This window comes from Dermacentor variabilis, chromosome 7, assembly GCF_050947875.1.
Source record: "Dermacentor variabilis isolate Ectoservices chromosome 7, ASM5094787v1, whole genome shotgun sequence".
NCBI classification, from domain to species: Eukaryota; Metazoa; Arthropoda; class Arachnida; order Ixodida; family Ixodidae; genus Dermacentor; species Dermacentor variabilis.
This window is the reverse complement of record NC_134574.1, coordinates 83,860,020-83,932,108: the sequence shown is the minus strand read 5'-3', so window position 1 is coordinate 83,932,108 and position 72,089 is coordinate 83,860,020. Positions and strand designations below refer to the sequence as shown.

At 45.9% G+C, this 72,089-nt stretch overlaps 1 long non-coding RNA gene across 1 annotated transcript; it reads left to right on the top strand.

The window, feature by feature from the left end:
* Window positions 1-29,715: 29,715 nt before the first annotated feature.
* On the top strand, window positions 29,716-70,943 carry LOC142586887 (uncharacterized). Its single transcript, XR_012829280.1, has 4 exons — window positions 29,716-29,862; window positions 55,971-56,142; window positions 70,669-70,814; window positions 70,877-70,943. It is a non-coding gene; the product is annotated as an uncharacterized LOC142586887 (long non-coding RNA).
* Window positions 70,944-72,089: the final 1,146 nt, after the last annotated feature.

The window sequence follows — 72,089 nt, the reverse complement described above, 5'->3', positions numbered from 1 at the left end:
AGGTAATCGCAAATAGAATCAGGAACACCTTAGACTTCTGTGAACCAAAGAGCAAGAGAGGATTCCGTAAAGGCTACTCAACAATAGACCATATTCCCACTATCAATCAGGTGATAGAGTAATGTGCGGAATATAAACAACCCTTATTTATAGCTTTCATTGATTACGATAAAGCGTTTGATTCAGTCGAAACCTCAGCAGTCATGGAGGCATTACGGAATCAGGGTGTATACGAGCTATATGTAAAAATACTGAAAGATATTTACAGCGGCTCCACAGCCACCGTAGTCCTCCATAAAAAAAGCTACAAAACCCCAATAAAGAAAGGCGTCAAGCAGGGACATACGATCTGTCCTATGCTATTCACAGCATGTTTACTGGAGGTATTCAGAGACCTGGAGTGGGAAGAATTGGGGATAAGAGTTGATGGAGAATACCATAGTAACTTGCGATTCGCAGATGATATTGCCTTGCTTAGTAACTCAGGGGACCAATTGTAATGCTTGCTCACTGACGTGGGGAGGCAAAGCAGAAGGGTGAGCCTAAAACTTAATCTGCAGAAAACTAAAGCAATGTTTAACAGTCTCGGAAGAGAGCAGCATTTACGATAGGTAGTGAGGCTCTGGAAGTGGTAAGGTAAAACATCTACTTAGGGCAGGTAGTAACCGCGGATCCGGATCATGAGACTGACATAATAAGAATAAGACTGGGCTGGGGTGTGTTTGGCAGGCATTCTTAGATCATGAACAGCAGTTGCCATTATCCCTCAAGAGAAAAGTGTATAACCAGCTGTGTCTTACCAGTACTCACGTACGGGGCGGAAACCTGGAGGCTTACGGAAAGGGTTCAACTTAAATTGAAGATGATGCAATGGGCTATGGAAAGAATAATTATGGGTGTAACGCAACGGGATAGAAAAGAGCAGATTGGGTGAGGGAACACACGCGAGGTAATGACATCATAGTTGAAATCAAGCAAAATAAATGGTCATGGGCAGGACATGTAATGAGCAGGGAAGATTACCGATGGTCATTAAGGGTTACGGACTGGATTGCAACGGAAGGGAAGCGTAGCGGGGGGCGGCAGAAAGTTAGGTGGGCGGATGCGATTGACAAGTTTGCAAGGACAACATCGCCGCAATTAGTACATGACCGGGGTAGTTGGAGAAGTATCGGAGAGGCCTTTGCCCTATGGTGGGCGTAACCAAGCTTATGATGATGACGATGGTGAAGCTCAGCTATAGGAAAACTTTGCTCGTTCTCATAGGTTGCGACAGCAACGCTTTCGTTTGGTCTTTAAAGAATTGCAAGTAACATCCGGTGATCCAGCTAAAGTTAGCAAAGCGGTTCTAAGAAAACAGTGCATAAAAAAGTGCGAGGTATGGCTATAAGATGTTTAGTACTCGGTAGGGAGACCTGTGATGAACGAATATCGTATGTTTGTATTTGTATATTCCACTAAGATTTGTTCTCGATTTATCAGAATTTACCTAACTTTGTCTGGGACTCATTATATAAGCTTGTTACATATAATTGCTGTGCGACTACTTCTTGCAGGTGTTTACGCTTGGTTATTTTTGTATGTTTCTTTGCCATCTGTTCATCTATGCAACATTTTGGTGCTACAGACAACGATTCTAGTGCAAAATATGATAGAAGTTGATTTATCATTTGCTTCCTATACGGAATAAATGATGGGTGCCACCTTTCCGTCAATGCCGCGATGCATGACCATATGTTTTTACCATATTTTATAACAGATTTATGATGTCCCTACATGCCTAATTTTCTTCGAAAACCAAATGATTCCATTTGTAACGAGAATTTGTGTATATTCGAAAGCAGCCTATATGCTAGCCATATCTTTCTTCTAATATTGGTTTTAGCTTGCGGTTCAATAAATCAAAATGACAACGGGCATACGTGCTAAGTGAATGCAGATTGGCGCGGGTTTCCTTATTTACTTTGTAATGAGATTTAATTACAACAGGTATAATAATTCCAGGAGTACCTTGGCAGCAGCCAACTACACCAGCTCTCTTGTGATCACAGCACGGGTCATCGTAGTCGTCTTCGAGCTGCTGCCGAAAACATGATACCGTCTGCTTCATTACATTGACTCCGGGCGTGAAACTGAGCCATCTTGGCGACTCAGGCAGCGAAGAAGATAATGTGGTCGTACTATGGTTTGGCGTCAATAACATGCGCTGTCTCGCGACCCCAACAAAGAAGGTCCGGTAATGGTGTGGTGGGTTCAGCAATATAGGTCACAGTTGAAGTGAATGCCCCGCCAAGATGATGCACCACGGACCGTGGCATCACGCTAGTAGCTTAAGAGAAAGGTCAGGTCTGTGAGGCGGTATCCATGCCAAAACAAGGGTACCGGTGGGAAAGTTTGGCAAGGCCTGATGAATGTCACGTCATGTTTTCTGGCGCCCCTGATACTCGCTGGTCGGCAAACAAGCCAGCTGGCAGCTTGAGCGTAACAGGCGACTTCTGAAATTGTAATGCGCTGACAGGCGTCAGGTGACCCGAAGGCTCCCGTTCACACGAGAAAAAAGAAGTTGAAACGCCCGTGGTGTCTCACGTCGTGGTGGTATATGCGAAAATAACGATGCGGAGTACGGTGCCCCAATTGATGTGGTCAGACGAGACGTACATCCTCAACACGTCGACGAGTGTTCGGTTGAAACGCTCAGCGAGACCGTTGGTTTGCGGGTGATGCACGATAAATTTCCGGATAATTGTGCTTTATTGACGAAGGAAGGATTGTATTACTTTTGAGAAGAAGACACGACGCCGTTCGTTCAGTAGTTCTCGAGGAGCGACATGGCGTTGGACGAAGTTAGGGAGAATGAACATCGCAGCATCACGCGCGGTTGCGGCGAAAAGGGCCGTGTTCTCGGCGTGGCGCGTCAGGTGATCGACGCCAACAATAATACAGTGCTTTTTAAAACCGCTGTGTGGAAGCGGGCCCTAGAGTTCGATGCCGATGCAGTCGAGCCGGACGTGGTATTTACTGCATTGCCTCAGGAGATGCACTGTGGAGTGATGTTGCTTTTTTGAAATGCAGTGCATGGCCGAGTGCATTCAACCGTGCGCCAATATCATTATCCTCATCAAATATGTTTTGCTTGTGGTAAAATAAAAATCTCTGTTTACTCTATAGGCTGCTCAAGTGTACAGCAACCCCTAATATATAATGTGAATTTCCAATATACGATGATACTGAAACAGGTACAGTGCATCTGATATGCGACAAATTAGACAAGGCGCATAATGAATTCGCACGACCGAATATTCCCATGACTGCCACATAAAGTAAAGTTCAAGCTCATTAAGTGCTCTTTGCCTCAAAACTGAACGCGAAAAGGCACTGACATTTCTATAATATAGCCATTGCCTTTTGGGCACATATGCTCTCCTTATGGCCTCATCACACCATTAGGCGCAGGATCTTTGTCTGCAAAGTTCGCAAAAACACATAGCGACTATGGTAAAGAAAGACGTCTTACCTTTTGATATAAATTCGAAGAGCATTTCTTGCCCGCTTCAACCGTTTAGAGTCTAGAAACCTATCTTCTTTTATATCTGTCTCTCTGCCTGCCTGCCTGGTTGTCTGTGTATCTACCTGTCTGTTGTGAAACCTACGACGGTATGACAAAGTATGCGTAATAACGCATGTGACAACGACGCAATGACGACAATGATATCAAAACAGTGGAATATACATGATTGAATGACAAGCGCATAATTTCGGTGAAATGTGGAGCAAGGAATTAGGTCGAGGACCATCGAACGTCTTGTGACGACGACGGCATGAGAATAACTTGAGTTCTTGGTCGTGCCGCCATCGTTATCTCTGTATATTCATCCGGTTGGCATCTTGCAGTTGTCAAACGCCCTTGTAGTTCAATTTGTATCATACCATAGTTATTCCATCTTCCCTGCGTCGGCGTCATATAGTCGTCGTCGTGCCTCCACTCTCATGGTGGACATTGGCCACGCCATTGCCATAATAAATCTTACGATATCGGAATATGTCGCATAAAGCCCAATCCACGAAATCCTCAGAATTACTACCACTCGTGTTCAAAAACTTGATTTAAGGCATTTAGTATGTAACCCCATTGCTCGATTACTATTAGCATTACCGTCGGCAGCCATCGTGAGGCGAGTTCTGCTGCAGTTCTCTCTGGCAATACTCGACCAAGAAAAATCCCTCCGCGTAATATCGAGCACGCAGCCTAACACACCTCTACAATTTTCTGTACGGTATTTATGACTAAAACTGTTTAAATTTAAAATTACCTGACACAAGATCGTTTGCGAGAAAATTAGCTTTGATACGAGAGCAACAAACACAAACAGTTCGGTCTCCAGTTTTTGTACATACCGTGCAACCACACAATGTGAAACTTCTACGCAGACACCTAAACACTAGGAATGGAACCCGGGTACGTAACATGAGAAGTAGGCAAACTAACCACAATATCACGCTGGCTGTTTGTTTTTTGCTTATATGCCATCGCATTTAGAAACGCAACGCAAGAAGTTCAATTTGCGAATGCATGCGTGTTCTGCATTGCGTTTTTAACGTTACCCAGTAATTTGTGCCGCTACGTAAAGACATTGATAGGAGAAGAGGATTATGTTACGCTAGTATCGATAAGTGGGATCCTCTGCGCTTGTGCTATAGAGGTACATATTCTCTCTCTCTATCTCTCTCTTGCTATGTCTATCTATCTATCTATGCAGCTATACATATGTATGTATATATATATATATATATATATATATATATATATATATATATATATATATATATATATATATATATATATTTGCTGTAAACATTCTTCGCCATAATATTTGGTGGAGCTGGCGCCACGGCTGCATCTTCGCAGCGGACGTTACGTCTGTTCTGCTGCCCTGGATAAGGATGCTGCCCCACTCGCTTAGACAGCACAGTAAGTTGCCCTCTGCTAGCCACCTGACCCGGGAACATTCACCGGAACCGATTACGTCGATGTAGAAGAGTGGTAGGCGTTGTGCTAACGCGCCAGCAACAACAGGTGGAATGCCACACTTATGCTGTCCCAATGTTATATTTTCCTTGCAACTAACCATAAAGTAATGGTTTGAGACGCAGAAATTTCCCCTTACGATTGCGCACATGCAAAGAGAAGCTATGCGGCTTTTTCGGAAAATTACCTTGGGTTGGCATAATACGACGGGTCCCATCGTACAAGTTTCTAGGTGTCATAATCGACAGGGACTTGTCATGGAGCCCACACATATCTTACGTGAAAAAACGGTTGACAGGCATCTGCCACCTGTTCAAGTTTTTCGCTGGCAAGACCTGGGGAATGTCGCCTAGTGCCATGTTACAACTGTACAGGGTGCTTTTTCTGGGATTTCTGCGATACAGCTTGCCAGCAATAAACCACACAGGCAAAACGAATCTACGCACAATACAAAGTCTTCAGGGTCAAGTGCTCCGGATCTGTCTAGGCCTGCCTCAGAGTGCTTCAACAGTGGCTACGATAGCAATCGCTAGAGACCACCTTGTCAAGAGCCACATTGAAATTGAAGAACTCAGGACCCATATCAGGCATCTAGCCAGGACTCCTCGTCACCATTTAGCCTCTCTACCAGCGGACAGGCCACACACTTCTTTCAGCCAAACGATAACTGCATATGATGAATCATTGCCAGCTTGTTTCACTCCGGTTGCGAGACCTTCGATCCCTCCATGGTGCCTCGCTCAGCCAAAAATCAACCTCGCAATACCTGGCATACCGAAAAAAGCTGATCTGTCATCACCAGCCCTTAGACAGTTCACGCTACTATATTTGTACGAGAACTACCGTTACTCTACGCATATTTACACTGATGGATCTGTCCTTCCAAGCAGCTCCGCGGCGGCAATCGTCATACCAGCGAAAGCTACAACAATCAAATTTAAGACGACCCACGCGACAACATCGACGGTAGGAGAGCTCGCAGCGCTCTTTACTGCTCTTCATCACATTGGTGATGAACCGCCACACAAATGGACAATATTCTGCGATTCGAAGGCGGCACTGCAGTCTCTACTGTCACCTTTACGACGCGAACCGCACGAACAACTAATATTCCATATTACAGAGACATTACACCATATAAGTGATGTAGGCCACGAAATAACCTTTCAGTGGCTTCCAAGTCACTGCGGCATTATCGGCAATGAACGGGCGGATCACGCTGCCCGCTCAACCCATACTGAGGAGCGCCACGTCCCAATTCCTCTTTCTAGAACTGACGCGGCACGGAAGCTCCGCCTACTTGCTCGGCAGTGCACCGCGTCGCAATGGAATGAGCCACATTTAAGAAATCCGCGACTGTACTCACTTGATCCAACATTAAGTCTTCGAGCGCCATCACAGCTTCGCCGTAGAGACGCCACACCTAATATCGACTTTGGTTGGGCGTTGCCTTTACTAAAGCCTATGCCTTCAGCATAGGGATGACCGACACCCCAACCTGTGACCACTGCGGCCATGAAGAATCAATTGGCCATATTTTGTGCGCCTGCCCGAAGTACAGTCCACAGAGGGCATGCCTTAGCCACGAACTTGACCAACTGGACGACCAACCGCTATCCGAAAAAAGAATTCTGCAACATCGAAAGGACCTACCATCACAGAAGAAGGCCGTGCAAGCGCTTTTGCGCTTCTTGCGATCTACCGGCCTGTGTGAACGACTTTAACTGGAACGCCTTTTGTGCGTGTGTCTCCATGTGTGCGCGCTCCTTTTCTTTTGCGTTTTCCTCTCTGTCATCTTTCTAACCCCTATCCCCCATCCCCAGTGTAGGGTAGCAAACCGGAGACTCATATCTGGTTAACCTCCCTGCCTTTCCTCTTCATTCTCTCTCTCTCTACCTTGGGTTGGCCATATTCCGTGCAAATGAGGGGGGTTTGCTTTACTAGTACTAATGCGAATAATGCCAATCGTTCGCCGTAAGAACGCATAGACCTGTAAAAGAAAAAGGTTTACCTCACAGGTACACGTGTGAAATAATCGTATCCTTTACTTGAAGAACAAGGAACCACATCAAATGTACTCGCGCAGCAAGGAAGCGCAGGAAGGAAACTGCAAATAAAGCGTAAAATAAAGATTTCTTGTAGCGTTTCTTGAATTAGCTCTGGAAGAGTTACAGAGAAATTTTTATTTCGGCAACAATCCTAGCTCTTTCGGATCTCTCGTTTACTGCTCAGCCAAGCTAAATGCCAAAGCCGACTCGTATTGTTATTTGGGAAGTTGCGTAACGATGCTTGGCCGCCCATCCTGTACAGTCACGTAAAGCGCAGGACGTTGCGGTACTAGACGCTCTGCGCCCACCGCCAAAGCCTAGGAAAACACTCACGCAAGTACAGCAGATAAGTGGCTATGTCAGGTGGCTCGGCTGATAATTGTAGAACCGTCACTCAAAATACACGGAATCATTCTCCACTTCCAGCGGCGTCTTCTCGACTTCTTTTTAAATATAAGGATGTTGATCCCTAAATATTTTTACAAATAAAGCACAACTACGTTAATTTTCGCTTTTCCTTCCTGTTCGGCTGTAGTCTCAGTTCTCTCCTTTTTTATATCGCTTAAATCTCAACTCCTTGCAGCTCTTGTTTCCAATTGCCAGTTTTGCACGAAAAGTACTGTACAATTAGGGAAATGCCAGACGAGGTTACGGGTGACATTCATATTGCTTATGGGTGTAACAGTTATTGGAGGATTTTATGATGAACACTGTTTCGCATGATTTTATTTCCCGCCTTATCTAACCCATATCACGGGATGTGGTTCCGAGGATCTACCAGTGCCGCGGTGAGCCGCCACTCACGACAATATTGAAGAAAAACGGAAAAAGCTAAGCCCAACTGGCGTTTTCTCCGGCCGCAACTCGTTCCACGAGCACACAGACCAGCTGACTATGAATTGGATTCCTTTCCTGGTCCCTCGATCAAGCTAAACAATCGAAGTTGAAGTAACCAAGCAACAGCGACGCACGTGACTGCTGCAATAGATGGTGACAACTGGAACGCATCCTGAGCTGATTGCGCGTGCACCTAATCAATGAGAAAACCGGCCTTAACATCCCAGGAGATGCCGATAACTACCGCCGTCCAAAAGTAGCGAAAAAGGCAGCTAAATGTTGACCGACGAATGGCTGTCGAGCGTCAAGACTGATTTGGCGGGGCTTTTGGAATGTGTGTGGAGAGTGGTGGAGTAGGTGAAGGGGGGTAGGGGGTAGGTAGACGCCTATGTCGGGGTAGGATACGTGCCTGGTTGCCACCCAGGTGGAGCTGCTGAACAAGGTGTCACTCCTCCGGCCCTTAAGCCGAGAGAAAAAGAACACCTGCTTGTCGCACCTCCCTGTCATGGGGTCCAGAGGCTTGTGCTGGAGCTGGCGGCCGCAAGTACGCGTTAGAGTACACAAATGTCTCCATGCCGATGCCGAAGGACCGGTTTCTTAACGACGAGTGCCCACAGGGCACTGAGATTATGGAACTTTGCCTTTGGGGCATAGATGAAACGGAAGAGCCTACATCTGAGAGGCAAACGAAAAATTCTGCTATACCCCCTAGAAAACATAAAAGGGGTAGACTTCCTCTCCCTGCCGCTCCAAAAGGCAGGGGAGCTCCACGGCTATTCCGCAGTCTTTGTGCTCATTTACATGTCATCTTTGTGAAGTGCTTAATAATCCACATTATCAAATATAGCTGACATTGTACCGGGGAACTGCCGCGGCTCAGGAAATAATATTCATGACATTTATGATCTTCGCAAAGATGCTGAGCCTTCTGTCAAGTGTTTGCGAAAAAGTTATTTGAATTGTTGCTATAAACAAGATCTGCGTCAATAGAGCATGTTTCGCAAATATAGAGAACAGTCCGCAGTCGCGTGAAGAAATTTCGCAATACTCATTACTCAAGGAATCTCAATGCGCAAAGCGAAGCTGAAAGGGAAGCTGAAAGCTTTTCCAGAAATAATGAGTGAAGAGCAGTACGCCGTGGTTTTCAACCCTCTGAATTCGAATATCGCATCGAAATTGAGCGAAAGAAAGCGCAAACATATTTTATTTCGAGGAAAAGGGCAGCAGCAGACACGGCCAGCTCGCGCGCCTCGTTTCCGCCTGTGATTGGTCGGGCGCCTCGTGACGTCAACAATGGTGTTCGTCCGGACTGACTGCTGCCGCTACGCACGAAGCACGGTGCAAAGTAGTTTGGTGGTGCTTTGCTGAGACGATCATGGAAATTTTCGAGAGCTTGCGTTTCTCTGAGGAGTTCGGCCTTAAGTCCAAACTCTACGAGAGCGATTTTGCGCGCGACGGTGACGGACGGCGGCTTCGAGCGACAAAACGGGCCGTCGCTTGAACAAATCGCTCAATGTTCTTGCTCGATCACTCATTTCTAGAAATCTATAACTCGTCGCTCGTCGCCCGGAAATGCTATGAGCGACTAGCCAATTGTGCGAAGCCGAAACTGGATGTACATAACTCAAATACTGCTGTTTGTCGCACGGAACGAGCAAACTATTGAATTTTACACGTGCAAGGATAAGAACCTAGTGCAAGACCTTCAGAAATATTTTGTGCTCCTCCTTCAGTAAAATACATCAACTTAAATTGATAAAGCATACGTCACGCTAGTTTCGGCGCGTATATTGCTGCCCTCATACCGGGAAGTCGTCGCTCAAAGCCGTCGCTCGCCTGGAGTTCGCCTAGCAGACGACGAGTGAACGCGACAGCCATCGCCTCGCTTGTAGCGCTGTCGCTGGCGCGTGCAAGATCACTTGTAAGGGGTTTACACTTGTATATACTACACGTACGTACATACTTGTACATGTACATGTACGAGCCGATCGCGAAGAGCCGGCCTCTCCAAGAAGCAAAAAATGCTGGTCCAAGCACTGCTTTCCAGGCGAACGAAGGCAAAGTGTTAGCATCTCCTTGTGTTGGAAATGTTCTTTGGCGAGTATGTTTTTTGCTAAGATGCATTCAGCCGTCCAGTGAGTACGTTTCCGGGCAAACAACTCTAGTGTTATGTTCCTGCATGCCTCCTCGTAGAACGTAAGCGGTGATGCGGTCTTCAGCATTTTTGCGCTGCCCCAAAGCTGTCGGCAATCTACACAGACGGTTTAAACGCGGGAAAGTTTACCGACTATTGTAGCACGTGTAGTATAGAACCTTCATCAGCGCGCCATCTGCATGCTACTCGTAACCGACGAATTCCGTCGGCTACGTGAGATTGTCGGTTCCTTGTGTGTGCGAGAGAAGGGGGAGCGCAGCGTCTTGGCGGGAGCAGGCTTTCCAACACATGTAAACCTTAAGCTTGCACTGCGTTATGGTAGCTGCATGCATGCTGTTTCACAACACACGTGCGAATAGAAAATTCGAGGCGCTTGGCAATAAAACCTGCGTCAAAGGTGGGCGATAAACATGCACCTTCCGTTCAGCGTGCTAACTATTTTTTTTATGAGAACCCAAAGCACGCATTATTGATAAACTCCGGTAGTAATCGTCACGGAAGTGGTTAGAACACAACACTGTTGTTCTTGAATGCTTGAAGTTGTTTTGCTTCAGAGCAGCCTCCCACTTAGCTGAAAGCTTCTTCTCTTGCAGGAACTAATGGAAGGTCGGAACATCGTCGCGGCCGCTGGTGTTCGTGCAAGCGTAGGCTGCACAGAACGCCGGCATGATCGGCCTACAAGTTCAATTGATGCTACGCACGTCAACTAGCACTCGTATATACACACAAATAAAGGAATGTAGGGTCGAGCAAAGCAGATTAGGACGGCACGCAAGCAGAAATAAGCCCGGTCAGGCACGGTCGCGGAGTCTGCGAAGGAGCGGAACACGAGCGTTGATGTCACTAAGCCGCGGTTTCCGGTCTCCGCTCTCATCGTCAGCGTCAGCAGCAGCGCGCGGCGCTCGACGGGGGGCGGAGCTACAGCGCAATTTTAACCGACGATTGCGTCGTTCCTAAGTGAAAAATCTCCCCCCCCCCAAAATTTTACCTTCATGGTTTATAAGCTTCCCACATCCGTATATGAGCGCCTTATTGAATTCGACAGACTCGTCAGCTTCCCTTTAAGCCGACTTAGAAGAGGTTACAGTAAAAGAACACAAAGAACAAAATCAATTACAGTAAGCTGCGTGGACTTACCACCAGGTAAGAATATCACAACAGGCGACCTAAAAAATCTTGTAAAAATACTTCCGGTATTTCCTTTTATTGGGTGATTTTATTGCCCATAACAGCATGTGGGGATGAATCCACAGCAATGCGACAGGAAGACTAGTGGACAAATTTTTGTCAACTCTAATGTGTACCATTTTAGCGGTGGAAAGCAGATATATATTATGGTAAAACACAAAATATTCTTCAGGCCCTATTCTCTCTTGCGGCACACCATCACTTGCTACGTTCTTTTTTTCTTGGGACGTTAGAAAAAACCCATGTGGCAGCGACCACTACCATAGAGTACTTAAACCAAATGACGCACCTCGAACAATCAAATATGAAGAAAGAGACGGAAGTTGGGTGAAGCAGGCTTGTATCTTTTCTTTTAGAAAGCTTTGAAATAAGGAGTGACAATACATCGCACTAGATATTGTTACGGAGTTAAAACCGTCACAGGTGTAGTTACAAAATATTTACAATAATTTACAATATTTACACAGTAGCAATACTGTGAACGACAAAACTAACTTTTAATGTGCGAACCTGTGCCCACAAAACAGGCTACACCTATCGCACAGCGATAGCGGCGAACACGGTCGGCGATCGTCGAAGATCTGATCAGTGGGTCAAGCGCGTTGGCTTGTATAGATCTGTCGTCGAATGTTCCAGATTAACCACTGGGACCCGCGTGTTTTCCACAAACTTCTACACTATTCTCGTCGCGCATAGATGCAATCAGATTACACAAGTTGCGGCGAAAGACAGTGTCCAGAACCATCGATAACATTCCAGGAACTTCTTTTACATGCAGGCGCGTCCTGCGCTGTGCGATAACATTTGTTAGGCGGCGAAACGAGGTCGCCCGATAAAGTTAAGTACACGTGTCAATAGCAGCTGACAGGATGGTAGAGAGCGCGCGAAGACTAGAACATCGTCTACTTCCGAGGATAATTTAAGCATCTTCTTCGTCAGCGTGTCACATGAACCCGGCGGCTGAAGCACCGGCTCCGTGCTGGTTAGGAGGCGGGCGAGGGACACAACTTAAGACGTGCAACGTGGACCACGTCGGAGCGATGATGAGCCACGGTTGGCCCAAGAGGGGCGATTTCATACGTGACGTCAGTTACATGACGCAAGACACGGTAAGGGCCGGAGTAGCGTGAAAGTAACTTCTCCGAGAGGTGAACGCGTTGCGACGGCGACAAAAGGAGAACCAGGGTGCCCGGTGTGTAATGGATGTCACGATGGCGGGCGTCATATAAGCGCCGCTGATTATCCTGCGACTCCACAAGTCGACGTCGAGCAATATGGCGTGCTTCTTGTGCTTTGAGGATGGCTTCACGGGCGTACTAGGATGTGGAATTCAGACTAGCAGGCAAAACGGTGCCGAAAGGTAACGTAGGGTCGCGGCCAAACAAGAGGAAGAATGGAGAGAAGCTTGCGGTATCAAGGCGAGACGAATTATAGGCGAAAGTAACGAACGGCAGCACAACGTCTCAGTCGCAATGGTCATCGGAGGAATACATGGACATCTTGTCAGTAAGGGTGTGGTAGAGGCGCTCGGTTAGACCGTTCGTTTGCTGATGGTAAGCCGTAGCAAGTTTGTGTTTAGTCGCGTACGAGTGTAGAATGTCATTGACAACTTTAGGAAGCAGTGACCTCGTTCGTTGAGGAGCTGTCGGGGGGCGCCGTGGTGAAGGATGACGTTTTCTAGGAGGAAGTCGGCGACATCGGCTGCACAGCTTGTCGGAAAAGCCCGTGTGATTGCATATCGGGTGCCGTAGTCTGTTGCGATAGCAATCCACTTGTTTCCCGAATCAGACGTAGGAACAGGGCCTACAAGATCAACACCTACACGGAAGAATGGTTCTCATGGTACGTCAAGTGGTTTAAGGGAAGCAGCTGGGAGTGTGGTTGCCTTTTTGCGTCATTGACATAGATCACACGCAGCGACATAACGGCAGACGTCACGGTATAGACCAGGCCAAAAGAAGCGCCGACGAACGCGGTCATAAGTCCGTGTCACGCCAAGATGATCTGCAATCGGTACATCATGAAGCTGGGCGGGAACAGTCTGACACAGATGCTCAGGCACAACGAAGAGTCGGGCACGGCCGTCCGGGCGCATGTTAGAACGGTACAATATGCCATCTTGAAGTTTAACATGCGATTGGAAGGTTCGGGCGTCGTTGAAGTGAGCCGTTGAATAAGGTGTTACAAGGAGGCGTCCCGACGTTGTTCGGCTCCAATGTCGCGAAAAGCACCCAGAGAGAGAACGGTGTCAGGGGTGCCGGTCGCAGAAACGCCAGGAGGGTCGACAGGATGGCGCGACAAGCAGTCCACGTTTTTATGTAACCGGCCGGTCTTGTATACAACTGAATAGTTTTATTCTTGGAGGTGCAGAGCCCTGCGACCAAGGTGCCCTGAAGGATCGTTGAGGGATGAAAGCCAACACAGAGCGTGGTGATCAGTGATGACTGTGAATTGGCGGCCGTACAAATAGGGGCGGAATTTACCCACTGCCTAAACGAGAGCCACACGCTCGCGTTCGGTGATAGAATAATTGCGCTCCGCAGCGGATAGAAGGTGGCTGGCGTAGGCAATAACACGTTCGTGCCCTTGTTGTTTCTGTGCCAAGATAGCTCCAATACCGTGGCCACTGGCATCGGTACGGACTTCTCTTTGAGCTGCCCATCAAAGTGAGCGAGAATGGGCTGGGACGTAAGCAGTCCAATCAGTTCGGTGAAAGCACCAGCTTGCTCAGGGCCCCAAATGAATGCAGCGTCTTTCTTGAGGAGCTGATTGAGAGGGCGCACAACGTTCGCAAAATTTCGGACAAACCGACGGAAGTAGGAGCAAAGGCCCAAGAAGCTGCGAACATCCTTGGCACATGTTGGCACGGGAAAGTCTTTGACTGCCCGTATTTTATCGTGATTAGGGCGTACACCAGAAGAATCGACGAGATGCCCGAGCACAGAAATTTCACGAAGACCGACGTGGCACTTGGATAAATTTAGCAGTAGCCCCGCCTGACGGAAAACAGATTGCATCGTCGACAGTCGTTCGAGGTGTGTCGCAAAAGTCGGAGAAAGAACGATCACGTCGTCCAAGTAACAGAGGCAGATGTACCACTTGACACCGTATAGGAGGGCGTCCGTCATTCGTTCAAATGTGGCCGGGGCATTACATAAACCGAAAGGCATCACTTTGAGCTGATACAGGCCATCGGGAGTAATAAAAGCTGTCTTCTCGTGGTCCATTGCATCGACGGCAATTTGCCAGTAGCCGGAGCGAAGGTCGATGGGCGAAAAATATTGTGCTCCATGCAGGCAATCCAGGGCATCGTCAATGCCTGGTAGCGGATAGACGTCTTTCTTTGTTACCTTGTTGAGGTGTCCATAATCGACGCAAAATTGCCAACTGTTGTCCTTCTATTTAACTAGTGCAACAGGGGATGCCCATGGGTTGTAAGAAGGTTCGATGTCTCGAGAAAGCATCTTGTCAACTTCGTGTTGAGGGATATGTCGCTCAGCAGACGCGGTAGGGTCGCCGCTTGATCGGGCTCGCATCACCCATGTTTATTCGATGTTTTACGACAGATGTTTGTCCTAGAGGGAGTTCTCCAAGGTTGAATATGTCCCAGTATGAGGCAAGGAGGCAACGTAGTTCTTGAGCACGCTGGGGAGGAAGGTCTCGAGCAATCATTTTCTTAGGGCATTCAAGTCTGAAGGGACAAGGGGCGAAGCAAGAGTTGAACTCGAGGAGCTGTCTCAAGTTAAAGCCGGAGTATGGTAGTGTCTGGCTGGCGTTGTTTGCGCAAGGGATATTCCGCGTGGGAGTACTTGTGTAGAGTTCAAATTTCACAGGCGGAAGGCAGGACGTGTTGTCTGAAATGGTAACGACGCTGTGAGGAAAAGCGACGTTATGCGAGAGCTCCTGACATGCGGGTTAGGAGATACGATGTAGTCACCGTCTGGTACAGGTGGAACGGGGGAGACATCTATGTAGGTAACAGCACGGTGAGGGAGGCGAATATACTCTGTGGAACATAGCCGTATCGGTGCAATATCGGGAGGGTCAATAGCTGCAGGTAGAGCGAGTTGCACAACAACAGCAGAGCAGTCTATCAAAGCTGAATGTGTAGACAAAAGTCAAGACCGAGGATGAGATCGGTAGGGTAGTACTCTAGCACATAAAATAAAACAGAAGTATGGTGTCCGGCGACACTCACGCGAGCCGGACACATGCCAATAACGGCTGGTGTTCCACCGTCGGCAACTTGGACCACAGGCGCAGGGGCAGGAGTGAGGACGTTCTTGAGACGATTCCGAAGCTGAGCATTCATCACAGATACATGCGCGCCAGTGTCAATCAGAGCCGTAACAGGTACACCATCCACATTCACGTTATTGAAGTTCCGATGTGTCGGCAATGTCAAAAGAGGATTTTTGCGTCAGGTCGGTTTGGCAGCATCACCTCCAGGTACTCCAGGTACACCCGGTACTTTTCCGGAAGGGTGCGCCGGAAGAAGCTAGGGGACGGTGATCGCCGAGACGGGGGCGATCGGGAGAAGCGGCGACGTGGAGAAGGAGAGCGGCTAGAGCGGGTAGGAAGAGAAGTGTCGCCAGAATTTGCTGGCTGCGTTCGCAGGGCGAACCAAAAAGCAGCATGGGGGTTGTGGGATAGGTGGTAGGACCAGGGAGTCGAATTCCACAAAGACCGGCAGTGAAGTGAAATATGGCCGATACGGCCAGACGTGACGCATATAGGCCTGTCGACTGTAGTACGCCATTCAGCGGTGTTGCGATACCGTGGTGGGGCATTCAGGTGGCGGGTTCGTATGACAGTGCTGAACGGAGTGTAGTCAGACCGAGTGAGCAGATGTTGGTCAAGCCAACGTTGGCCAATTCTTGGCGCACGGCGGACTGTATCAATAAGACGGCCGCCTGGCAATTTACGGCGCCATAGGTTGGGGTCGTGACAGGAGCTGCGGCTTCTATTTCACGTCGGATGACATGGCGGATGTCATCAGAGTGATTGGGTGTTGGCGTACTGCGGAGGTCTTCGCAGGTGGACGTAGCAGCCGTATTGGGAAGGCGGAGAAATGGCTGGGCAATGTGGCGACTCTTGGCTTCTTCACACCGCCGGCATTCGGTAATGATGGCTGGAACAGTGGAAGAATTCTATAGCTGGTTCATCTCCTATGCGCTTGATGACATGTGCAACCTTATCAGGTTCAGACATCTTGGGATCCACTTTGCGACACAGAGCGAGCACGTCCTGGATGTACGTGAGATAGGATTCAGTGAACATCTGGACACGTGAAGCGAGGTCTTTTTGGGCGGCGCGCTGACGTCCAATAGGCTTGCCAAACAAATCTTTGAGTTTCTGTTTGAAAATTTCCCAGCTGTTAAGTTCCTCCTCGTGGGTCTGAAACCAGACACGCGCCGTGCCCATGAGATAAAATATCAAATTAGCGAGCATGATGGTCGGGTCTCAATGGTGGCTGGCGCTCACCCACTCATATAGTTGAAGCCAGTCTTCAACATCAGTGTCGTCGGTGCCAGAAAAGGTTCCTGGGTCGCGGGGTTGTGCTAGAATAATGGTGGGCGTGGGTACCGACGGGCCCGAAGCATCGTCGCCTTGAGCTGGCATTGCAGATGCAGCCAAGGAGCGCCCGCTGAGTAAATCCGTCTTGATAATGATCCCGCAACCTCCACCAAAATGTTACGGGGTTAAAAACAGTCAGACGTGTATTTACAGAATATTTACAATAATTATAGCAGCTGACAAGATGGTAGAAAGCGCGCGAAGACCAGAACATCGTCTTCTTCCAACGATGATTAAAACATCTTCTTCGTCAGCATGTCACAATATTCATGGCTTACGTGATGCGATAACTAAACAAGTTGAAGAAGCAGCTGAAAAACTCTGTGCCGCTTTCACAGGTGAAGCTTCCACGTACGCTAACGCCGTGATGGAACGGCGCATCTGATAAAGCTCCAAGGAAAGAAAATTGTGCACTGCCTCAACTAAACAGACGCCAGACATTCCAAAATTAGTTTGACCAAAATTATTTAAACACAAGCGCAGTTGGGCTAGGATGGAAAGTTGTATAAGAAAAACACAATCATGGACGAAATACGTGAGCCCTGTAAACAGTCGTACAAGAAGTAAAATAGCCTTGGAAAAGTTACAAAATTGAAGGAGTTCATCGACAGCACATTCTCCCTATATTTCATGAGAAAACGGATCATAAAGAATCAGCAGATATACTTGGAGAGTGCTTTGCTGGAAGTTCGTGCGTTGCTCACTACAATCCTGAGTTTCTTTCAATAACGTGCCTTGCGGAATTTAAAAATCTTCAGATATCATTGATTAATACCAAGCCATATTACTGGCACTCTACAAAAACGAAACCCTTCGATGCGATCAGTTTTAGGAAGAGTCATTCAGCCAGCCCGGACAGCATACACTATGAAATGTTGGGACACCTATACAATACTGCACCTCTCCAACAGGTTGGGGACGAAAAGCTATGTTCCGGAAGCCTAGAAGAAGGTGATAATTAAATCACTTCAAAAACATGGAAAAGAACGCTCAGAGCCGTACAGCTATTGTCCCCTTACCTTAACCAGCTCTTTAGGATAAACATTTGAAAGATTGGTCAACAAGTGGCTTGTGCTCGTTTTGGGAAGTAACGGGTTAAAGGAACAGCTTCATATGTGCTTTTAGAAATATATGCAGTACAACCAACGAATTAGTCAGGTTAGAAACAAGAATCCGTGATTCTTTCATCCAAATGAAACAGTGCGTCTGCGTTTTCTTTGACTTATCAGACGCCCATGGTGCGACGTGTAGGGATGGTGTGTTAGATAATATAGATAGATAGATAGATAGATAGATAGATAGATAGATAGATAGATAGATAGATAGATAGATAGATAGATAGATATAGAAGGGTACACTCATTGTATATACAAAAGCTATCTCGACGACCGAATGTTTCAGGTGCACCTAAAACATTCGGTGGTCGAATAGTTGCTTCAATTGTCATGATGATGGGAGCAACTTTTGCAAGCTCTATTATAAACCGTAATGGAGTGCTGCAAGGTGGAGTATTAAGTGCCATATTATTTTTAATAATCTCAACTTGATAGCTACAGCTACTCCTTCTTCCACAACATATTGTTATGTCGCACTAGGCTTAAAAACACTGACATCAATCAGACATAACGCCGCAAGCACCGCAACTTTATTGCAGCCTGCGTCCGTGTGTTCCGCTGCTCACGTGTCATGATGTCCATGGCAGTGCCGATGAAGGCACGATGAAGATGACGATGAAGTTGGCGATACATCACTGGCACGATGAAGATGACGATGAAGTTGGCGATACATCACTTCTCCCCCTCTTACAGGTCCAAGCGTTCAGGAGGCCGTCGCTGTCGGGTCGATCTTCGTAACGGTGGCGGGCTATCCGTCTGGGCCACTTCCGGACTATGTCGCGACGTGATTGGAGGGCTATCTGCAGGGTTTACGGCTACCCTCTGTGTCGAGAAAGAGTCTGAGACAGTTCGACGTCTCACCTGGTCCAAGTGTCGCCGCTGAATTCCTTTCCCGGAATCAACAGTGACCATTCTGGACCCCAGTTGATCTCGCACTACTCCTGGTATCCACCTGCGACGACTTGTTCGGAAATCGCGCATCCAGACTGGGTCACCTGCCTGAACTGGAGACCCTCCAACTCGTGGTTGGATTTCTGGTGACCTTTCATCGGGAGCGATACAGTCCAGCTTTGTTCTTATTTGGTACCCCAATAAGAGTTCCGCCGGCGACTTCCCATCCTTGACGGGCGTTCGGCGATATCGACATAAAACCCGCGCTATGCGTATACTGAGGTCTATTCCGGGGTTCTTCTTTAGTCCTTCCTTGAGCGTACGCACAGCTCGTTCGGCTAACCCATTCGACTGTGGATGATAAGGGGCTGTTGTGAGTTGTTGCACATTGTTCCGTGCCAGAAACTCACGAAAAACTTTGCCCACAAATTGTGGTCCGTTATCAGAAACAAAGGTTTTTGGAAGGCCGAACCGTGCAAATATTGATTTTAGCGCGTTGGCCGTGGTTTGCGAAGTGGCAGTTTTCATTGGAATGGCTTCCATCCATTTCGTTTCCGAGTCGACGACGACTAAGACCATTTGTCCGTCCAACGGGCCTGCGAAATCTGCGTGCAGCCGGCTCCACCTTTCCCCGGTGGCTGGCCAGGCCAAAGGTATCTGTGCTTTTGGCATCGCTGAAGCCTGCGCACATGTGGAACATGAGTTCACCAGTCGCTCTATGTCGGAATCCAGTCCCGGATACCAAAACAACGTTCTCGCTGTGGTTTTCATGGCTGTCATGCCGGGGTGTGTCTCGTGCAAAAGACGCAACACACGCCTCGCCGCTGCCAGGGGTAGAACAATGCGATGTCCCTAGTACACCAAATTATGGCTGACTGTAAGCTCTGTTCTTCTGTTGAAGTACGGCCGGAGATGCTCATGGCCCTGCGGAAGATATGACGGCCATCCCTGGGAAATCCATTTTTTAACCTGCAGAAGGCTGGTGTCTCGATTAGTCAGATGTTCAACCTCGCGGGCGCAAAGCGCTGTTTCCTCAAGAGAGTGGGCATACAAAACGTACTCGTCGGCAGCAAAGTCCCGCGGCTCCTCCATTACTGGCAAGGGCAACCGACTGAGGGCATCAGCATTGGAATGGTCACTGCCCTTCCGGTACTGCAATGTGTAGTTGTAGTTGCCAAGAAACAAGGCCCAACGCTGTATTCTTGCGGCCGCCATCGGTGGTATGGCTTTACCTGGATTGAATAAACCAGTAAGAGGCTTATGGTCTGTTACTAAGACGAACTGATGTCCGTACAGGTAGTCTTTAAACCGGGCGACGCCGAATACCAGTGCCAAAGCTTCTTTTTCTAACTGCGAGTAATTGCGCTCGCTCTTGGTAAGTGTCCTGGACCGGAATCCGATGGGGTAGTCAACACCATTCACGCGGTGCGACAAAACGGCCCCAATGCCTACTGGTGATGCATCGCACTCCAGCCGCAGTGGCTTATCTGGGTCGAAGTGAGCCAGAAACTTGGAAGCCACAATTGCCTGCTTAACTTGCTGAAATGCTTTCTCCTGTTCCTGGCTCCATTGCCACTTGACTCCTTTGGATAAGAGAGCACGTAGCGGAGCTAGCATGGTGGCCAGATTGGGCAGGAACTTGCCATAGTAATTTATGAGACCGAGAAAAGCTTTCAGCTCACTCACCGAGGTGGGCTTTGGGGCTTCAACAACGGCTTTGATATTGTCGTCCTTCGGTCGCAGACCCTTCGCGTCGATACGATGACCGAGAAATTTGACTTCGTCTTGCCGAAACTTGCACTTTCCCTTGTTCAGTCGGAGACCATACTCCCGCAGCCGCTGCCGCACGGTTTTGAGCCTAGATGAATCATGTTTTTTCGCGGCGATGATAATGTCATCCAGGTACACCTGCACTCTAGGAATATCCCCCAGCAGTCCGTCCATTCGCCTTTGGAATATGGCTGGAGCAGAACTTACGCCAAACGGTAATCTGTTAAAACAAAAAAGACCCTTCTGGGTGTTGAGGACTGTTATCTTCTTTGCTTCCTCATCCAATGGCAACTGGTTGTAGGCTTGACGCAAATCCAAGGTCGTGAATACTTCGCCACCGTTTAACCTAGCAAAAATGTCGTCCACTCGAGGCAACGGGTATTGTTCTACCACAGTGGCCGCATTCACAGTCATACGGAAGTCTCCACACAGTCGGAGGGACCCATCGCCCTTCAGAACGGGTACCACAGGGGTTGCCCATTCAGCGGTTTTTACCGGCGTCAAAACGCCTTCCGCGACCAGCTGATCCAACGATTCAGACATCTTATCTCTGAGAGCGTAGGGTACAGTACGGGCCTTAAAGAACCGTGGACACGCGTTTTCTTTCAATTGAAATGTGACCGGTGGTCCTTTGCACAGGCCGAGTCCCGGAGCAAACACGTCGGCATATTCGTCAAGCAGCTGTTGCAGACCTGTGCTGACAGCCTGTATTCCAGCCGGTTGCAGATTCGCTACCACATTCGACAACATTGCCACTCCAACTTCATTAAATGCCTTGATAGTGTCTCTGCCGCACAAAGATGGTCCGGAGCTGTCGACCACTATGACAGTACCAGGAATATCTTTCCCGTCGCACGTAGCGGTCATGCTAATCTGGCCGACAACTGGAAGTTCTCCCAAGAGACAAGAGAGCTTGAGCTGTGAACTCTCCAACGGAGGCCAGAACTGCTTGTACTTGCGGAACACCGTTACGGGAATGACGCTTACAGGTGACCCCGTGTCCACCAACATAGTGAGCGGAACGTTATTCCAACTGATGTCCTTGTAAATAGGCCTAACCTTGCGGATACTGGCTGCGTGATGGAGAACCGCTGTAATCGTGTGCAAGGCGTCGTTGTCGTCCGAGCTTGTGTCCTCTCCGGCTGCCATGGCGTACGAACCCTGGCGCCGTTGTCTTGCTGGATAAGATCCCTGCCGACAGTCACTATTTGTGCTAGACAGGCACATCCGACGTAGATGTCCTCGTTTTCCACACCGGTGGCACACCGCGCGAAGGTGTTTGCACTCATCCTCAGCATGCGATTCTCCACACCTTCCACACACGTCGCGTCGTTCCGGCTTGGGAAGTCGCTTCGAGGAATGGCTCTTTTGTCGGGCAAAATGTACTTCTGAGTGCGCCGAGTTCATGCTCCTGGCATTTTCAACAGCTCTCTGTGCCGAGACAGCAAAGTCTTCAGCCTCTTCTAAGGTGAGCTTCCGTCGCGTCAGTAAATGGCGCCGAACGTCTTCATCCAGCACTCCGCAAACGATTCGATCCCTCAACATGCGCTCCAATGACGTGCCGAAGTTACACTGCTCAGCTAGGCGTCGAATGTCCGCAATGAAGTCCTGAGCAGCTTCCCCGTCTTGTTGCGAACGCATGAAGAAAGCATAACTTGCAGCGATCTCGTTGACCTCCGGAGCATAGTGATCTTCCAGATACCCGACGACTTCCTCATAGCTCAGTTCATTCACCTTTTTTGGTTGACACCGGCCCTGCACCACACGCACTGCACTGTCCGTGAGCGAAGCGATGAGCAGCGCTCGCTTCTTCGTTGGGTCCACGATGCTATAAGCCTCAAAGTACGCCTCCAAGCGAACGCGATACGTAGGCCACGTGCCTTCTGCATCAGCAAATTCCGGTGGCCGACCAGCACTCATGCTGACGCGGGTCTTCTCACCTAGCGACGCTAGGGCTCGTCGCCACTGTTATGTCGCACTAGGCTTAAAAACACTGACATCAATCAGACATAACGCCGCAAGCACCGCAACTTTATTGCAGCCTGCGTCCGTGTGTTCCGCTGCTCACGTGTCATGATGTCCATGGCAGTGCCGATGAAGGCACGATGAAGATGACGATGAAGTTGGCGATACATCACTGGCACGATGAAGATGACGATGAAGTTGGCGATACATCACATATTCTTTATATGTTGATGACATACAACGTAGTTGCTCCTCTTGTAGTATGGTTACTTGTGAGCGCCAACTCCAACCGGGCGCAAGCTTTGTAGTGCGATGGGCTAATCGAAATGTTTTTAAGTTTTCCCCATTAAAAACTATATGCGTACCTTTCACTTTGCACCGAAGTCTCCCACCGGATCCAACATAGCACAATAAAAGACAACATATCACAGTAAAGGATAAACACACATTTCTTCGTGTAATCTTCGATAAGAAGCTCAACTACAAGGCGCACGTCGCATATAGAAAATAGAAATCTAAATTCATAAAACTAATGAAGTTCCTATCCCAACAATCATGGGGTTCCGATAGAATTTGTCTGCTTGGCACATACACTGTAGTTATCCGGTCGAAGTTGGACCCCGGATGTTTTGTGTTTTCTCACCATGCCCAAGGTACGATAATGTCACTTTCGAACATTCAACGTGAGGCCGGAACCTGTGAGACCTACAGACAGTACGATATGTGTTCGCGCAATAGCTTTTTTTTTTGTGGACAAGATTACTCTTGCGTGTATTTTGCCTACAGCGCGCATTCGCGTATTGGACAACGTGTATGTACTAGCTCACTGTACCATAACATTATCACCAGTAACCTCCCGTTCCCTATATTTCCCGCTTCCTCTTTCCCCAGTGAGGTGTAGCAGGCCAGAGACACTCTCTATAGGCCGATCTCTCCTCTTTCCTCTTCATTAAAATCTACTCCACCTCCTCAGCTCGAAAATCTGCGTTAGAGGATCTTGACCTGGTGCTCAGACTATGGCTGGGTTAAAGAGCGTTCCGAACGTCTCCTATGCAAAGCTTGTACGCAAAAACAAACCAGTTGACTTTGGAGCACCCAAGAATGCTTCTCGGAAACACGTACATAATGAGGGCTCTGTACATAATGAGGGCTCTGTCAAGTTCAACGCATCATTCTAGACTACTGTTTACAAGCCGGTGCTTTCAACCACATTTTAGGCTCGAACCGGCAGTCATTCCTTTCTTTTGTCAGGTAGCGAAAACTCAACGCAGACCTGTGTCATCAGCTGCGAAAAGAACATTGCTTGCAGGATGAACCTTCTTTTGCTCCTAGGAAAATGAAGCAGGAACCATCTAGCTTCACGTTAACGAAAAACAGAATAGAATCTTCCCTATGAGAAACTTTAGTAAGTGCATATTTTTAAGTAGACTTAGAATATACCTTATCCAAGAAATATTTTAGTTGTGAATCAAACAGCAATGATAATGTATGTGCTGCGGTCACATCAAAGAATTTTAAAAAATGAGGCTTCCAAGTCAGGCTACTATGTTGACTGAAGAACTCTGTGCCATTTCGTCAGCTCTTCAAGAAATCCTGAAAGAAAGACACTGACTAATCTGTCTTATTTAGTGACTGTTTGAGCTTCCTTCAAGCTCTCCCATTCAGGGTACCATCTAGAAATAATTTACTGAGGAAAATACAAAATGAATACACCCAATGGCATAACACATCATGAAACGTCACTTTCTGATGGGTTCCTAGTGATGTAGGAATCCTCGGTAACTAAAGAGCAGATTTTATGGTAAATGGTACCAAAGGTTTGAAGCTGTATGATGTCTACCTACCTTCGCAAGATTATTAATGCAAAATAAAAGGAGCAGTAGTAAAACCATGACAGAAACCGAGGGGTGGGCAAGAACATAACAGACTTCGCTGTACAAAGCCTGTTTTACGAGAATGGTGCAGTTTTCGCCTATGACAAGGATTTTACGAAGTAATCATACGTCACCTAAGAATCGGTCACACCAGGTTACTATAGTTACTTATCCAATAATAAATCACAACCAACATGCCAACACTGCGGTGAATTTGTAAATGTGTCACAAATTTTAATAACAATATCTCTGCTTAGAAAAATTAGGACACAGATATTTGAATTTTTTACGAACACGGAATTCCTTTTCATCCCATGCTATCCTTGAGCGACGAGACGCTGCTGCCACATAAAATACATGCAATTATTTTAAGACCACAGGAACCCTGGAGAAACTATACCACATTTCATGCTCTTATATTTGTTCTTGGCCATTTACAATATCTTAGTACATTTGAACAAATAAGCTACTTCGAAAGACATGTGCTTGGCACATTAGAGCCCGCGCGACTGCTTCCATGAGACTCCTAAATCATGATCACACTCAGGATAATCTGCCTCTTTTTCGAAAAGCCCCTCAGAACAAGTCGGAGGCAGATAAGGCTGCCCACATTTTGATGGACATCGCGGACGATGCATTCAACTTGCGTCTATGCAACCGCTGTGCAAATTTGCAAGAGCTTGCAAGCTGAGTCCATCACAATAGAGTGCCTGTGCTTCCAGGAAGCTAAAACCAAACGTACTGCACAGAGTATCCATGGGCTTCCCAATGCGGCTGTCGCCTACTCCTAAGACGACCTACCAATGCTACGTCAAAAGGCAGCATCGGTGAGTTTGATGCAGTTCATCCGTCGCGAGCTAGAGGCCATGGCTACAAGCACCCACGCTCACCAGAGGCGCGGCAGCTTAGCCATCTTGCTCATTCAAAGCACCGTCCGCTAAGAGATTTCAAACATGAAAATTCAGCCAACCGTTGGTCAGTGTTACGACCATACTTTTCCTATTCTTGGAGCTACTGTTCCACCCAGACGTAATTCAAAGGAACGTTACAAGAACCCAGCTGAGTGGCGAATATCGGACGTCATAACTATTTAGTTCGTGTGCTCTTGGATCGGCCACATCTTCCCCCGCTGACGCAGTCACTCGTCCTTTTCACCTTGACCATATGCTACCACCGCTTCGAGCGTGAACGTGCTCCGCTGTCCAGTCTCGCTCAGCCCTACATTGTCGACCTAAGCAGAAGGAGGAACACTGCCAGCCGTTTGCACTCAACATGATGCCTCAATTTCAGTTCTGCTCCATCTTTATGGTCACCTTTCCCCCTTCATTCTGGACTTTTTTCGGAAAACGAAACAATGCAGCTCGCGTAGGTGTTACTGCATTGACAACCCGGACTGAAAAACTACTGTACAAAGTTGCCCCACGACCGAACCTAATTGGCGCTTTTGTTCAAGGTGTGCATGTTAGAGCTTAAGTGTCGGTAATGCGCTCGGGTCTTAGTCGTCTCCGGAATTTTCTAACACCTCCAGAGTTACCTCCCATCCGAGTAGCCAATGGCATCACCACCGCTGTGATGGGAATGTGTACCGCCCGCGTTACCATTGTCGGTCCCTTAGCATCCGTTATCCTTACTGTACTCGCCAAATGCCCTCACGAAGTTCTTCTGGGTATAGACTCCTTGACAGTTCCTTCTGCATGAACTGATTGTTCAATTGGTGTTCTCCGCCTCAAGCTGCTTGAGTACTCCTCAGCACTGCCGCAGAGTAGTACAAATTTTGTTGCGTTGATTTGGTCGGCTGAAACCTGATGCTGCGACCTACGGCCGCTTGCCTCATTTACCACGTCTTCGCTATGGCGAATATGTGGAATCCCGGCTCTGTGATATTCTCCTGCCAAGACAAATAGCCCTTCCACGTGGTGTTGTCATTGCTATCAGCAAATGGACGTGGCTCCCTCTCCTGAAGTCTGGATCGTCTCCGCAGGTTCTTGCTCCAGGTGTAACAATTGCCATGCTGTACACGTTGAATGACTTCATGGTTTTCGCTTTAATACCCGATCTATCATCTGACTCTGCTGAAAATTTGACACAACCCTTCCTTGGAGAAGACGAGCTTGCCAAAATGACAGCTCCGAACCTGTGTTCTGCTACGCCACCACACTCCGCCGCGCATTAGTGTCCTACCATCATCTATTTTATTTCAGCAATCGTCCGCTAGCTCAAACCAACGTGACCATTCATTCGATCGACACCAGTAGCGCTCCGCCTATGTACAGACGGCCTTATCGCATTTTAACAGCTGAACGTCTGGTTATACAAACAGAGGTAGATAAAATGCTCTCCAAAGACATCACTGAGCCATCGTACAGTCCGTAGGAATCACCAGTTGGCACCAAAGAAATCCCTTTACCTTATAATAAACAATAAAACCTCATATTCTTTAAAGTATATGAGGACCTGTGGGACCCTTTGTGGACTTCAGAAATGCTTTTCATTATTTGATGCATCATTATTTTTCACGTTTCTCCTACGTGGAATAAGATGGGTTACATTATGTATCACTCTTAGCACTTGTCGGGCATATTTAAATTTGTAAACCACAATGGTGCTTGTTCAGCGTTGAAGGAAATAAAGTTCGGCACACAACAAGAGTTCATTTTGGGTTCGCTATCATTTAGCATTTATTGAAATAACACTGTAACTTCCGCTCACACCTGAAATTAGTTTTGTGCCGACGACACCAGTTTGCTTTTTAATGGTCAGTTTAGCTGAACTAAAACAGCGACAGATAGTTCGGCGAAAAATTTTGCCTCCCTGATCCCTTAGTCTTCATCAGCTAATATCTCTTAAACCGAGTACATTGTGTTTAATCAGAAAATCAAACCTCATGACACCTATATTGCTCTTTATTTTGTTACTTCTGGAATTCAACCTGCATCTGCCATTACATTTATGGTGTACTTTATAATATTGTTTCAGTTGCACTCCTGACGTAAAAAGGTACATTTTGTTATTTGTATGCAGAAAGCAAATTTTGTACTATCCCATACATGGTACCGACTTGTTTAAACCCACAGTTTTATTATTAGCTCATTATTTTGGATCTCCACTACTCTTTTGGGGCATCATAAAGAAAACGAACAAATAAGTTTTTACCGTCCTCGAAAAACAAGCTGTGCACTATAAGGAAAACCTTGGAATACTTTATCACACAGATGAGTCATTTTCTAAAAACAGATTACTAAGTCCTTAACTCCTATGTAATGTAAATTCCTTTACGTACAGCCATGGTGAAATATTGAAATCTAAATGAATGTTCATTTGTAGTCAGCTGCGTACACAGTACAACGCAATAGAGAATAGCGTATAGCCACTCTCGTTTAACCCGCTTGCAGGACCAAATATATAATAAAGCACTGAACCGCAAAGTACTTAGTTTCTTTTTAACTCTACCCCCCGAATATTCCGCCTACCGTTCGTACGCGTATGTCGTGTGCTCCCTCAAAAATGTTGCTAAATCTTATCCGTTTTCCTGCACAGATGAAAGAATATGCTTGCTACATATAATATGCATACTCTATGGGTAAAAAGCTGGACGGTGAATAACGAACATTGTTGGCGTATGGTATGCTCATCTTACTTAGAAAAAGCTGGTGATTCTTGAGCAAGTCTCTATTGTTTGTTGGAGAGAGAGAGAGAGAGCTCTTTATTAGAAAAACAGAGAATTTGTTGGATTTCAATCTTCATTCCTTCTACGCTGTACGGCACTAAGGCACTCTAAAAGACATGCGATCTCTAAATAGAGACAGGACGAACTTCAACAGTTTTCATATCTAGGTTTACACCTAGTTTCGTGCAGCAGCTAACATGTTAGTTACGAAGTACTGAAAATACCTCGAGGGTGCAAAAATAGGCATATTAGCTACATTGTAGTGCATATTCCCTGGCAAAATTTCAGCCGGTGCCGCCAAACAAAATATTTCAATACTCTATCCAATAAGCTGCATACACGAATTCGTGACATAGGTGAATTAACTGACCACTTACATTTCCACATGCAAGCTGGTGCTTCAAAATAATTGGCGCACGCGTCAGATCCCATTTCGACTATTTTGTTGCGGAAGCCGATAGCAAACCTGTTTACGTCGTGGTAGCTGGCGATTTCGCATAATGCGTCACTTTCCATAGCCTTCGAGATTGGTGCAGTTTACCCGCGCACTACCTACGCAGTCAGCCAAGGTTGCAACAACAGGGTCTCGGACCTATTTAGTCGTCATACCATTGCCTTGTTCTTGCAGTCATTTTAAGCCATCATCATCACCGACTGGCCGTGACTGCGTCAGCCATGATGGTATGCTGCAGGTAGGTCAAGGCTGGACGCGTAAATGGCTCCAGAAAGGTATCTTAGCGTAAGGTTTCTGCTTTGTGGTGCAGTACCTTCAGCACAAGTCGAAGGCAATTGGTACCGCCGAGCACGTTGATCATTTCGCCCTCAAAAGAAAAAAATAAGCACCCTCTGTACGCAGTTTGGAGACAGTACACGAATAGCACAGTGTCGTTTACAGGTACAAACGAGCTCACATAGAAAGATTTAGTACTGGAAAAGTTTGGTTCGCGGCACTGTACAGGAAACAGACTCGTTTCGGGCTCCCGTTCCTCCTGTGTTGAAGCGCCGCGTAATTACATTAAGCAAAAGGTCCCCACTGAAAGCCCGTCCAACTTTGTTGCGTAAATTATTTAAAAGTTTTCTTTAGGCACGAGAGCCCTTCCAAGTAAAAGCGAGCCAAAGAACTGCAATATTAGGATACATGTGCAATTATATTCAGGTTGTGCGGCTCGAAGCATACATCAGCAACAATTACACAATATAGAGGCGTCAGGTCAAAACTTGCTTGTTGCTTCGGACCATTTGCTCTCATACATTCAAAGCTTTATTTGTATTTTGAAGTTATTGCACCGTGCAGCTAATGGCATCTTCATGGTGTATTGCTCATCCTTATTATTATCCTATAATGTTAAATATCACAAGGATACGACACACTTAAACGTCTGTGCTATCACTCATTTCTCCAGCTTAGTCTGACGGCAAATATAATGTTTGCGCTCTTGGTGCAAAATCAACTTCTAATAAATAAGAACATCTCATCATTTGAATATTCCACCTTTGTTCTTATGATAGTCATTAAATCTGGAGTAATATGAATAATATTATAAATAATTCAAATTGCGACACATTATAACTGCGTTCTCCACAGTGTGCTGATATAAAGCTCCAGGTTCCCGCACGGAAAGGACAGTCACTTTACGTGCGATATAGGCGGACGAACTTCACAATTTTGCCTTGTGCTGCTGCAATTGAAAGTGTACTGCCTGCAGTCAGCTCTTCTCAACAAAGCGTCAACTTTTTGACTATTCAAAGGTAATTTTTCTTTGCAGGACATTACAGAAAATACTGTATTGAAAGAGTGAGGTTGATAATAGTGCATTTGAGGTAATGAAGCATTAGGGCGGAATATTTTTTTAAGTGAGGAGAGACGGACACCCGACCCGTTGCATATATTGATCACGGTATGTTAAACTGGCAGCGACATGGCAAAATTATTTACTGACAGGTCTATTGTGGTAAGTTGATCTCTGGTAAAACGCTGACCTGTGTGCACTAACTTTCGCAAGATTAACAGTTCTCGTATTTTTCTTGCTTACTATCCTCACTTGAAGAGGAGGTATTATTGCCAGTGAAAACAGCAGGAATTTATTGCGTTGTTTGCAATTTATTGCGTCAAACGTGGTTAACCTGGCGTCCACGGCGTCACACGTCTCAAGATAACGTCATTGGCTCTGTTTGATAGGGGACTGGAAGAATGCATTCAGGCACAGAATTGGGTCCGTCTGGCTTCTGAAGCACTTTTACTGAGGATATCTCAGGGATACCAGTGTGTTGATAGTCCAGCAAAAGCGACAGCGGGGAAAGTTCGATTCGGCCCCGCGCATGATGAATATTTTTGTAGTGCTGTTGAAAAGCTGAGATGAAATTCCTGTTTTCGTGGCGGCATTGCTCTGCATGACGAACGGCTTTGGACCTTTGGGTACACTTGTATGGAACAAAAAGGTAGGGAAAACAGTGTTGATGATCTAAGACGGGTCGAAGAGATAAAGGCAGAAAGAAGTAATAGCTTCAGGGATTATTCTGTGGGCATTGGTGAAAACTGAAAAAACCACGCTCCAAGTGAAGTGGTCAGACCTACATTATATATGGAGATACTATCTCCTAAAAATGGGAATCAGGCCCATATTTCTGAACATAGCGGTAAGAGGTGTGATAATGTTAATGCCACCATTATGACCAAACCGTAGATAGGTCTTCAAAGACCGCACATGAAGACGATCGGCAAGAAAGTGATATTCTGGCTAAATTTGTCATACATCAGTAGTATATCATGATCGCGAAACAAGGGTTTAGACAGCCGCTGCAAGAAAAGATTGTTCATACCTGCTAAGTATTTTTGAAGGCCACCAATCCTTCTGCAAATAATCAAAATTTTGGGGATGAACTGTTGTTCTTGCTGTTCAATGTGAACTTTATACAACAACAGTTTGACAAGCTGACATAGGAATCTCTCGTCGGACGTCAGACCTATTCAACAACTATGTATACGCCTTGCGAAGTGACCATCGCATAAGAGTAGTGAATGCTTTGTAGACACTCTGTGCCCTTAATCAAAGTGACAAGAAATCTCATGGCGACCATGGCTTTGATATATCAGTTTCTTCATTGGATTTGATACGCCTGCAACAACGATGCAGGAACAGGTTTATTGACCCATGGCTTTCTCGAAAGTGATTACAATTACATGCTTAAACTGTTGATGCTTTTCGATTTCTGCATGCGCTTGCAACAACTACAGGTTTTGTTAGCAAGAACACTCTGCTGGGCTATGCCATCATTAACCGTATTTTGAAGCCATTCTTCAGCTGCTTGCAGACAAGCGTTCTTGAGCACATTCTGGCTATGACCATGCCTTGGTCTTCAAAATCCTTTTGAGATATAGAATGTATGAGGCTGCCAGCCCTTACATTGTGCAGTTTCTATTGGGGACAATGAATGGATATGAATGGGTATGCAATGGTTCTATCCACTGCCATCACTTTTCTATTCTCAAACTTCTTGCAATCAGGAAGACCAATGACAGTTTTATAATCTTCTTTTCGCGCTTTTGCCACGCGCAATCTTGTGCTTTCATCAATGGTCAACAAAGACTACTGAACACATTTCACCCTTTGTTTTTATTGCTATAGCTAAGCAAACTTGAGGTAAACAACCTCGAACAGAGGGCCCTATAACGAAAAGCTACTTCACTATACCTTTATTCCAATCTCCTAACGTCAAGTTTGCGTAACCGCCGACGCAAGCATCAGGCGGTCACCGGCACGGTTGTTTTGGTGATGTTTTGATGATGACGATAATGATAATTTATAGGCATCCCCTTTGAAACGGGACAGTGACAGATAGCAAATAGCCTTCTTGTGCTTATCGGGTATGGTATACACGATTTTCCCTTTTGCTTTTTTGTATATTTCTCCCCCAAATTTTTATTCCTCCTCATCCTCTACATTACACCGCAACCTATTCGTGCAGTGCATCCCGTTGTATCAATCTGTTTCGCTCTTTTTTGCAACTGGTAATCTGAACATCTTTTGCTTCTCTCGACTACTGACCTGTTGATGCTTCATTTCCCTTTATATCCCAGCGTTTCTTAAAAGGGTACGTCACCTGCCTGAATCCCTTCACATTCCATTAGAATGGGCTGCGTGGTATCCAGATTTTGGCTGCAGTATGCACATGCCTCATGCTGTTGCGAATATTGGATACGGTGTGCTTTAGCCCTTAGGGAACCAATACGAGCCTCGCATAGCAAGGCACTGCCCTTCAAGTTATCGTACCTATTTCTCGTTCTAATTTCTTCCATCACATTCTTGTAAACCTCCATTATCTTCCTGTTTCCATTTATTGCATTCATTGTGCTCTCTCTATTTCTCTCTCTTTCTCATCACTCCTGCTTGTCTATTTCCATTTTCAACTACCTTGTACTTGGCAGTCGACTTTCTTGTCCTCGTCATCAATTCTGTGCCCACGTTTTTCAGGTACAGATACTTGTTGACTTTAGCCATCCATATACCTTGAGCCATGTTCCTGAGTGTTTAGCCAAAACTAATTTTGCTCGGCACTTATCTCAATTCAAGAGAGACTCTACCCATGCCACACTGCACTGCCTCATTTGCCGTTTCACCATGGGCTCCCGAAGTGATCCGGCATGCCGACTTCTGGTTAACTTCCAACCCCGACAATATATCCGACTTTAGACACAGAATGGAATTTCCGAACCTTGTCGCTGGCACCATTTCACCTGCCCAGTTTCCACGCGCCACCTCATATTTACTGTGGCCACAAAGTGATTTGTCTTCAATTATTGCTGCATTCCGTTTCCCCTTTATTTTCATATTATCTTGAAGGTGCTTGACTAAGTGTTTACTTCGTTAATTTATACCACTAGGCATTTATACTGCATGACCATGGGTATGAATGGTTGTTGAATAGAAACCAAGAAATTACTTGTCTATTAATTAAGCGTCGTCATTCCTCATTTCTCTGTGCGAAACCTAAGGCCCAGAATTGTCCCTGCTTTGCTACAGGTATACGCAACTGTCTGAAACTTCCGCTAGTGCCACGTTTCCTCCGCATACATAAGTCCATGGAGCTCCTCTGACACCTGTTGCTCCTGTCTCTTTCTTCTATTACCCAAATACGATAAATAATCCCTGCGCCCTATAACGTAAACCTATTAGAATATGTTTTAATTCTAATTTCCTGACGTCCAATTTGCGCAACCGCCGACGCGAGCGTGAGGTGGTCAGCCGTAGGTTTGTCTGAACAGACCAATAAAACGCTGCCCTCATTCATAGGTGGTCACTTTTGTTTACTTGAAAAACTAACAATATTGCCTACACTGAGCGGCTTGTCTTATCTAATTCACTGACGAGAAGCGAGGAGCACGCACAAATGTAGAGGGATTTGATGGGGCCGAGATATCACACTGAAAATATATAACCTGATGAAGAGGGTGGCACCGGTGCCTGCGATTGGTCCGCTTCCCCTTATTTGGCTTGAGATGGCTGGTCGAACATCGCGGTGGCATGCAACGGAAGGTTATGATTGCATCTAAGACGGATCCTCATCAAACGAAATTGGCAGAGCGAGGTCGTAAACATGCCGAAAGTGCTCCAGAATGTTACAAGGCCACGCAAAGGTTTTACTGTACGCAAATAAACCCATGCTCTCCGACACGTGCGAGCAGCCAGTGCCTGAGCGATCGGCGGCAACCATCTTTTATTACTTTCGGAATGGGGCAGCCTGCGGCTATTCTGAAGAAAATTAAGTTTTGTTCGGAATAATAATGTACTTTAACGCTAACACGTCACTTTGACCTGGTGAGTTTTTGCGGTTTTGTGACGTCGCGTGACAGGCAGGTGAAGTGGGTGCGGACCGAGACCTTTTGACCAATGACCGAGGGCTAATAGTTAAAAGGCGTCGAATCAGTAATAACTATTTTTCTTTTGTTCGGTCATGTAATGCATAATCAGTGTGTCCCATATCATACGGGGAGCTATCGTGGTTTTCGGGACGTCGCATTACAAGCAGATGAAGGGGGCTGGTCCAAAAAGCTTTTGACCAATCACGGAGGGCTGATGGCAGAATTGGAATAGAAAACTTTGGAATAGTTTTACGTTATAGTGCCCCTAATTTGCTGTTTTCAGTTGTCTTTTGATGTGGTGAATATAAACCACGAACAATGTAGAACGAGGTTATCGTTGATTCAATTCTTGCTCAATTTCCACCAATAAATTAAAATTTCACCCCTTCCATGGAATTTGCGATCAGTAGTCTGTATATATATCCCTCACTAGCCCTATGAAGTTGTTCATATATGCCTTTGTGCTTGACAATATCCCATAAGATCCCCTTTTTACATTATTGTAGGCTCCCTAATATCTATAAATGCTATGCATAAAGGTACATTTTGAAGTATTGAAACTTTACGTGCATGGAATTAATACAAACATATCACCCTCTCAGCGTCTGCCTCGTCGGAACCCTGTAGTTCCCGCAGTACATCATTTTTTTCCACCCAATTCGTCAGTTCTAATTTTACATTGTATCTATCACAGAAGTAAATTTAGCTGGCCTGCACGAGCACGTCTTACCCTGATCTTTTTGCCATAGTAAATGAGGTTAATCTTGCTGTAAACACATCAAAGCAAAGTTTGCTTTTTTTAATCACATGTTCCGATGCATTAATCAGATGGGGCTTGATCTCTTAGCCGAAGTTGATTACCTGTATTGGAAATTCATGGGGGCCTTTGGCCGTGGTATTACGGACATTTTCTTCTGTATTTTTGTAGAAATATTTTTCATTGCTAAGTTTACATCTTTCTGTCTGCTTTGTTAGTGCTGGATCTGTTTGAGTCGGAAATATGCTTTCTTTCATGCCCACGTTATCACTAATAACGTCTTTGATGTACCGCAGCCCGTCGTCTTCCTCGAAAGATGTTACCGCCTACATCCTTATGACCGTCTCCAAATGTTTTATTCGACCTCCGAGTGCTTTCACATGGTTTCAGAATATTTGTGGCGTGCCTTTGTCTATTATGTGAATATAATTCACCCAGACTTCATTTGCCCATTTGCCTTTTTCTAGCATGAACTTGTTCAACATATTTTTTTTCCTTTTGCTGGCGTTTTTTCAAACTAAGGAGCACCTGTTGGTGTAATCAAACATTGTCGGTTCGAGGCGATCTCTAGACGCCTGCTTAGGCTTTTACGTAGCTTGTTTTATTTTCTTGCTCCACATGTTACGTGCTTTCGTTTTTTTTCTAATCTAAATGTCTTTTTTTACCGCGTCTATCTTATCTACTGCTGCGTAACCTCCGGCAGTTCGTTATATTCCCCATTTATCGTAGTAGATGCACCCATCGTCTTCTCTATTTTGCCATGTCTTTATTTCCTTTCCCTTCACTTTTATTTATTTATTTATTCAAAAGCACCTTACAGGCCCTATGGCTGGGCATAAAGTAAGGGGGCATATTAAACAGTAAAATGTATAAAAAGTACAAATTGCCAACAGGAACAGTGCTATAAGAAAATTACCGTCTTACACAATATTGAAGGCACTAGGAATACAAAGCAATATATGAAGGCACACGAACACTTGTTACTGCTAACAGAGCAAGGAATACCGTTTATGAAAATGATATACAACATGGCAAGAATGCACGATAACATACACTAGATTGGTCACTCGTTAACGGTATTAAATGGGAAAAGCATGAGTAACTGAGAGCGGAACGTGTGGGGATTAGATATGGAGGCTATGTTATCAGGGAGGTCGTTCCAGAGACGGATGGCACGTGGTAGTGTCAATGAATTAAATGCATTTGTTTTACCGTATATGCGGATGAAACTGAACTGATTATGTAATCTGCGTGAAAAAGAGTGGGGTATTTGTAGTTGCAACCGGGTTCGTTTATTAGTGTAAATATATTTGTGGAATAAGCACAGAAGAGCGATGTTGCGGCGGATATCTAATGGCGGCAACAGTAGGTCTAGTTTAATTTGTGTAATGCTCGAGTTTATACTGTAGTTACGGGATATGAAACAGGCTGCTCTGTTTTGTATCATTTCCGTCATATTTATTAGGTAATTTTGATGAGGGGACCAAATTGGGGAGGCCAATTCTAACTGTGGCAAAATCAATGTTTGGAAAGCGAGTTTTCGAATGTTTGGCGGGGCATTTCGCAAATTCCGTCGTAGATAGCCAAGAGAACGTGATGCTTTGGCGCATGTAGAAGTGATGTGCGGGGCCCATGAAAGATTCTCTGTAAGAACAACTCCAAGGTACTTATATGATGAAGTGTGGGAAAGCATAGTGTTATTAAGATGATACGAAAATTTAGAATTCACGCATTTTTGGCTGAAGCACATCACCTCGCACTTTGTAAAGTTTAGTGTCATGAGCCATTTGTTACACCAGTTAGCGATAAGGTTAAGATCTGCTTGAAGTTTCAAGTGATCGTCAGTCGTGTGAATAGGACGGTAGATTATGCAGCCATCGGCAAAAAGGCGCATGCAGGAAGTAATCTGGGTGGGCAAGTCGTTAATGTAGATTAAGAAGAGTAAGGGGCCGAGGACGCTGCCTTGTGGCACACCAGAGCTAACAGAAGAAGGCGGGGAAGAGAAATTGTTAACAACAGTAAACTGTTCTCGAAAAGAAAGAAAATTACGAATCCAGGATAATGTTAAAGAGTCAAGTCGTAGGGCAGATAATTTAGAAATTAGGCGGCAGTGGGGCACTCGGTCAAAAGCTTTAGAAAAGTCAAGAAAGATACAGTCAGTTTGAAGGTTGCAGTCAATGTTAAAGTGCAAGTCAGTCGTTAGTTCGAACAATTGCGTGTCACAAGAAAATCCCTTCCTAAAACCATGCTGATTAGAAAAAAAGAAATTGTGAGCTTCTAGGTGGCTGTAGACGTGGGAAGTTATTATGTGCTCGAGCATTTTGCAACATATGCAGGTTAAAGATATGGGCCGATAGTTGTCAGGTGTATGAACCTCTCCAGATTTGTGAATTGGTATTATTTTTCCTATTAACCAATCGGTCGCTAACTTTCCAGATGCTAGAGATTGTTGAAAAATATGACATAAGACCTTGCTTGAGGCAGCGATGGTGTTCTTTAAAATCTTAGAAATAATGTTGTCAATACCGGCGGAAGTAGATATTTTGAGGTTACTAATGAGTAATTTAACGCCGTCAACAGTGATGTCGATTGGTTCCCTGTATGCGGCATCAAGTTCAGGAAAAGTTGGAACATTGGAAAGGTCCTCCTGAGTGAAAACAGATGAAAAAAAACGTGTTGAATACGGTGGGGCAATCGGCGCTAGAAATAGGTATTTTTCTGTTCCGTGCAAAGTTATAGTGTTAGTATCTCTTGTCGGAGATACGGTTTGCCAAACTTTTTTAGGATTGGAAGTTAGCAGCGATGGTAGGTCTTGAGAGTAATATTTATCTTTGGCGGAAGATATCGCTGAGCAGTAATTGTTTAAACTGCCTTTGTATATCTTCCAAGCCTCAGCAGTGCGCACGCGTTTAGCCCTGTTATAAGAACGCTTCTTTCTATTCCTTAGTTTGCGAAGAGACTTGTTGAACCAAAGGCTGGATTTGCCGTTAGTTATGGAGATTATCGGGACGTAAAGGTCTACTAATGCTGTTAATTTGTCCCTGAAGAGCACCCAGTTGTCGTTTACGGATCGACAATGAAATGAAGGTAGTAGCACTTGGCAAAAAAATTCTTCTAGTTGGGAGTTAATCTCATCGTAATTTGCTCTGTTATAATCGCGAATTTGTTTAGTTGTTGTGACAGACACGGGCTTCGGGATACTAACAGCTAGTTCGATGAGGTTATGGTCACGGAAGCCGCTCATATTTGAAATGGAAGTAATTGTGTCAGGAGCGTTTGTGAAAACCAAGTCCAAGATATTGGAAGTGCGTGTAGGGGCCTTCACTATTTGGAACAGGTTAAAATCTAACGTTAGATTGATTAGTTCCAGAGACGCGTGACATGAAGATGACATATGTTCCCAGTCGATAAGCGGAAAATTGAAATCACCAAGAAGATAAACGTGGTTGGATGGACACAGCTGGAGCGCTTTAGTGACACTGTCCCGCAAGTCATTCAAAAAGGAATGGTTGCAATCTGGGGCCCGGTAACAGGCGCCAATAAGTACAGCACTGGAGGACACATAAAAAGCAGCCCACACAATCTCGAGAGATGACCCTGAATCGATAACATATGAAAGAAGGTTTTTTTTAATGGCGATGAGTACACCCCCACCGCGCCTATCGATGCGGTCGTTTCTATAAATTTTGTAAAGATTATTTGTTGGCAGGATCTCATTGTCGTCGATATCTGGATTCAACCATGTCTCAGTTAGTACTATTATGTCAGAGTCACTATCGTCTAAAAAACCACAAAGTGTATCGCGTTTAGGTAGCAAACTTCAGATGTTAGTGTAGGCCACTGAGAGCAAGAGAGCGGCTTGCGGCAAGAAAGGCAGCTGATTATTTTGCGAGCTTGGGCTTGTGTCTAGCTATCTGGTAGATTGTATTACAGAGTCGCTAGAGGTGTCGTAGATGTATACTTGTTTGTCTAAATCGAGCTTGTCGAGCACCAATTTAAACGGCTTTTCAAGTGGCCTGGCAAAAGCTACCAGCTTTCTTCTAGCCACACGTGTTGATGGTGCGAAGTCTTCAACAATTGAAAATGTTGTCCCCCGAAGTTTACGTGCTGCAGACAGGATACTTTGCTTGTCCTTGAATGAACACAGTTTTGCGATTATGGGCCGTTTTTTTTTTCAGTAGAATATTTTCCTAGGCGATGAACCCGTTCGTACTGCGTACTGGTTGTGGCAAGTTCGAGTTTTTCTTCGCAAAACTTCTTAACCTTTTTTTCAGACGTGGCCCAATCTTCTTTTTCGTCATCCTCGATCCCGAAAAATAATAAGTTTGATCGTCTTAATCTGTTTTCTGCATTGTCACATCTGTTTGTTATTCGCTGTAGCTGGCTTGAAATATCTTGCAGGGTACTCTGAGGGGGATCCGCTTCAGTGGTAGCAGTTACGGTTCCACTAGCTTCAAGTGCAGTGACTCTCGATAAAAGTTTTTTCGATTTCATCGTTAGTAGCGGCTTGTTCTTCCTTGATGCCCTTAAATTCAAGCAGAACTGACTTCAACCCAGATTCCAAGTTTTCAATTGCCTCCAGGGCGGATTCGAAAGCAGCGGACTCGGTCTTGCTCATTGGGCCAGGGTTCGACTTAACATCACCCGATAACATGAGAAGCAAGTTAACGAGGGAAGAAGATACACACTGCAAACAAGTCAATATCAGCTTTTTAACGCTAGACAGCTCCAATGGGCATGACACCGCAATAAGACAGCAATTGCTTGTTTTGGCACATGCGGCACGGTTCAAGTAACTGACCTGGAAGAATAGCAATTGTGAGCAGCGCATGGTTACAGCGGTGTCGTGCCCGACGATGCTGGTGGCTGGCTCCAATTTATACATTGATGCGCTTGCGTCGCCGGTATATGTTCCCAATCCGCGTTGCCAGACATTGGGAGCAGTTGCGTCCAAACACGGCTGGGATTGCGGCAGGACCGGCATAAGCAGCGGTAGACCAACGAAGCTCGTAGGAAAAGAGCTAGGAAGCCAGGAAAGGACGCCCCATGACAATGCGGCCTGGAAGAATAGCAGTTGTGAGCAGCCCATGGTTACAGCAGTGTCATGCCGCTGTAACCAGGAATTATGGAACCAGGAATTATGGAACCAGGAACCAGGAACCAGGAAATATGTAACCAGGAATTAAGGAATTATGATGCTATTAGATTGTGTTTTGCGTTAGTACCTTTTCAAAATTCTACGGTTGAACGTTAAAGGTCCCTACCGATGCAATTTTTTTTTCATGTTCATATATCGTGATTCGGTCTTGTCGTTCGCACACCGTTTCGGAGGCGAATGCCTAGTCAATACATGACTACCTCTTACCACATTGCCACGTTACGTGTCAATGACACTCATCCTTTCTGTTAACTACTATGAAGTTCTGTTGATCGGAGGCATCCAGCAATAGAGAACCATTGTGATCATCATTGTCCATCTCAAACCTCCAGGTCTTCTGCTAATGCCAACTTGCCCCAACTTCTTCAACTCAATAATAACGCTTCTAATGCAATCAATCAATTCATTATTTTTATCTCCGCTATCCCTACCTTCAGCATAGGTAACGTACTTCAATCTGTGTCTGCCTTCCCCTGTGCCCCCAATTCTAATAAAGCTCCATAGATGTCAATTTTATCCTATGCCATTCCATACATGGCCTAATTAACATGCCCGCGCAGCTGCACCGCTCCCATAAAAAAATTAACCGACGATTGCTATACTTCCTAATACTAAATTTGAGCGGCGCTCTACACGTGTCTTTATTTTACGGTGTCTTGGCTGGCGTGGACGATCTCTCTGGAGCGGCATGTTACAAACAGAGCGAAGTGTGGCGCGACTGCCTTAGTAATCGGGAGATCATGAGACGCAGTGCAAGGGTGACTGTTGGGCGCGATTCAAAGCAGCCGTCGCTGACACCCCTTCCCAAAACCGCTCATTTCTCCAAAAGTAGCGCAATTCTTTCCACCGCCCCACTCTCCCTGGCGTTTCCTCCTCCACACCTTTTGTCGCCACAGCCCACTGCGCTCCCCCTTTGGCCAATGTGTGTCACGTGGAAGCACACGTCACGTTTCTGTATATTTTTTTCATTCCTGCGTGCTCGGACTGCCGTTGCTTACCCAGTGCGACGAAAGTACACGCAGATGCATTGATCCCTTGAGGTCGTGGGATCAAATCGCTTCCGCGGCGGCCGCATTTCGATGGGTGCAATTTGCAAAGGCGTTAGTGCCTCGTTCATTGGGGTCCCGTTAGAGGTCCCAAATTAATTCGGAGTCCCCCAATGCGGTGTGCCTATAATGAGATTGTGGTTTAGACACGTAAAACCCAACAATTAATTTTTTCTCTCTGCCTTCTGTACCTTGACTGTTCTAGTTAAAGACGCGCTGCTTCCCTGCGAAAAGTTACCATGCAAAATAATACAGACGCACGCAGCCTACAGATATAAAATGAGCACTTCAACAAAAGTGTTACCGGTGCTAATGAAGGAGTGTAAATTAATTTCGGAATCTCTGTCCAGTTTTCCCAACAAATTCCTTCTTGCTATCAAAATCCAAACACTTGCACTGTAATAATAAAATAAAAAACGATTTCATGTTCTGGTACGTTGTTCAAATTATCAATACTGTTTACGTGTGAAAATATTGCTCATGGCGGCGACAACCCGTGCATGAGCTACACATATCTATGAAAGACGCGGAGCAGAAGCGGCGCGGTTGCCAAGCATTGCTGGCCCCACAAAGTTGCAATATATCACCTGCCGGCCGAAAAAATATCCTGCAGTACATAAATGAACCTACCAAACCACGTACACATACTTTCAAGCAGTGAAAAATTGAAACTGAGGTAATTACGCACGTGTTTGAGCACAACGTGTGCATGCGTCGTGTTTAAGCAACACGAAATCTCAACGTGTGCTCGCTTTACGTTTTAAATAATAGTTCTTTTCAGTATGTTTATGGACATTTCCAACACGACACTATCAGGGACAGTTACTGACTCACGAAGGGAAATCTCGCCTGAAAAACTGCTCCGCAGGGTTCGAAAGAACTTTTCCGCGGATTTCATCCGGTAGCGTGTTAGCCGTCGTCTGCTAGGGCAGGGCCAGCATACGTGGCGCCACTGTCGAGGCAGCGCCGAACGCAGGAGGGGAGCAGAGGAGAAGGGAAGTGGTTGTCGCTACTTTTGAATATTGAGGGGTTTTAACACTTCCTCTCATGCAGCGCCGTTGCCATACAGACAATGCGTCCTACTCTGGCGCCATCTCGTAGGGATCGTCGCCGCAGAAGTCGTCTTGCATGACACTACGCTTTTCTTCTCACACTTTCGGCATGCCCTCCTCCTTCTCCACCAACACAACAAGTTCAACAAATCGGCATGGACTTGCTCATGCCCTTGTCTAAGTCTCTTGCTGAAAACCGCTGGATCGTGGATGCGACTGATTAATAGCGAGCCGCTGCTAGTGATGTTGCTCCCTTTTTCTTCCACAACAATGTCCTCCGGAATGGTGCACCAGCACAGGTCATTACAAATCGCTGTACAGCTTTCACAGCTCAGATGATGCAAGACGTCATGATGCTTAGCGGAACAGCTTATCGCCGAGCTTTTGCATACCGTGCTCAGACCAACGGTCTCACGGAGAGCCTAAATAAGACAATCTCTGACATGTCTTTCATGTATGTCCACTGCGAACACAAGAACTGGGATGATGTATTGCCTTACGTTACATTTGCGTACAACACAGCGGTTCAAGGAACTACTGGGTTCACTGCTTCTCATTTGCTGCACGGTCGGGAGGCAACCACCATGCAGGACGGCACACACGCTCCCGAACAATACGACCTTACCGATGACGAGGAGGGATTTACCCGGCTCGCAGACGCAGCTCGCAAGCTTCAACATGAGCGAATCAATAATCAGCAATCCATACACTCCCAGAGGTAGAACGCTCGCCATCGCGAGGTTGTCTACCAATCCAGTGATTAAGTTTGGGTATGGACCCCGATGCACCATCGCGGCCTTTCAGAAAATTAACTGCGCCGCTACTTCAGCCATTGCAGAGTCATACGTCACCTCAGGGACGGGGACTACGAAGTTCTCCTTGAAAACACCAGTCGGCGATCCCGTCAGATGCAGCCTACGGCTATTGTTCAGGCTTCCAGGATCAAACCGTTCTACTCATGTTGACGAGGCCATTCTCACTTCCACTCTGCTTCATCACGCTTGTGTGACACTTACCTCTTCACAAACTTTATCTGTGTTGCAATGTATGTGCTTTGTTCTTTCCCTTCTGTTTTGTATTTTAAGCATCGATACGGCGCTTTATGGAAGGGGGGGGGGGTAATGGGCTTGCCGCTTCTGAAGAAGCTGAGGCCGATGACGACGAAGCCGCACCATCAGTGAAGGTGTCGGATGGGAACTGCCTTTTTCCATTTGATTAAATTCAATAGTTTTTGTCATATATATACACTAATGTGACTATATTTATAGTTGAGCTAGAAAATTAGCTTTTGCGAACTAAACGCTAAAACCTTTGTATTACAAACGTAACATTGACGATGTTTTTATGCTTTGGTCCCATGGTGAACAGGAGCTGTTGTTCATTTCTTATTTTAGCAACGCCCATTCATTATTACCATTTTCTCACAGGTATTCAGCATCTACTGTTAACTTACTTGATGTCAGAGCTTCAGTGCTAAATGATAAACCATCTAGTGCCTTTCAAAAAAGCTACAGATTGATATCAATATTTGCCCTTCGATTGTAAGCACGTGAAGCATGGCAAGATTAGTTTTCCTTACAGTCGGGCCTTACGGATATGCTCTGAGCAATCCAGGTTTCAAAAAAAGGGCGTTGCCCTAAAGAACGCTTAGGTAAAACAAAATTATTCACCATAACTTAGTGATGCAACAAAACGCGCAGACGTGCATGACCGCAGGACGCATCTGTCTACTGCGAAGAATCCGACTCACTCACCCCACACAAATCTTGTGCTATCCCATTCATCGTCAGTCCTGCGTGTTTCGAATGTATTAAAGAAGCACCAAATATCCTAATGCAAAGTGAGGTACTCAAAGACATCTTCGCTGAACCTCGTAAAATAGTATACCGTAAAGCTAGAAATATTCGAGATACACTGTCATCATCACCTAAGAATGACTGCTCTGACGCCATCAGAAGCCGTCCTTGCCAAAAGCCGCGAGATGAAATATGCCTCTACCGGTGTACATTTAGCATGTTAGTAGTACAGCTTAAAACATTGGTTTAAAAATGAAATGCGATTTGAACTGTGATCCTCAAAACATAATATATATGCTTAAATGCACGCTGTGCAAAAAACAGTAGATTGGAGAAAAAAAAGGACATTTTAGATAGCACTTTTACAGTCACAAATTCCACGCTAACACGTTGCCCAAACTGCCCATCTTAAAACACATGATCCTACATGGCCAGTCACATGATAAGATGTTAGTCACCTTGCCTGAATCGGGATTTCCTTCAAATTATGAAAAAGCCCGCGAGTCCTTTCTTATCTATTAGTTTGATACCGCGACATCTGGTTTGAATGAAAGTGTAGAAAAATTGAGTTGTCTGTGTTCATAGCCCATGACATCTTCCCTTGTTTCCCGTCTTTTTTACTACCGCGTCACTATTTTTCGTTTTCTGCTTTAATTTATTTCATTTCTTCATTTGTTGTTGTTTCTTGACAGTTGTTTTGCTGGCCACATGTTAGCCCGATAAAGAGGTAAATTTAAAGTTTCAACACTGTATCGTTCTTCCCTGTCGCTAGCACGTGACCGTATAAATCATATTACAAAGCCACTTCTTTCTGAACAATGAGCGACGCAATAGGTGGGAGTGCTTACGTAAACTGTTTAGGCTTACACATAAACAGCTGTGTTCCAAATTTGTACTGGGAATATCGTAATCGTCGGGGAATTTTTTTCCCCTTTTATATTATAAAGACTTCTTCCTTGGCTTCTAACCGGTTTATGCTTCCGTTCCCTTCAAGTTCAAGCGCTTCTAGAGAGGGCACGTTTATTTATTACAGGCCTCAACGGAGACATTAAGTAAGCAGGGTCAAATACAAAAGTCTGTTGAAAGTAGGTTAACAATAAAAATACGTAACGGCAAGTACAGCAAGATAGAGGTTAGTACAAAACTAAGGATCTCAGATAATAGATTGCAACATATTGCGATTATGAAGAAATGATATGAAGTGCAGGGCCACACTTATGCATCATGGAGCGCAATAATTTAAATGCAGAAATACACATAGGCAAAATATACGCAACACATACGCAAGACTTATGCGTAATGTGAATAAAATAAACGGACATGCTGAGGGTAATAAATGAAGTGTTTTGAGCAGATGTTTGGAAAAGGTGGCATGATTTCGCTGCAGTGTGATGGAGTCCGGAAGATAGTTCTAACAGCGCATAATGCGCTGTAGTGGTGAGAATCTCCAATCATGTGCAATGCCGTAAATGCGGGTATAGCTGAAGTTATTATGTAGTCTCTGCGATGCGTAGGGAGGAGGTTTTATTTATGCTAAGGCTGACTTAGTGGCATGGGCGTATTTATGAAAGAGAGAAAAAAGGGCAATGTCCGGACAGGCTTTTAGCGGGCGCAGTGAAGGTTCGAGCTTGAACTGGGTTGCACTAAACTGGTGATTTTAATTCTGCAAAATTAAAGGACAAGCTCTGTTCTGGATCACTTCTTACTTCTTTAGGAAGTATTTTTGAAGAAGTGACCAGAAAGATGAAGCGTATTGTTACTTTAGTCTGACAAACCTTATATAGGCTTGTAAACGCAGGTGAGGGGTAGTGATTTGTAGGTTGTGGCGAAGAAACCCTAACGATCCTGAAGTATTAGCAGAAATAGTAGTTATATGATGAGCTTCAAAACGATTTCGTGTGAGTTGGTCGCCTAGGTACTAATAATGTGTTGTTCTCGCCAATGTATTGGTAATAATGTAACAAAAATGTGAACAAACTGATTTTTGGTTACAAGAGATTGTGCTACACTTGAAAATGCTGAAAGTCATTAGCCATGCTTTACAACAATCGCTAATTCGACCAGGGTAAACTCCCTTTCACTTTGGAGTGAAAGGCAGTCGTCAGTAGTTTTTGTTTAACGTTAAACGGTGTAATCGTCAGAAAATATGCTTAGACAAGATGAGTTCTTATTTGGCATATCACTGGCCTATATTAAGAATAGTAATATACCCATGACGCCTGCATGTGGCCCACCATATGTGGCATCAGAGGGATGAGAGGACTAATTACTAACAGTGGTAAACTGCTGGCAATTAGACAGAAAGTTACGGACCCATCAGAAGGTTAGCGAGTCTAGATTGAGCGAATAAAGCTTAGATAATATTCGGCAAGTGGCTACACGATGAAAGGCTTTGACGAAAACCACGAAGATTCAAGCTGTAAGTCAATGTTCATGTTGTAATGTAGAACAGTAGTGAATTCGAACAATTGCAACTCGTAGGAAAAGCCTTTTTAAAATCTATGTGGGTTCAGAAGGAAACATTATTACATTCCAGTTGCTAGTAGATAGATGATGCGATAATTTGGTGAAGCATTTTGCATCGCATGCATATGAGTGACATGGGCGGATAATATCCTGCGAATCTTTATAGCCACTTTTGAGTACCGGTACCACCTCTTCTGTTTTCCAATCAGCTGGGAGCTCATTTTTTGTTAACTACTGCCTTTAGAAATGCAGTAAGATGATGCCAGAGACGGAAATGGAAGAAAGGAGGTCAACCGATGGGCCCGAATTTTTTTAGTCGTACCACAAAAAGCCAGCAAAGACACCAAGGGCAACTCAGAGAGAATAACGTGTATTAAATAATTGAATGAAATAAATGAATAATTAATGGCAGTTAAAGTGTATGAAAAACTTCTGGCTACAAGTGTGGAACGATCCCATCTCTTCGCATTATGCGTGCGATGCTCTACTAGAGAATCGGACGCGGTATGTAATTAGGTAGGTACGATCTAAATCAGGTAAGTAATCAGGTAGATCGGATGTCAATTTTATTTTATGTTGAAGACTGAAGTGAAAACGAGTTAAATGCCATTGGCCTGTCACTTTTCGAGCATGGGGTGTTGTTTGAATGAAGTATTATGTGTAATTAGAGAGACTATTATGACCTATAGCTTCACAGAACTTACTTTGTTTATTTTTCATCTGGATGAAGGTCTTCTGAAAAGTATTTGCGTTTTATAGCATGACGAAACATTATATTGCCACGACCTCGACACAGCTGACAGCCACTCGGTGCAAGTCGGTGCCACATGCTAGGCACGTTGGGTGGCTCCGAGAAGAAGAGAACGACGAAGGTGCCTGGACAGCGATAGATATAAAAGATCTCTAGCGTCGACCGCAGTCTTTTGTGGCTTTGTCTGTGACAAACTGGTGGAAGTGCGGGGTACGCGTCTATGTACTCTGACCCCCAGGAAGAGGGAGCGGACAACCTACGCAAAAGCCGACGGCTTCAAAGACTGCCTCCGGAATACGGCCTGCAAGATCTGCCGAGGATGTCCACCACAACCGCAAGCCAGACACAGGAGACGTACGGTACGGGACAGCCTCCTGCGTCGCTGGTTCTCCACACCCCACGCTGGCCGCGGCCATTCCATGGTGAGCCTTTTGAGGACGTGGAAGACTGGCTCGACGACTTCGATCGTGTGGCTGACGTCAATTATTGGGACGAGCAGAAAAAGTTAAGGAACGTGTACTTCGCCCTAGAGGACTCTGCCCGAACATGGTTCGCTAACCACGAGCCATCCATCACCACCTGGCAAGAATTTCAACGGCAGATACGCGATACGTACAGCAGCCCCGCAAGAAAAGAGCGAGCAGAGCAAGCCCTTCAGAATAGGGTTCAAAGGCCGAACGAAAGCGTAGCCATGTTCGTAGAAGACATGTCGCGGCTTTTCAAGCGTGCTGACCCTGGCATGACAGAAGCGAAGAAAGTACGCCTACTGATGCGTGCGGTAAAAGAACAGCTGTTTGCTGGACTGATGCGAAGGCCTCCAGCTACAGTAGCTGAGTTCGTCAGTGAGGCGACAACAATGGAGCGAGCCCTTCAACAACGCTCCACGGTCTACGATCGCCAAATCAACCTGGGATCAGCATCTTCTCTCTCGTTACCCTATGACACCGATGCGCTTCGAGAGCTTGTGCGTAGTGTCGTGCGTGAGGAGCTCGACCGGCTACAGGGAGTGCGATTTCAACCGACCGTAACATCCCTCACAGATATCGTCCGCGAAGAAGTTCGCCAGGCAGCACAGCCATTCGTGCAAACCAGACCTGAAGCCGCCCCCGTACTGACTTATGCGCAAGCAGTGAGGCTACCTGCGCAACCCGGGAACCACCGTAACCCGCCTTCTTCTGAAGAACCGCTGTGCCACTTCCAGGGCCAAGGTTCACGTACAAATATGTACGGGTCCACGAGCCCCCGAATCAATACGCGAAAGTCAGACGTGTGGCGCACACCTGACTATCAGCCACTCTGCTTCCACTGTGGCGAAGCGGGCCACTTGTACCGTGCCTGCTACTACCGAAGAATTGGACTCCAGGGCTATCACCCCGGCGCTCGTCGCCCACGTGAGGGAGAGCGTCCGAGAGAAATCCAGCAATATCTGGCCAGTCAACCTTCGTCGCCGTACGCGCAGTTCCCACCGGTTGAACAGTCCCTGCCAACGACCCGATCTCCGTCTCCGCAGAGGCGCCAGTCACGATCACCACCTCCTCGACGATCGGCGTCACCTAGCCGCTACACTACGTTCTCCGCTTCCGTGGGCAACCGGCCCACGAGCCCAAGTCGGGGAAACTGAGAACAGCGACCTCCGGAGGTGGGGCCGCTGTCCAACGCACTTCGAAAGATCCTCCGCTGCGACACCCCGACGACGACGATAACGACGAAGACAACGACGACTGCGTACCTTCGACACCTTCCTTCGAAAACCGTGAGCCTGTTTCAGCCGACATACTCGTTTCTGTCGATAACCACCCGGTAACCGCTCTTGTCGATACTGGCGCCGATTATTCTGTCATGAGCGGACAACTGGTTACGGCACTTCGCAAGGTGACGACACCGTGGCCAGGACCTAAGCTCCGTACAGCCGGCGGTCATGTCCTCATGCCGATCGGCAAATGCACTGCGAGGGTGCAAATTCGTGAGGTCACATTTGTCGGTTCATTTATTATACTGGAAGAGTGCTCTAGGCAGGTCATACTCGGCATGGACTTTCTTCGGGTGTACGGCGCAATCATAAACCTTCGCGAGTTGCTTGTCACATTTTCCAGTGAACACGCAACAATTTCGGACGACTATCACCCACAGTCCACGGTGTTACGCGTTTCGGGTGACTGTGCTACTTTACCACCTCGGAGTACTGCGTTGATCACCGTAGAAACAGACGATGATCCTCCCCATCTCGGAATCGCTGAAGGCAATCTGTCAGTCTTGTTGGCTCGACAGGTTTGCGTAGCCCGCGGCATCTTGCAGCTGTCGTCACGGACTGCTCAGATTTTAGTGACCAATTTCAGTCGTGAATACCAGCACTTCGCCCCACGAACTGCCATCGCCTATTTGGAGCCAGTCAGTGATTTTCCCGCTTGTTTAACTGTAGGGCAAACTGATGGAGATTCTAACTGTGACGTACCAGCCAACAGCAATATTGATGTGAATTCTAAATTATCGGGTCAACAACAGGCTAGCATTCGAAGCCTTTTACAGTCTTTTGCGGACTGTTTCGCTTCAACATCTAAGGTCAACCAAACGCCTATTGCGAAACACAGAATTATTACAAATTCCAATGAAAGACCCATGCGCCAACGTGCTTACCGTGTTTCTTGTAAAGAGCAAGACGCCATCCGAAATCAAGTCCAACAAATGCTTACCGACGATATCATACAGCCCTCCACCAGTCCATGGGCGTCACCTGTGGTTCTGGTGAAAAAGAAAGACGGCACACTGCGTTTTTGCGTTGACTATCGCAAGCTTAACAACGTTACGAAGAAGGACGTTTATCCCCTTCCCCGCATCGACGACTCTTTGGACCGCCTTCGATATGCTCGATACTTCTCATCGATGGACCTTCGCAGCGGCTACTGGCAAATAGAGGTTGATGAGCGTGACCGTGAGAAAACCGCATTTATTACGCCTGACGGACTTTACGAATTCAAGGTTCTTCCTTTCGGATTGTGCTCTGCGCCTGCTACTTTTCAGCGCATGATGGACACGGTTCTATCAGGTCTCAAGTGGCAGTCATGCCTTGTCTATTTAGATGATATCGTTGTCTTTTCAGAAACTTTTGAGCAGCACCTCCAGCGCTTACACGCAGTTCTAGACGCAATTCGTACTGCTGGCCTGTCTTTAAAGCCTGAAAAATGCCATTTCGGGTATGACGAACTCAAATTTTTAGGCCATGTCGTCAGCTACGAGGGCATTCGACCAGATCCCGACAAAACCATTGCTGTTGCTTCGTTTCCAACACCTTCGAACAAACACGAACTCCGCCGTTTTCTAGGGCTTTGCGCATATTATCGACGCTTCGTGGCCAACTTTTCACGAATAGCCGAACCGTTGCAACGGTTGACTAAGGATAATGTTCCGTTTGTCTGGGAGCAGGACCAACAAGAGGCCTTCTGTGAACTCCAGAAACGTCTGCACACACCTCCTGTTCTAGGACACTTTGACGAAGACAGTGCCACCGAGTTGCACACGGATGCCAGCAACGTTGGCCTTGGTGCCGTCCTCGTACAGTGGCAAGATGGAGCCGAGCGCGTCATTGCGTACGCAAGCCGCACTTTGTCTCCAGCTGAAAGGAACTATACCACTACGGAGAAGGAATGCTTGGCCGTTGTGTGGGCAATTGCTAAGTTCCGACCATATTTGTACGGCCGATCATTTCGAGTTGTGAGAGATCACCATTCATTGTGCTGGCTCGCCAATCTCAAGGATCCATCTGGCCGTCTTGCACGCTGGAGTCTTCGCTTGCAAGAATACGATATGACGATAGCGTTCAAGTCCGGGCGTAAACACACCGACGCCGCCTGCCTGTCACGTGCTCCACTTCAACCGTCGCCATACGACTTTGATGAAGAGGACGCATTTCTGTCCATTATCACAGTATCAGACATCAGCAAGCAACAGCGCGATGATTCAGAACTCCGGCCTCTCATTGACTACCTTGAGAACCGTCTACCAGAGCCGCCTCGTATGTTCATCCGCAAATTATCCTCGTTTTTTCTCCGAGATGGCGTTCTCTACAAACTGGGTTTTCACTCGACTGCAACCGCCTGCCTTCTTGTAGTGCCGTCTTCACTGCGTGACGATATCCTGCAGGCCACTCACGACGAGCCATCTTCGGGCCACTTGGGATTCGCACGGACGTTTTCACGCATACGCCAAAAGTACTTCTGGCCTAACCTTCGCCGTGACGTAAAGCAATACGTGAAGACATGCCGCGACTGCCAGAGACGCAAGACACCACCCGCGCGTCCGGCTGGCCTTCTCCATCCCGTGGATCCTCCGCGGATCCCTTTTCAGCAGGTTGGCATAGATTTGCTTGGGCCATTCCCCACGTCGAGGGCTGGTAACCGTTGGATTGCTGTTGCCACAGACTACCTTACACGTTACATTGAAACCCGAGCACTCCCACGAGGCACTGCTAATGATATTGCTACCTTCTTTGTACATGGTATCGTACTCCGCCACGGTGCTCCAACAGTGGTTATAACCGACCGGGGCACAGCATTTACAGCGCAGCTCACAGAAGATATCATGCTTCTCAGTGGTACAGTTCACCGCAAAGCCACTGCTTACCATCCCCAGACGAATGGGCTCACAGAAAGGCTAAACAAAACGATCGCTGATATGATTTCCATGTATGTTGACGTCGACCACAAAAACTGTGACGACGTTCTCCCATACGTTACGTTTGCATATAATACTGCCGTTCAAGAAACTACCGGCTTCACCCCTTTTCGCTTAGTACACGGCCGGGAAGCTGTTACAACGTTGGACGCAATGCTTCTACCCACCTACTGTTCTAATGTTGTCACTGATGCTGCGGAATTCGCTCGATGTGCCGAAGAGGCACGCCAGCTCGCACGAATGCGTATCCGCCACCAACAACACAACGACGCCGACCGGTACAATCTTCGTCACCGCGACGTCACTTATCAACCCGGTGACAAAGTATGGGTGTGGACACCGATCCGCCAGCGTGGTCGGTCGGAGAAACTTTTGCGCCGCTACTTTGGACCTTATAGGATCGTTCAACGACTCGGCGACGTCACATACGAAGTGATTCCTGAAGGAGAAGGCACCACTCGCCGTCCCCGACGCCCAGGCCTGTCCGATGTCGTTCACGTCTCTAGATTGAAGTTATACCACTCCCGCTGAACGCAAAGCTCCGCACCTCTCTCACCATCTACGTCTGTCTTAACAGTATCACCGTCGCTATCTCCAGTGCGTCAATGTTCCGCATCGAGACGATGCTTCTAGGGAGGGGGGTAATGCCACGGCCTCGACACAGCTGACAGCCACTCGGTGCAAGTCGGTGCCACATGCTAGGCACGTTGGGTGGCTCCGAGAAGAAGAGAACGACGAAGGTGCCTGGACAGCGATAGATATAAAAGATCTCTAGCGTCGACCGCAGTCTTTTGTGGCTTTGTCTGTGACAATATATAGGTGGGGTTCTTCTAAAGGGCAGAGGGTTTAAGGTGGGTGGGTGCGGAAACGAGCGGAGGAGGAAACGAGCGAAGGAGGAAACCGTTGCTCGTCGAAAAAAAAATCAAAGCAAATACTGAAATGGAATAAATAAATAAGTAAATAAAAGAGAAAACGAAAAAAAGAAAAAGAAACCTAAGTATTGGTAACACATTAAAACTCTCAATGCGGTGCGACACAGAACAATTTAATGCATTCGAATTTTTACGGTACTTCGTGCACTTTTCAATGATTATGAATGAACGCGGGACAAGCCGGGTGGCACGAGGTCTCCGTTGCGCCTTCCATGGACCGAATAAAGTTCTTTCACTCACTCTGCTCAATGGGCCGACAGCAATGTTACGTATGTTGGCTACAATTTGGTCACTGAGGTGTTATAGAATGAAAACTTTCTCCCGAGATTAGAATCAGGAATGCCCTGTTGGCGCATTATAAAACTTATGGAGTAAATTATGTTATTGCGAACCGTTACCCTCGCAACCTATGATCCAAATGGCGCTAAGGGGTAACGGTCTGCTGTGTGTATTTGTGGACAGACCACGCAGTGGTAATATTCCTGAAGAGCGCCATAACCGGTCAAATGTTTGTTTTAATTACCGTGCGGACCCACAAGTGTAGTTATCGGATTTCGAAGGCAGTCCTTGTCTTTTTCCTTGATATTGGTCGCTTAGGAAATGTGCAGTGCATCGTTTCGTGCGATTCGTGGTTACTGCATCTTGTTGATATCTTAATAGAGTAGGTACTACCTTGCCCTGTCTGGGCTCTCCCACATGGTGGCGCTTCCCATGTCAACTAAAGTGATGGTTACGATAACTGTGGCGTCACTGCTTCGAGTGGGTTTTGTACAACGAGAAATGAGACCTCAGTAACGCCTATATTCATTTGTAGTGCAAGAATGTTTGTTGTAATGGTGATCGTTCACAATACAGACACCTCATAGAACCTTCCTTTATAAGCGTCATTCTGTCGTAGATGCGCTGAACTGCACTGCGAATGAGCTGATTGCGCTTGGAATTTAGGAGCACAACAGTTTACACGGAACCAGTAATAGTCAGAGCTACAGCCTACCACACGCAGTGCTATGGGGCTTATAAATTTCTGGTACACGATAAGAAACTAGGTCAACGTAGAATCACAATGGTCGCATGTTTTCAAGGGTTCGGGCGTTGAGGTAAGGAAAATTGTCAGGGTGTAGACGTGCTCCACTGCGAATGACGTGCAATCGCATAAGCGGGGTGGTTCTAATAACTACGTTACTTTGCAAAAACATGTATTGCGCAAGCTTTACATTGGTACCGAGGTGCATCACACTGTTTGGAGTTGTATTTTGTAAAGAGATAACGCGTTCGCCTTACTTTCATTTCGAATCAGGTTTCATGTAAATATTCCATAGTGTTGCTGTGAAAATCTGTTTTTCATGTGCTGCAATCTTTTACTGATATAGATTAACGCAAGAGGTTGGGTCCTGCTCTGGGACATCATTTTTATGTGAGTTGATTGATGCATTATAAAAAGTGTTTCGTTTTAGCTTGAACATATTTTCTTTTAATTACAACCCTGGCATGTAAAAAATTCTACTTCTTGAGCTAGGTTACTCTGAGATGCAGTTTTTAGTTGCACAGGAAATAAAAGTGAATATTTTATTGTAAACATTGTTTTACTATTTTACTTCTAAGGTAATATCTTTGCGCCAAGTAATGCAATATACAACATGTAACCGCTAAATTTTGAAGTCACATTCATTTCGAACCAATTATGAACACGATAGCAGTTTTGAGATATTCATTCACAATTTGTGTGACCATATTCAATGGTGTTCCACTGACTTTTCAGCTTCAATCTATAAGAATATGCGACATTAAAAAAGTTAGTGGAAGAACAGTCCATGTGTCTCAAAACTGGTGCTTGTGTCGAAATTCGTTCAAAGTGATTGCGTCTTGCTAAATGATTGGCTTCAATCCATCCGGACCAATATTTCCGGTACAGTAATTAGTTAAACAGCTCATACATTAACTTTCGTTATTTAGTCCATTATTTGTATCGGTTTCCAGTGTAAACAATGTATACCACTTCGACTGTTCCAGAGAAATAATCTAAATCTCACAGGAGATGTTTAAAAATTACCACCCAAGCACTGCGTACAGAGGGTTAACGAGCGAAGTTGAAAAGTGCGGACCCGTTGTTTATCACTGGGTTAATCCCGACGGCTCATTAAACGACGGATTGGTAGGCTGCCGCATCCTCGGTGCGCAGTTGCTGCTTGCGCTCAGTTGCACGAGCCTGTTCTTGTGACCGGGCTACAGAATTGCCACGGTGTAGACGAGCTCGTTCCTGTGTCTGCTCGTGGCGCTGCTGATCGAAGGCGGCCTGCCACGCAGTAGTATGCATGGCGCGTGGCCTACCCATTTCGGACGCTCAGAGAAACTGCTGTGCGCGCACTCGTTTGCGACGGAGAGCCATGGCGCCATTACTGGCACAGCCAATCGCGCGCTTCCCTCTCTCTTTTTTGTCGCGCGTGCGCATGAGTTTGGACAGCAGAAGTTTTTGGCGTGCAGGCGACAGGCAGACGGACGGACGAAAAATAAAGCCCCTATATATATATATATATATATATATATATATATATATATATATATATATATATATATATATATATATATTCTGTTATTATGTATAATTGTGTGCCACTGTGGAGATTAAGTTTTCTTGCTTACCGTAAGCTACTATATTTACACATAAAGCAATGACAAACAGAGGAAAGCGTATTTTCGAAACCTTAGGAAATCTACAAAACGTAAACATCTGTTTTAGCAAAAAACTGCCTTGGGAGGTTGGCGGTAATGGAACATCGTTATAAGCATTGTATATTGTGCACAAAATCAAGTATCATTGGAACAGGCATCACTGCAATGCGGAATGTCATTGCGCTCAACACCATTGCACCTGTAATGCCACCTACGGTGTTATTTATTGCGACAGCATCGTGATATGCATGTTATGTCCCAGCAAGCTGTTTGTGCTACACAAAAGCAGTCGTCTGGCAGTTTGCGTCTTGCCATTTCGAATAGGTGTCTCCCTAGAACTTCATGTGATTACCTCCAGCACAACACTGACCCTTGATATCACATATGATGAATGCGCTCCTGATGAAACTGGCAGTTTTGTTGTTTCACCATGTACGAATGCCGTGCAGCTTTCAAGCTTTAGAAGATTGATTATGGCATAGTAGACGTGGAATATAATAGTAACCTATATTTATACTTACATCTTCAGCAGTGCCGCCTAAGTAAATCAGATTGAGCCTGCTGGAAAACATATAAACTGGTGTTAAATATGAGCATTCAATTCTACAAGCGTTTGTTCTTACAAACATATCTGCTGAGAAATATGAATGTGCAATGTTGATAATTTACCTTTATATATGTCTACAAATATTCATTTGCAGCCGCTTCTCTAAGACTTCGGGTGCAGTTACAAGGAGATCAGGACTTGTGAGCTGGAATATGGAAGAACAAGTTCTGAAGGTTTCTTTTTGGGCTGCTTTATTTACCAGCATTATGTGTGGAGGAGTCATTGCTAAAAAAACAAACAATCCCACCTACTTGAATATTGCACAGGTAATTTTATATTGCGCAATGGTTGCACGAGTATATCTATACAAATGTGCGTAATTCTTGGTACTGATTATAACCCAGAAGCTGAAAAAAATCTCTTGTCATGGCCAGCGTGCTTCTTGGTTTTGTCTTTAATTGGCATGGCATACTAAGGGATAATTTACAGCGGTGACACAGCGTTTCATCAGTGTGGCAAACATTGTTAGTGATTTGCAACAGTATAACTCACTGCGCGTAGGTACGCATTCGCAGTGTTATTCAAGAATCAAGAGGTGAAGTTCTACCAAAGTTTTTTAGGTGCTTTAGTTGACCAATAACCACATGCCGGGATACTTGCTTTGACACTACCAAGTTTGCTCACTTGAGGCGCATGAGCGAGTAATTTTCACCCTGAAAACTGCTATTGCGCCAGAGATGTCATAATTTGCCTAATTTAAATGCTAGATGCTAAAGCACTGGAGGATTTGTTAGAATTTTTCCAATGTTATCTGACCGGTGCCTGCGTAGCAAAGAGTCCAAGGAAATTTTCGAACCACTGGGTTTAGTAGCGAAATGATCTAGGAACACCACCTGTAGTTACTATGGGGGAATCGGAAATTGTTTGCCCCTATTTTTTACTAGCCAAAAACGTAGATATGGTAATTACAAAAATATGTACTGTTCTAGGTACCTTACACTAGTTTTTCACTCAGTCGCCACACCAGCTAAGACATATGTCCCATCAAAGCTCTAAGTACGAGGTCCCCGTGTAGTAGAATTCGTCCTGCTGTCTGTGGGGGGAACCACAGACAGCAGGACGAGCTGCTGTCTTGGCTTCATCGTTGCATGACAATCGCAGTCCAGCCAGCAACTTCTTCCGTGGACTAAAAAAGTGGAAATAAGTAGGAGCGAGGTCCGCATTGCATAATAATTGGTCCAGACATTCTCAGTGAAATGACCGGAGCTTGTCGGCTGTTCTGATTGCCACAGGTAGCCTCGCATTGTTGATGTCCGCATCGGGGATCACTCGTTGTTTTCGCCTGATTGCTGCCGGTAGACCTGACAGGGTGGAACAATAACTGCTGGCATTGATGGTCGCGCCTTATGGCTTGAATCAGAGCAGCATTGGTCCTCGGCGATATCAGTAGACCAATAATACCACTTTCCCGACAGATCACACTCAAATAAATTTTTTTGTAGAGACGAACACGGGTATTTCCACACCATGCTCAGCTGTTGTGATTCCGGCGTGAAATGCAACATTGATATTTCATCGCCAGTAACAATGCGGTCCAGCAAACTTTCACCCTGCTCTGCGTACCGTTGCAGACGATTCAGTGAAGCAATAATTATTCTGCCTTTCATTATGTCATCCAACTTCTGAGGCACCCCCAACAAGAAACTATCCGCTACCCTAAGGGCCCGTGAACGACAGCGTAAGCCCTCCCATACGAAATACGAAGCTCCCGTGTAATGTCCTTCAGGTGCCAACGCGGGTAGCTGCAGGTAGTCACCGCGCTACCCTCCGACATCGTCGATGCGATAGACAACTTGCTGCCAGGTACGCCTGCGGCCAAAGCATAAGACGACTTAAAACGCACGGTCCTCCAGCGCTTCGAGCAGTCGCAACAGAGTAGGCTTCAACAGCGCCTCCCCGAGGAACTCGGCGACCGACGGCCGTCAAAATTCCTGCACCGACTGCGTAAGTTGCTGGGTGGCCACTACGAGAACGAGAGCCAGCTTCCAATTTCGAGCGAGCTGTTCTTGGGGCGCCCCCCACAATCCGCACGGTTGGTGCTGGCGGGTTGCGTTGAGACAATTATCCATCGGCTAGCTGCACTCCCTGACCACATATGCGACTTCTTGTCTGTGCCACAGCTACCTATCGCCACTGCGGGAGTCTCAGAGCCAGTAGACCGACTCTCGCGACTAAAGCAAACAGTCAACTGCCTTACAAGTGCACTCGAGAACATGACGACGAGTGGCAACACTGGTGACCAACTTCGGCACCACCATTTACCTGCACAGTCTCGCAGTGCACCTAGAGACTCGCCGCGGCTGTTGTGCTAGTATCGCCGTCACTTTCGCGAACAAGCAAGTTCCTACACCCAGCCCTGTTAGTGGACGCGAAACAAGCCGGGCAATCGCTAACGACAGCATGCGACATGGGCCTTCGCACAAGATGCCTATTCTTCGCAGTCGACCGCATCACCAGCATCCGGCTCCTCATCGACACTAGAGCAAATCTCTCCATCGTTCCGGTCATGGCCGCAGATCGCCAACTCGACAAATCCGCACCCACACTGCACGCAGTAAATATAACTGCCGTCGCGTCATTTGTGCTCCGGTCAATAACGCTATACATAGGAGTCCGGTGCCTCAACCGGTGGTTGTTTGTGATTGCCGACGTCAATTTTGTCATATTTGGAGCGGACTTCCTCAGCCACTTCAACCTCGATGTGAGTGTTCGTGATCGGCACCTAAAGAATGCCGTCACATCCCTTGATGTACTTGGCCTGCAGTCTAACCTCACCTCACCTGGCATCCTAGGTTTCAGCCGGTCTCAATGTACGACAAAATATGTACTGAGTTCCCGCAACTCACCAAGCTCCGAAACGATGTGCTCCCGCTGGAACACAAGGCGACGCATCATATCGCCACCACAGGCCCACCTGTCACCGCGAGACCACGGAGGCTTGCTGGACGGAGGTTGCAATTCGCCCGCTGTGAGCTCGAACACATGCTTCAGCTCGGTGTTATTCGTGGTTCCTCAAACCACTGATTATTCTTTCTCCATCTGGTTCCAAAGCAAAACAGTGGTGACTGGTGGCATTAGTGATTACGAAGTCTTGAAAGCCTCCACTACTCCGGATCAATATCCCCTTCCCCTTTTCGGTGCTCGTGTTGCAGGAACCAAAATATACGGCAAGATTGATTTGATGGTTTCGTACCACCGAATTCCTACCGAAGCCAGCGGTATTCCAGAGACGGAAATCACTACTCCATCTGGCCATTTTTATTTTGTCAGTATGCCTTGCGGTTTGAACAATTTGACTCAAACTTTTCAGAGGTTCTTGTAGAAGGTTACGCATGGACTGCGGTTCATTATTGTCTGCCTTGACGACATTCTCGTAACAAGCCCCAGAGACAAAAAGCACAAAGAGCACCTTCGTCTTCTATTGGAGCGACTGGACGAACATGGACTAGTCCTAATGCTCCAGAAGTGCATTTTCGGAGTTGAACCTTCGGATTAACTCTGCCATCGCATTTCACCCCAAAGGATCAAGCCACTGGAATCACGGGTGCGCGCAATTGAGGAATTCCAATCTCCAATCTCCTTCGGGCAGTTGCACTAGTTTCTGGGAGTCATACATTTTTACAGGCGCTTCTTACCATCCTGCGCAGAAGTGCTTCAGCCGCTTACCGACCTGCTGCGTCGTGACTCCATGAAAGTGCCTACCTTCCACTGGTCCGCGGAGCACTAACATCCTATCAAAGAATACGGAACGTGGTTGACTATTGCGGTGCTGCTAATTCATCCATTTCCAGACGCCCCAACTCGCGTTATGGTAGACGCGTTCACCACTGCAGTGCCTACAGTACTACAGCAGCATGATTGCGCACACTTCTTGCAGAGGCTTGTCAAACCGCCTTAAATTCACGGAAGCTCGCTACAGCACCTTCTGGAGGGAGGTGTTTTCCATGTATTGAGCTGTCAAATATTGCCGTTCTTTTCTTGGAGGCTATAGTTATTCCACTCTGACCTACCACAAGCCGTTAAGAGGAAGCTTTAGCTCGGGCCCAACTCCGACGCGGCCTATTCAAATACATGTAAAACGCAAAAACGTTTTTATGAGATAGCCCCTGGACCGATTTTGATGAAATTAGTCGCATTTGAAAGAGAAAGTTAAATTCTAGTGACTGTTGGAAGCGGAATTTCGATTTAGGGCTTGAATTTTCTTAGAACGATTTTCAAATATTTGACCGTTTGAAAAAATAGAAGCACGAAGTTTATAAATTCATAGCTCTGCATCAAGAACCGATATCGCGGTTCTGTAAACGGCATCCATTAGATCATTCAAAGCGGACAAATTCAGTATGTCATTTTACATCTTACGTGAATTTGTTACGTTGGTTACAATGGTTTTGCAAAAGTTGTATTTCTCTATGATTAAATTTTTTGATATTCATGTGTAACATATCAATTTTGTCCGCTTTAGATGTACTATTAGATTCAATTCACAGAATTGTATTATCATTTTTAGTGGTTAAGTTACAGAGTTGTAAACTTGATAGTTTCGTTTTTTGAAAGTGTTCGATTTTTGCCAATGTTTAATAAAAAATTGACAATCTAACTCAAAAATTCGAAACCAACATTCACTAGATTTTAAGTTTGTCTTTTAAATGCAACAAACCTCGTCAAATTTGGCGCAGTGGTTGCCGAGAAAAACGAATTCTCCTTTTACATGTATTTAGATAGGAGCACTTGAGCTAAAGCTTCCTCTTAACCTTCGTTTTCAAGAACAACAGGACCTCATACTCAGAAGGTGAGCTTCGGCACATTTCCTTTATCTCCAAATTTTCTATGGACATTCGGCACATCTCAACGACACAGAATCTGGCAGCTGACGCGCTGTCGCGGACTGGCGCAATGCCTGCTGGCTCTGTGGATTTCCGATATGTAGCCTCCGCCCAGCAAAATGACTTCGAGCTGCGCCAATTGCGGGGACGAGATTCATCGCTCTAGCTGCTAAGGTGTGATTTAACCACACAATACTGGTCACGTGCGACACATCGCAAGCAGCTCCTTGTCCATTTCTGGTCCATCAGTTTCCACGGCCAGTGTTCGATTCACTGCATGGGCTAAGCAATCCAGGCATCAGAGCGACAGATAAGCTTACCGCGTGTCGCTTAGTTTGGTCAGAGATCGACAAAAACTTTCGAAGCCGGGCAAGAAGATACCAAGCCTGTCAAGCCGTGAAAGGGAACCGGCACACGCGTTCAGCGGTGCAGCCATTTCGACCGCCATAAAGCCGTTTAGATCATATGAATTTAGACTCAGTGTGGCCTTTTCTGCCTTGCATAGGTTTCAGGTACAGCCTCGTATTTGTCTACCGCTTCCCAAGGCGGCCTGAGGTGACGCCTCTACAAGATATCTCGACTGAAACAGGATTTGTTGCTACGTGGGTGTCGCAGTACGGGCGTCCTTTCCAAGTAACTACTGACCGAAATCGAAAACTCCAAACCTCGGTTCTTTCTGCTCTGTGGAGACCGCTGGTTATGCATCTTCATAACACCACGGCTTAGCACCCACAGAGGAAAGGCATGGCAGAGTGTCTACACCAAAACTCAAGGCGCCATTGACCGCCACGCTCGACAGAAAGCAATGGGAAGATAGGCTACCCCTAATATTACTTGTGCTGCGAATAAGAATCAAGGATGACTTCTGAGTCAGCGCAGCCGAGATGCTTTACGGGTCAGCGATGCGCGATACAGGCCAGTTTTTCGCCACCCAGCAAGGCACTCAGCGAGTGGCCGCGCAGCACTTATTGGGGCTACATTCGTAGCTCGACCAGCTTCTACCTACACTTCCACGTATCGTCAGCGGGCAGCCTGCGTTTAGTTTCCCGACAGTGGGCACAACCACGCACGTCTTTCTCCGGCGCCACTCTAACAAGTCACCGTGGAGTCATTCCTATGGAGGCCCGTTTCGTGTGGTTTCGCGTTCAGCGGAAACCTTGAAGAATGAACTACGCGGAAAAGAAGAGAGTGTAGTGCGACCGCGTGAAAGCAGCCTAGCTCGAACATTAAATCTTCATTCCTTCCCCCATTCACACGAAGGCCTAGGGCATACTAGGGAGGGAGCCCATGTAGTGCCCGTTCGTCACTAAAAGTTGTCCCCCGCTTCTGCAAAATTCAGTTACCTCGCCTGGCCTCCCCTGCTCTTTCTTGGAAGTGAGGTGACTGCTCGACTGGGGCGTCACAACTGACACTAGGCAAGCCTGCTTTTACTGCAGAATTGGAAACCTCCGCTCAACCGAACTCCTAACACTGCCGTGCTATTTTGACAGTACGCAATGACAGTGTCCAGAGCTTCAGGTAAATGCTTCTTGCTGTAATTTTGTAATCTTTGGATACCGTTCAAAATATTGGGATGACTTGGGACAGATTCATAAATTCATTGCGTGGTTAATTATGTGACTACTTCTTTCTGTGTACTGCAAATTTACTAAAAATTAATGTGGCATATTCTGCACTAGCCTTGTACCATTCATCGGCAAATCGGCACTGAAAAACAAGAAGGTTAGAAATTATCTCTGCTGTAGGAATATAGGAAGGGAGGCCTAGGTCTTAAATCTGCTTGCTTAAAATAAAGTTTCTTCCTCCTCCTAGTAATAAAATGAGGACTTCGTTTGGCTAAGTGAGGGACTTTGCTCTGCGGCCAACTAGGCGTACCGATCAAAAATGAAAACAAAGCAACTAGATACACGTCTAAGAAATTTTTTTCCTTCCAGAATTTCTTGATGACAACACTGAATCTGCAGCGCATCAATAACTACTTGCCTACAACACCTGGGCCACATATTAAAATTTTAGCTAGAATTACATGTGTTTTTCAATTTCAATTTTCAGGGAAAACCTTACTGTGCGAACGAACTAATCTGTACAGCACTTTTAAGGATCAGTGGTGATATTGTAATGTGCCAAAAAAGTGCATAGCTGTTTGACGCAATTTTTTGGCTGCGGTATTTTCCAGGCCAAACATTTTGGTATTCCCGCTCTTTGAAGAAAAAAATAGTTTTTGGTGATGCAGAAGTATGTTTTGTTTCCACGATCTTGGATATTTGTAGAGTGTAAAGTAAGTAAATTATTTTCTCAGTGTGCTGTACACAACTAGGCCACTGTTGCAATTCGGTTACCTTGTACTACGCTGAATTGGTATTGCCGAATGCTTGGTATACTCTTTTAGGAACATTGAGTGTATACATGTTTCCTGTCCCAAGCACGGTTGCTAGACAATGTCGAGCAGGAGAAGGCCGTATTCGATGCGTATTTCGTAGCGCTTTCCGACCTTCGTCTGCCTCTCCCGCATCTCGGTGACCAGTGCATCATCATCATCATCAGCAGCAGCAGCAGCAGCAGCCTGGTTACGCCCACTGCAGGGCAAAGGCCTCTCCTGTACTTCTCCAACTACTTCGGTCATGTAGTAATTGTGGCCATGTCGTCCCTACAAACTTCTTAATCTCATCCGCCCACCTAATTTTCTGCCGCCCCCTGCTCCGCTTCCCTTCAATTGGAATCCAGTCCGTAACCCTTAATGACCATCGGTTAACTGCCCTCCTCATTAGATGTCCCGCCTATGCCCATTTATTTTTCTTGATATCAGCTAAGATGTCATTAACTCGTGTTTGTTCCCTCACCCTATCTGCTCTTTTCTTATCCCTAACGTTACACCCATCATTCTTCATTCCATAGCTCGTTGCGTCATCCTAAATTTAAGTAGAACCCTTTTCGTAAGTGTCCAGGTTTCTGCGCCGTACGTGAGTACTGGTAAGACACAGCTGTTATACACTTTTCTCTTGAGGGATAATGGCAACCTGCTATTCATGATCTGAGAATGCCTGCCAAACGCACCCCAGCCCATTCTTATTCTTCTAATTATTTCAGTCTCATAATCCAGATCCGCGGTCACTACCTGCCCTAAGTAGATGTATTCCCTTAACACTTCTAGTACCTCGGTACTTATCGTACACTGCTGTTCTCTACTGAGACTGCTAAACATTACTTTAGTTTTCTGCAGATTAATCTTTAGATCCACCCTTCTGCTTTGCCTCGCCAGATCAGTGAGCATGCATTGCAATTCGTCTCCTGAGTTACCAAGCAAGGCAATATCATCAGCGAATCGCAAGTTACGAAGGTATTCTCCATTAACTTTTATCCCCAATTCTTCCCAATCCAGTTCTCTGAATACCTCCTGTAAACAGGCTGCGAATAGCATTGGACAGATCGTATCTCCCTGCCTGACGCCTTTCTTTATTGGGATTTTGTTGCTTTCTTTATAGAGGGCTGCGGTGGCTCTGGAGCCGCTATAGATATCTTTCAGTTGCTTTACATACGGCTCGTCTCCACCCTGATTCCGTAATGTCTCCATGACTGCTGAGGTTTTGACTGAATCAAGCGCTTTCTCGTAATCAATGAAAGCTATATATAACGGTTGGTTACATTCCAGACATTTCTCTATCACCTGATTGATAGTGTGAATATGGTCTATTTTTGAGTAGCCTTTACAGACTCCTGCCTGGTCCTTTGGTTGGCAGAAGTCTAAGGCGTTCCTAATTCTATTTGTGATTACCTTAGTAAATGCTTTGTAGGCAATGGACAGTAAGCTGATCGGTCTATCATTTTTTAAGTCTTTGGTGTCCCCTTTCTTATAAATTAGCATTCTGTTAGCGTTCATCCAAGATTCCTGTACGCCCGAGGTCATGAGGCATTGCGTATACAGGGTGGCCAGTTTTTCTAGAACAATCTGCCCACCGTCCTTCAACAAGTCTGCTGTTACCTGATCCTCCCCAGCTACCTTCCCCCTCTGAATAGCTCCCAAGGCTTTTTTTTTAATTCTTCCGGTGTTACTTGTGGGATTTCAAATTCCTCTAGAATATTCACTCTTCCATTATCGTCATGGGTGCCACTGGTACTGTATAAATCTCTATAGAAATCCTAAGCCACTTGAACTATGTCATCCATACTAGTAATGATATTGCCGGCTTTGCCTCTTAACACATACATCTGATTCTTGCCAATTTCTAGTTTCTTCTTCACTGCTTTTAGGCTTCCTCCGTTTCTGAGAGCATGTTCAATTCTATCCTTATGTCAGCTGTCTTGCGTTTCATGATTAACTTCGAAAAGTCTGCCAGCTCTAGTGTAGCTGTAGGGTTAGAGGCTTTATACATTGGCGTTTCTGGATGACATCCTTGATCTCGTGCGATGTATTACTGACATTCTGTCTAACGCAGTTACCACCGACTTGTATTGCACACTCCTTAATAATACCCGCAAGATTGTCGTTCATTGTTTCAACACTAAGGTACTCTTCCCTAGTTAAAGCCAAACACCTGTTCTCTTGCTTGATCCGGAATTCCTCTATTTTCCCTCTTCCTGTTAACTCATTGATCGGCTTCTTATGTAACAGTTTCTTCCGTTCCCTCCTCAAGACTAGGCTAATTCGAGTTCATATCATCCTATGGTCACTGCAGCCCACCTTGCCAAGCACGTCCACATCTTGTATGATGCCAGGGTTAGCACTGAGTATAATGTCTATTTTATTTCTGGTCTCGTCATTCGGGCTCCTCCACGTCCACTTTCGGCTATCCCGCTTGCGAAAAAAGGTATTAATTATCCGCATATTGTTCTGTTCTCCTAAGTCTACAAATAGTTCTCCCCTGCTATTCCTTGTGCCTATGCCATATTCCCCCCCCTGACTTGTCTCCAGCCTGCTTCTTGCCTACCTTGGTATTGAAGTTGCACATCAGTATGGTGTATTTTGTTCTGACTTTACTCATCGCCGATCCCACGTCTTCGCGAAAGCTCTCGACTCCCTGGTCATCATGACTAGATGTATTGGCGTAGACCTGCACGACCTTCAATTTGTACCTCTTATTAAGCTTCACCACAAGACCTGGTCACCTGACCACCAGCTCCGGTGACCATTTATTCATTATTTTCCCCGACTCCGCGTGCGTCATGAGCATGAGGATATTAGACCCAACATCATGACAAGTGTATTTCGAGTGCATGCCATTGGACTGTGAAGGCAGTAAAGACGTAGCAAGTAATGAGGTAATAAGCAAATAGTAAACGTTCCGCACACCTTCGTATTTCCGTTGGACAGTGAAGAAAACTGGCGATTCTAGTTCAGTAGTATGAATGTCATAAGGAAAAAAGGTATCTGGCGAGCTATAAATGTCTGAAGTAAAGAATGCCGTGGCATGGTAGCTGTAGCATTACGCTACTAAACAGGACATCATGGGTTCGATTCAGCCTCGTGGTGGCCGCATTGTCGCAGAGGCCAAATGCGAAAGTGCTCGTGTCCAGCTTTGGTTAAAGGCGATGTACAGTGCAAACGACAAATATTAGCAACTAGGCCAAGCAAACACCCTTGTTCATCCTTCGATGCTCGTTGAAGAAATAAAGTTCTTCAAACTTATTCAAGTCTCGCATACTACAACGTGTCTTCTAGACTCCTGATCGTTACTACAGCTAAATATTTAAATTTATATTTATAACGAATGGCATTCTTTCCATACTTCAGCTATTTTAAATCTATCTATCTATCTATCTATCTATCTATCTATCTATCTATCTATCTATCTATCTATCTATCTATCTATCTATCTATCTATCTATCTACGCTCACGCCAAGCCAGCAGCACATGTCAACCCACTTGAGCCACTAGTCTATGCTCGCGGTCGTGATGCAGTCATGTTCGCTCCATTGTCATTATTCTAGTGTCGTGATACCTAATCCTCGTCATCACGTGGCCATCACGTTTTCTTCCCTTCCCCCCCCCCCCATAGTGGCCCAAGTTCTGAATAGATTTCGCGACAAAGTACGGGTTCATGGTCGTGATGGCGACATGGTCCTTCCATCACCATCGTTCCAGCTTTGTCATCCGACTCTCGTCATGCCGTTGTTTTGCGCCATGGTCGCCACACAGAAATCGCCACAGTGTCGTATCACTGAGATCACTTCAGTAACGCCATTCAATTGTCATGACATCGTCGTGATACCGTTTCTTCATTCCACTGACGTCACTATTTCTTCGTCATTGCATTGTAATATTACTGTCGGGAATAAACGGCGATTATTTCACCCTTGTCATGTCGGCCTTGTCACATTGTTGATATCATGCCTCAATTGTCAGACAGTCGTCTTAATGCCATCGTTGGCGTGTCATGATTGTCGCTATTGCTTCGCCATCGAAATCTCATGAAATCATCATCACGCGATCTTCGTTATGCAGGTTTCATGATTCCATCATTGTCGTAGAATCGCCATTGTAACTCGTCATTCTCTCATTTTCCTGATTCCGTTGTTTTATCATCGCCTTCACTAAATCGTCGTCATGCATTTGTTTCATGATTACATTTTGGACCACTTGCGGTCGTTCCATAGTCGTCAGTGCAACTTGGATATCCAACTCTCACATTTCATCGCCGTCACGTTGTTGTTTCACCATCGTCATTACTTCAGTATTCATATCCCATTCGCGTCAAGCCCTCGTCGCCATTCCTTATTCACTACTCTACCGCATTCGTGCTACCGTGAATCAATCGTGATAACGCCGCCGTTGTCCAGGCGTTGCTATCACTGCGTGGTCGTCGCATAAACGGTATCATGCATTGTTTGTCATAACATTGTCATGTTCTTGGTTGTGCCATCGTCATCATTACCACTTATTCATCCGGTTTCGCGGTGCCATCGCTCTCTTTCCATCATCGTCAGTCCAGCTGTGCCATCCGACTATTGTCATGACATCGTCTGCGTACACGTTTGACGATAGAGTATTCGTCGCATCATTGCCCTAATAATTTCGCAGCACTGCGTGACTGAGCGAGAGAAAGCAGTGGCCAAGGGTGCACCTAGACAAACCGTAGCAGGAACCCGTACGAGGTTGAGAAATCTTCACAGGTACACAAGATGGAGTCTGAGAAAGGAAACGCGTATCTTACGCGAGGGAGAGAACGTCCGGGACACCACTGCTGGTAGTTGTCATTAAAGTTCGCGCGTCGCGGCGATGAGAAATCGCGCCCGTGCCACAATCCAAAGTTGCCCTCAACTAAGATAATAAATCAATTACTAAAGGTGTCGTGCGCTGCACGTGCGACCACTGTAAATGCACTCCGATATGTATTTTCCCCTGCCGAAATAAAAACAGAACCAACCCCAAGTGGGCGTAAAATTTTCCCGACAACTCCGAGAAAGGTACCGTTTCAAAGCTAAGAAAATATAACTGTTTCTCTAGTGTGATTCTTAAAAGACAGCCTTATACCAGAACTTCCAGTCACAGCACCGAATAAAGCAAAACAACTCACATTGTCCACCGGAACAGACTTTGATGTTAAACATTATTGCAGAAGGGGTTCATGATGAAAATGAATGTATTGCGGCCTCACACCCGTCAATCGCACTATTTATTTTCCCTTCGGCGACGTTGGCAACGACCGATGATGAGGGGATGCGGAGAGCCGTTGTCGTGTCGTTGGTGGTGTAAGGATGAGATCAGAGACAAGGGGATTCACTGCGGCTTGCCCGTCCTTGCAGAAGCTGTTGGACGGAACTGAGATACGATGACGGCTCGTCAGCGGATACAAACGTACATGCATGAAACGGTGAACCACGTTGTTGTTGGTGGTGGCAATACCTAGCAATCTGTCGAAGTACACCACTCGGCGTCATACACTCCGTCTCATTTTTTGTCATGCTACCGTCCTCACGCATTCGTAGCAAAATGGTGGTCGAGATCCCATGGCGGTCGTTTCATCGTAATTATTGCAACTTCGACATCAGGCACTCATCATGCTGTCGTCGGATATCACTTTCATGCCATCGTCACTTCATCGTCACCGAGGCCTCCTGATACAGTTGTCGTCATGCGTTCGTTGTTATACCGTCATTGGAATCCCATAGCGGTAGCTCCACCGTCATCATCATGGGTTCGACATGCGACTCTTTTCATGTCGTCATCGTCATACCATGGTCATAATGTCCTCTCATCGTCGTCATTCACCCTTCTTCATCAGATTGCCGTTATACCACCGTCATCGCCAGACTCGTCATCTCATTTTCCTCTTGTCGTCATGGTCATATTGTTTACGTTTCTGTATCGTCTTAATTTAGGAATCGACATATCATTATCGTCATGTCGTCGTCGTTATACGCCTTTGTCGTTTCACGAATCTCATTCATCATTTCATTCTCTCTGCGTCAGCACCATATAGTCATCGTTATGCCTGCATGATTATGGGCGACCTGGGCAAGCTAGTGGCATAGTCATCGGGAAATGCGTTCTGTCGTTATTTTTTATCGACAGTATTCATTGCACATTTGACGAAATCTGCATAAGCTATTCATAATAAGCTGGAGAAGACGATTTATAAGTGAGCCTTCTTCAATGTATCACAGGCGTTTCTGTAGGATTTCTTTGAGGATAAAGAAGGTACACCCATCGATAAACATAATATGCATAATACCGGCAAAGCAGAACTAACACGTGGCAACTATCCTTAAGAATACCAGTTTCATCTCTTTATTACCAGCACATAAAATTACTAATTTTTTAAATGTTAGATCTATTGGACAAGAGACATCCCGAATACACATCATCAATGAAAAGAAAGCGATATTTTACGAAGCTTTATATAAATTAGAGGCAAACACAGCAGCAAACTGGAAGTTGGAATACGCACAAGCCACCTACGGCTTCGCTATCGATTTTACAGACAGTTCAAGTCCTATATGACCCCAAAGTTGATGTGTTATGTCCCCGCAGGAATGTCTGCAAGAGCAAGCGTTTGGCCTGTTGCGACACCACGGACACCAGTACACGAGGGCTGGAACCTCCAGCGCTTACCCGTGTGCTGCTTAGCCGTGTCTGGGGAAAATGGGTTGTTTGGGGTTGAGCCGATGGCGGGAGTTTGTAGCTTCATGGCTCTCCGGTCGAGGCAACGCAATTCGTTGACCTCTGCTTCCTGTAGAAGGTACCGCCGGATTGACGCATCTGGGGGAAATCGGTAGTTGCCCATCTCCTCTCCCTCTCGTCTCTCTGCCACCTTCCTCTTTCTCCAGCCTTTGAAATATTTCCTGTCTTCTCCTCGCTTCCTTTACCTTTTTATTTACGAGGAAGCAAGGGGAAACCTAGTGGATATTATCCAACCTTGGGTTTGCTATATTGGTTTATAGTAGGTATGTACAGCTTGCGTTTGCGACTCCACCGGGCCTCGTAGAATCAGCGTGTTGGGCTGGTTGGGGCACGGCTGGCGTCGCCAGCGAAGTGAGCACGTGTTTTGTTAACGTATGTGTGGATAATGTGGTTTCATTTGTTACTACTGTCAACGGGAGTGGCGCTAGACTGTATACACCAGATACATGGGTCGGCAACCCAGCACCGAATTCCTTGGCGGAATAAGGCGTGTAGAAATACGCTGAAAAACCAAAATAATGTCAATAAAGTTTGGTGCGCACATAGTTCCAGCTTATCAGAACCATCATATTGCGGAAAGCGATTTTAGCAATATTTATTTCAATATTCCAGATATAAACAATGCTGGAAATACCTTGACATTTCAATTGTAATATCCCTTCTCATCATACACTGTATCAAACCAGCTGACTATACACATATATAGTACGTGGCTTGTTTTATTATATTCAGGGAAACTTTGTGGTTATAGTATCACAAAGAACAAACCCTGCAACAATAGTGACACCTAATGACGCTACCACTCGCTCTATTTTGTTTTGACAGTGTTCAAGTTTTTTTTCGATTGCAGTTCTACAATAAGCTGGAAGCATTATGGACACTTCAGTCGCAAACGACAACTGGGCAACAAGGCGTTGCATGTTTGGTGTACAATACCAGGGATGCCTCTCAAGTATCGTTCAACATTAAACAGATCTTTTATAAGAATGGCCAAAGGTAAGTTTAGATAACCTAATCTTTATAATTGGTTACTAAGTTTATTTTTTCATACAAATTAGAACTGAATGGAGCATGAAAGCAAAATTTATGAAATCGCCGTCTGGCACGCAGAGAGGTATTTACGATATGCTGAGTATTATCCCACCTGCAGGTAAGTATTTACAAAAGTCATTGTGCTCATTGACTGAAATCTAGGAAGATGTCCGTCGTTTCGGAGGAAAGCTTTGTTAAGTTGCATAGCAAATAATTTGTTTCGGCTAGAATAACATGGTCGTAATTTCACTGCTTAGATGGAACCAATATTTTGGTCATTTGAATCAAGCATAGAGAGCCACCAATCCTTTTCAACAGCCTTTCAACAGATAGGTATAACAAAAAGTCCAAAGAACACTAATGTTTACTGGAAGATGAAGGCTTGAAGTGATGAGCAGTGGTGGAACGTCTCGAGAATTAAGGAATGTGGGGTGTGTAATGGCGCAAGGGCCAGGTAGGGCAAACGAGCGCTGTGCTAGTGTCAATTAGTTCACAGTGGACTGATGAGTTCTGTGAAGTCGTTGTGGCATAGCTTTAAAGGGACCTAAAATAATTGCTGTAAATTGCATAAAATGTACGATACACGTAGATTTTATGCAATTCCTCTGGAGAGAGGATGCGCTACGAACATAATGGGCTTATAACATGTAGCACCCTATCATTTTAAAAAGGCAGGGTTGCTTTGATCCTAAAAAGCAGTTCTTCACGAAGTAACATAGCCGGATGAAGAGGGACACTATAGTGGTATGCGAGATGAAAACGTTTCTTCCTGTCTCTTTCGGCTTCCTGACACTCCAGGAAGACGTGCAGGATCGTCAGTCTGTTTTCACATCTACCACAGGTTGGAGGCTCGTTAACAGTCAAGCGAAACCTTTCGAGAGGTGAACTTGTCTTGTGAAGAGCAAAGTAAAAGCGATTTACTAGAAGGCAGCCATTTTTACCTCTCTCCTCGTGTTCTACGCGGGCCACGTTGAAGGTCAGGTTGGAGTTTTTACGGGTGTGGTATTAAAGAGCAGCCAGCACCGTGGTCTACCAAGAGCGTAGTGGCGATCGATCACATAGTATGTTTAGTAGTATCACATTGACACGCGTACTCGTTCAACTTTATCGGGTGACCGCGTTCTATCTGGCACTCCTCCCTCAAGGCAACACCGCGTCCAGATTATCTGGGCCACTCGTCACTCGGGTCCGGCTGGAAAGAAGCCGCCCACAACGCAGCCGTAGCTCTCGCACACCGGG